General features: G+C 39.9%; 2 protein-coding genes and 1 pseudogene across 5 annotated transcripts in view; all 3 read right to left on the bottom strand.

Annotated features, from left to right (window-relative positions):
- Window positions 1-14,337: 14,337 nt before the first annotated feature.
- Window positions 14,338-48,314, bottom strand: LOC123830229 (guanylate-binding protein 4-like). Of its 4 annotated transcripts, none has more exons than XM_045856232.1 (11): window positions 48,183-48,314; window positions 37,252-37,447; window positions 33,619-33,746; window positions 26,936-27,045; window positions 26,522-26,718; window positions 22,848-23,093; window positions 21,665-21,945; window positions 18,120-18,332; window positions 16,977-17,079; window positions 16,507-16,700; window positions 14,338-14,884 (listed from the first exon to the last, which is right to left on the bottom strand). In XM_045856232.1, the coding sequence occupies exons 1-11, from the start codon at window positions 48,240-48,242 to the stop codon at window positions 14,657-14,659; spliced, it is 1,956 nt and encodes a 651-aa protein (XP_045712188.1). In that variant the 5' UTR covers window positions 48,243-48,314; the 3' UTR covers window positions 14,338-14,656. The 4 variants fall into 4 exon arrangements, with proteins under 4 accessions (XP_045712188.1, XP_045712197.1, XP_045712206.1 ...); XM_045856241.1 differs by having other exon boundaries at window positions 26,666-26,718; XM_045856250.1 differs by lacking the exon at window positions 37,252-37,447 and having other exon boundaries at window positions 48,183-48,294.
- On the bottom strand, window positions 30,896-32,033 carry LOC123830218 (annotated as a pseudogene).
- A 16,639-nt stretch (window positions 48,315-64,953) lies between the features above and the next one.
- The window catches only part of LOC123830245 (guanylate-binding protein 2-like), a 12,565-nt gene continuing 7,988 nt past the window's right edge, over window positions 64,954-69,530 (bottom strand). Inside the window, exons 6-9 of the mRNA XM_045856273.1 lie at window positions 69,173-69,385; window positions 66,851-66,953; window positions 66,368-66,561; window positions 64,954-65,244 (exon numbers count right to left, since the gene is read on the bottom strand). Coding sequence (XP_045712229.1) covers window positions 65,128-65,244; window positions 66,368-66,561; window positions 66,851-66,953; window positions 69,173-69,385 — 627 coding nt within the window. The 3' untranslated portion in view covers window positions 64,954-65,127. The remainder of the gene's footprint in view (window positions 65,245-66,367; window positions 66,562-66,850; window positions 66,954-69,172; window positions 69,386-69,530) is intronic.

Raw genomic sequence — 69,530 nt, 5'->3', positions numbered from 1 at the left:
TCTAGGGACAATTGAATTATTTTGTGAATTGTGTATAATGTCAGTATAGATATAGGTGAATTCTTTATGTGTAGAAGCTGAAAAAGCCCATTTCCTTCCTCTTTTAAGAGTCTTTCATTGGAATGAGTGGGCAAGAGTCCTATCTCTAAAATATTGAATGCCAATAAAACTGTACGAGGCTAAACAAAACTATTGGCAGATATACGACTGAGAGTTGTCTACCTGTTTCTGGGCTCCATCACTTTTGAAATGTGAACACCCAGAAAGCTAGAGTTCCAGGTTCCCTGACACCTTGGGAACTTAAACTGGGCTCTATCCTTGTTGTCACCATTTCTTCTCATGATGATGAAAGAAGTTTGCTGACCCCAAATGGCTGAGGAGTAAGTGGAAGCTACATTAACCTCCTCCCAGGACCAAACAGGAATTACAACTAAATTAAAAACAATCATCCCGAATAACCAACTGAACACTGGCCTTATGTCCACAGAGAGATGGAAGAAGCCATATCACCACAATGAGACTGGTAGGGAGGAGGCATGAGAGGGCTGCCTGGGCTCCCACAAATGGCAGCTAAAGTGCTGGAGTGATATTTCAGTGGCCAGGGGGTTACCATAGAGAGGTGTGGGGTTTAAACCACAAGCTGGGCTCCTCAGCTTAAGTACCATAACTGGGAAAGAAAACCAAACAGCGTACAACTGTGAAAAGTAGCAGGGGTTTCTGTCTACCAAGGAGAAATAGATGGACATGCAGAGATCCTCTTAAAGTGCCGACACACAAAATTTCATTCTCAGCCACTTACCCCAAGTTGTGGCTGAGGGAGGGTAGAATAGAGTAGAAACACATGAGGAGAGTATGGGACTGGTGGCTCTGGGGAGAGAACTGAAGGAACAGACATTAGGATCCCTGTGCTGAGTCATTCCACATACTGTAGAAGCCATCTATCTCAGGCAGAGCACTCCCCTCCAAGTGGCCTCAGCCTTACAGGAAGCAATAGCCAGCTGCAGGAATAACCCTGCCCCACTATGTGATGCTTAAGTCCTGCTGCTGAAGGATACAGCTGAAAGACTTTCACTCTTTAATCTTAACAGAAAGCCTACAGACAGAGGTGGATCTGTGGAAGTTCTCAGACTTTAGTGGACACTTCCCCGGCCTAGTGCTGGGAAAAGCTGGTGTTGAGACCCAGCCTGGTTCTTTCTGCATGAACCCAGGCCAAGAAGACAGAGCCACAAGCTGTGAGTCTCTGATAGCTCCAAACAGGTTTCCCAGGGCCAGTCAAAAAAGTCTTTTATCTACCTAATACATAGAAACAAATACCAATAAGTAGCCTAAATGGGAAGATAAAGAAACAGAACCCAAATGAAAGAACAAGAGAATTCTCCAAAAAACAAAACAAAAACTAGATGAAATGGAGGCAAGCAATTTAACATACAGAGAGTTTAGAGTAATGATTATGAGGATACTCAGCAGCATGAAAAAAAAAAAACCCAACAACATAGAAACCTTAACAAAGGGCCAGTCAGAAATAAAGAATGCAATATCTGAAGTAAATAACACACTGGAAGCATAAAGTGTAGGTTAAATTAATAAGATTTGATTTGTCTTTCAAATTAGTGATTTGGAAAATAAAGTAGAAAAAACACACATGCAGAGCAGCAAAAAGAAAAAAGAATTCTTACAAAATGAGGAGAGATTAAGAAACCATTTTAAAAAAGATATTATTTATTTTTATTTAGAGAGAGGGGGCGGAAGGAAGAGAGAGAAGTAGAGAAACATCAATGTATGGTTTTAATCATACACCTCCAATGGGGTACCTGGCCCACAAACCAGGTATGTGTCCTGACTGGGAATCAGACTGGTGACCCTCTGGTTTGCAGGCTGGCACTCAATCCAGTGAGCCATACCAGCCAGGGTGAGCTTAAAAAGCTTTTGGAAAACATTAAATGTAACAACATCGGCATCATGGGAATACCAGAAGGAGAAGAGAGAGAGCAAGGGATCAAAAACCTATTTAAAGAAATAATGACCAAAATTTTTCCCTAAACTGGTGAATTAAAAAGACACACAAGTCCAGGAAGCTCAGAGAATCCCAAACAACTTAGACCCAGAGAGTCCTATACCAAAACACTTAATCGTTAAAATGGCATGCCTTAGAGACAATGACAGAATCCTAAAAGCTGCAAGAAAAAAGCAGGTAGTTACATACAAGGGAGCACCAAGTAGGCTGTCATCTGATTTTTGAACAGAAACATTTCAGGCCAGAAGTGAGTGGCATTAAATATTCAAGGTGACGAAAAACAAGGACCTACAACCAAGGCTACTTCACCCGGCAAGACTAGTGTCTACACTTGAAGAAGAAATAAAGAACTTTTCAGACAAGGAAAAGCTAAAGGAGTTTGTTAACAACAAACCAGTACCTCAACAAAATGTTAAAGGGCTTGATTTAAGAAGAAAAAAGAAAGAGAAGGAAAAAAGAGGAAACAGAGGAAAATAGTCTAACAATAAATTATCAGTAAATATGCATATATCAATAATCAACTTAAATATAAATGGCTTAAATGCTCCAATCAGCACTTCTAGCCAAGGTGGAGTCATAAGTAGATACACTGTGCATCCTTGAACAACCAAAAGAATGACTACAACAAGTTTAAAAACAAAATAACAACCAGGACTTCCAGAAAATTGAACTTGGTTGTCTGACAACCAAGGAGTTTAAAGAAGAAACGTTCACCCAGACTGGTAGGAAGGGCAGAGACAGGCAGCCAGGACAAGCAAGGCAGTGGCTGGTGGACCCAGTGAGGTGGTGGCTGGCAGACTGGGTAGCCCCAGATTTGCATGCAGATAAATCAGGAGGAACAATGGGGAGTGAGACAGACTGTGCAATGCAGGGGTCCAGCACAGGGAAAAAGACTAAAAAACTCTGACTGAAAAAACATGTGGGGCTTGTGATGGTGGGAGAAACTCCCAGACTCACATGAGAGTTTGTTGGAAAGACCCACAGGGTCCTAGAATGTACATAAACCCTCCCACCGAGGAATCAACACCAGAAGAGCCCAATTTGCTTGTGGGTAGTGAAGGAAGTGACTGAAAGTTGGCCATAAGCCCAGCAAGTGGTATTGTTCCCTTTTGGATCCATTCCCCCATTTATAGTGCCACAACACAGTGACCTGAGTTGCCCCACTATGGCAAATAACTAAGGTTCTACCTTTTACTACATAACAGGTGCACCAAGATAAAAAAATGGCCCAAATAAAAGAATAGAGAAAAGCTCCAGAAAAAATACAACTAAGCGATGAAGAAATAGGCAGCCCATCAGATGCACAGTTCAAAAGACTAGCAATCAGCATGCTCACAGAAATGGTTAACTATGGTCACAAAATAAAGGAAAGAGTGAAGGCTATGAAAAGTGAATTAAAGGAAAATGCACAGGGAACCAATAGTGACGGGAAGGAAACTGGGACTCAAATCAATGGTTTGTACCAGAAGGAAGAAATAGGCATTGAACCAGAACAGAATGAAGAAACAAGAATTCAAAAATATGAGGAGAGGCCTAAGAACCTCAGGAACAACTTTAAACATTCAAACATCCAAATCATAAGGAAGTCAGAAGGAGAAGAGGAAGAGCAAGAAACTGAAAACTTATTTGAAAAATTAATGAAGCAGAACTCCACTGATTTGGCAAAGGAAATAGACTTTCAGGGAGTCCAGGAAGCTCAGAGAGTCCCAAAAACATTGGACCCAAGGAAGCACACATCCAGGCACATCATGATTACATTAGACAAGATTAAAAGAGGACAGAATCTTAAAACCAGCAAGAGATAAGGAGACAGTTACCTACAAAGGAGTTCCCATAAGACTGTCAGCTGATTTCCAAAAAAAAAAAAAAAAACCCTTGTAGGCAAGAAGGGACTGGAAAGGAGTATTCCAAGTCATAAAAGGCAAAGACCTACATCCAAGATTGCTCTATCCAGCAAAACTGTCATTTAGAATGGAAGGACAGGTAAAGTGCTTCCTAGATAAGGTCAAATTACAGGAGTTCATCATCACCAAGCCCTTATTATATGAAATGTTAAAGGGACTTACCTAAGGAAAAGAAGATAAAAAATTGTGATCTTTGGATGGCAGCTTTGTTGGAGGGAGCGTAATCCCCTTCCTCTATGCAGGGGAGAGAAACTTGCAGATCTCGGAGGAACAGAGCAAGGGGCCTAGGATATTGCGACATTTATGAAAACAGGACATCAAAAATTATAGTGGACACTGAAAAACCAGATGGTAAGGAGACTGCTTCAGGATAATAAGGACCCAGGGATTAGCTAGCCCTGGGACCAGGGAGGTTGCAGCCCCCAGGCCCAGTGCTTCCAGGTCTGCCTCAGGGCACCCGGGAGAGCTGAGTCACGGCTCCCTCCTCGGACAACAAGGATTGAGCAGCACCATGGGAGGCCTTGTTGCTTGAAGGCACAGAGAGGGGAGTGAAACTGGGAGACAGTCACACAGGGGCTGCAAGCACCCACACATAGCCCTGAGAGAGGTGAGTGCCTCAGCCTATGGGACCAAGGGTGATCTGGCTGTGCGCCCACGCCCCGAATGCGGTGAGAGTGTGGTTCTGTGGAAGACCGAGACCCCACAGCCCTGAACAAGGAAAGGGCACGGGTGTTCTTGGGTTTCTGGAGCGTGCTGTGGTGAACTCAGGGGGGAGCACATGCCCCTTTGGGATTCCCGACTCTCCAGCTGTGAGCCCAGAGAGGATGCAGCACTTCTCCGGTTCCTGGAACTGGCAGCCGGGAAATTGGAGGAAGGGCGCAACCCCTCCCCAACCCTGGAGCTTGCACCGTGAATCCAGAAAAGATGCGGGTGCTTCCCAAGAACATAGACCCCGCTGCGGTGAAATGTGGGGGAGGGGCATGACTCCTTGCAATCCCTGGAGCTTGCACAGTGAACCCGGAAAAGACACAGGCGCTCTGCGGGGCCCTGGAGGCTGGGAGACCGCGGCAGTGAGCTCCAGAGAGCCTGCTCGGGAGTGCCCGTACCCACACCCAGGGTCCTGCGGGAAGGCTTCAGATTGGCTCAGGGGAGAACACGCTGCTAGCCCTGGGAACAGTACATAAGGGGCTGACTGAGTTCTGACTGGAATTCCAATCTTCCCTTAGTCTGCTGAAGACAGCAAGACCAGAAAAACTGGTTTGGCCAATTAGAAACCAACAAGAGGGATTTTTTTTTTTGGGGGGGGCTGTTGTTGTTGTTTGATTGTTTGATTTTATCTTGTTTTTAAGTGACTTTTTATTTTTTCACTCTTATTATTTTTATATCTCGCAATTCCTTATGTTTCTCTTCTTTTCATCCTAGTATTATTCCTTCCACTCCAAATTTATCTCTCCTGCATTCCATCTTCTGCTTTTTCCCTTTTTTTTGAGCCTGCAAGTTATTGCAAATTTGTATAATCTTTTTCATACTTTTCTAAGATTTTTTATTTTCATAGTATTTTGGTATTCTTTTTCCTTCTGTATACTCTTCTTTGCTTGGCTGGTTATACTGTCGTTTGATAGGTTCCCCCTGTTATCTCATTCACAGTGTGTTGATAATTTACTGTTGTTCATTTGTGTTCCATTAGTACACCACTCAAGGTTCTATGTTCCTTATTCTTGTTATCGAGATCCCATAGATTCTGCCACATGATTGTTGCTTTAATATTACTGTAAATAGGAACTAGTTCATACAATTGTAAATACTACACAACACCCCTCCCAGATCTCAGCCCACTTCGCAATTTCCTGAACTCTATTATTGTGGGGGTTGTCTCTATTCTTTTACACACTACTCCTATTTACTAATCTTTATTCCAACCCTACATCAGAATCTGAACTCCTACAGCCTCACAGCTTTCTAGATCCAACTAACAATCCTTCCTTCCCCAATAAAAATCTTATCTTCTATCCATCCTTTCCAAAATGTGGCTAGTGGGTTGGAAGATCACGGTTAACACTATATGTAGCCAAAGGATCTCCCATCTCTTCTCTACTGGCTGCTACTGTGAATATCATAAAATACTGTCTTGCTTTCTTAAACCATTTTGCCTTACTCCTCCAACTGATCACAAAAAAGAGTAGGGGGAAGTTGTGAACACCAAGATACATGAAGGAGACTGCACCACTGAATCTCACAGGTATTCTACCACAGAAGTTTACACCATAATCACAGGGAACCAGAACAGATCAATTTAAGAAACAGAGGCTAACAAGAAGAGTCTCACAAACAATGGGAAGACAAAGAAGTAATTCCCATTTGAAGGGAAAGGAGGAAGCCCCAGAAAAAATGCTAAATGAAATAGAGGCAACTCAACTGTCAGATATTGACTTCAAAACAGTGATTATCAGGAAGCTCCATGAACTCACAGTGAGCTACCAGAAACTACAGGGAAGCTACAACAATCTCACTGCAAACTATATAAAGATGAAATAGGAAATAGGAACTATTGACAAGGGCCAAGAGGAAATGAAGATTACAATTTCTGAACTGAAGAACACAGTAGAAGGAATCAAAAGCAGGATCAATGAAGCAGAAGACCAGATTAGTGATTTGGAAGACAAAGTAGAAAACAACACCCAGAAAGAGCAAGAAAAGGAAAAGAGGCCCAGGAAGAATGGAGAGGGACTAATAGAAATGCAAGACAATATGGAATGTAATAATATCCATATAATAGGGATACCAGAAGAAGAAGAAGAGCAAGGGATAGAAAACCCATTTGAAAAAGTAATGATGGGAGAAAAGTAATTTAATGAGAGAAAAAGTCACACAAATCCAGGAAACACAGAGAGTCCCAATCAAGAGGAACCCAAGGAGGCCCACCTCAAGACACATCATCATTAAAATGGCAAAATTCCAACACAAAGAGAAAATCTTAAAGGAAGAAAGGGAAAAACAGGAAGTAACATACAAGGGAGCCCCCATAAGGTTAGCAAGTGACTTCTCAATGACAATGCTCCAAGCCAGAAGAGAATGGCAAGAAATATTCCAAGTAATGAGAACCAGAGGTCTGCAACCAAGGCTACTTTACCCAGCAAGGCTCTCAATCAAGATAGAAAGCCAAATAACAAGCTTTCCAGACAAAAGAAGTCTAAAAGAATACACCTCCACCAAACCAGCTCTGCAAGAGATGCTAAAGGGACTGCTTTAAGGAATGGAAGGAAAAGAGAGAGAGAGGAACATACGTACATAAAAGGCAATAAGTAAGTACGTATCAATAATAACCTTAAATGTAAATGGATTAAATGCTCCAATCAAAAGACATAGAATAGCTGAATAGATGAGAAAAAATGACCCACACATCTGCTGTCTACAAGAGACCCACCTCAGGATAAAAGACCTACACAGGCTGAAAGTGAAGGAGTGGAAACAAATCTTCCAAGCAAATGGACAGGAAAAAAAAGCCGGGGTAGCAATACTCATCTTAGACAAAATAGACTTCCAAAAAAGGTCCATAAAGAGAGACCCAGAAGGTCACTTCATAATACTCAAGGGAAGAATCCATCAAGAAGACATAAATATTGTAAATATATATGCACCCAACATAGGAGCACTGAAATACATAAAGAAAATCTTAGAGGACTTCAAGAAAGATATGGACAGCAACACAATTATAGTGGGGGATTTTAACACCCCACTATCAAAAATGGACAGATCTTCTAAACAAAATATCAACAAAGATATTGTGGCATTGAACAATACCCTTGATGAAATGGACTTTACTGATATATACAGAGCCCTCCATCCAAAAGAAGCTAAATATACATTCTTTTCAAATGTACACAGAACATTCTCAAAGATAGACCACATGATAGGACACAAAACAAGCCTCAAGAATTTCAAGAAAATTGAAATCATACCAAGCATTTTCTCAGACCACAAGGGACTGAAGCTAGAAACCAACCTGAAGGAAAAAAACCAAAAACACTCAAAATCATGGAGATTAAATAGCATGCTATTAAACAATGAATGGGTCAAGAATGATATTAGGGAAGAAATCAAAAGGTTTCTGGAAACAAATGAAAACAAACTCACAACAACCCAAAACTTATGGGACACAGCCAAGGCAGTCCTGAGAGGGAAGTTCATAGCGATACAGGGCCACCTAAAAAGGTTAGAAACATTCCAAACAAACAACCTAATCTTACATCTACAAGAACTCGAGGAACAACAACAAAGGCAGCCCAGAGCAAGCAGAAGGGAGGAAATAACCAAGATCAGAGCAGAATTAAATGACATAGAGACTAGAAGCACAATTCTAAGGATCAATGAATCCAAGAGCTGGTTCTTTGAAAAGATAAACAAAATCGACAAGCCTTTAAGCAGATTCATCAAGAAAATAAGAGAGAAGACCCAAATAAACACAATCAGAAATGAAAGAGGAGAGATTACAACAGATACCACAGAAATACAAAGGATGGTAGGAAATTACTACGAAGAACTTTATGCCGAGAAATTTGAAAACCTAGGTAAAATGGACAACTTTCTAGAAAAATATAATCTTCCAAAACTCAATGAAAAAGAAGCAGAAAGCCTGAACAAACCAATAACAGCAAAAGAAATTGAAGCAGTAATAAAAAAAAACTCTTGACACACAAAAGCCCTGGACCAGATGGTTTCACAGGAGAATTCTACAAAGCATTTAAAGAAGAGCTAACCCCTATCCTTCACAGACTATTCCAAAAAATCCAAAAATATGGAAGACTCCCAAACTCTTTTTATGAGGCCAACATCATCCTAATTCCAAAACCAGATAAAGACACAAAAAAGAAAGAAAACTTCAGGCCAATATCATTGATGAACATTGACGCTAAAATCCTCAACAAAATACTGGCAAACTGCATCCAACAGTACATTAAGAAGATCATACACCATGACCAAGTGGGATTCATTCCAGGGATACAAGGATGGTACAATATTCACAAATCAGTAAATGTAATACATCACATAAACAAAAGCAAAGACAAAACCACATGACCATATCAATAGATGCAGAAAAAGCATTTGATAAGGTACAGCACCCATTTATGATAAAAACACTCAGCAAAGTGGGAATAGAGGGAGTATTCCTCAACATAATAAAAACCATAGGTGAGAGGCCTACAGCCAACATCATACGCAATGGGAAAAAGTTAAAATCCTTTCCACTGAGATCAGGAACAAGACAAGGCTGTCCACTTTCACCACTTCTATTCAATATAGTACTGGAAATTTTAGCCACAGTGATCAGACAAGAAAAAGAAATAAAAGGCATCCAAATCGGAAAGGAGGAAACAAAACTGTCACTGTTTGCAGATGACATGATAGTGTACATGGAATATTCTATAGACTCGGGCAAAAAGCTGATTGACCTACTAAGTGAATTTGGCAAAACAGTGGGATACAAAGTCAATATCCAGAAATCAAAGGCATTTCTTTACACCAACAATGAAACAGCAGAATCAGAAATCAAGAAAAAAAAATCCCATTTGAAATAGCAAAAAGAAAAATAAAATACCTAGGAATAAATCTAACCAAAGAGGTAAAAGACTTATATTAAAAAAAACTACATAACACTGAGGAAAGAAATCAAGGAAGACACGAACAAATGGAAACATATTCCGTGGTCATGGATTAGAAGAATTAATATCATCAAAATGTCCATACTACCCAAAGCAATTTACACATTCAATGCAATTCCTATTAAAGTACCAATGGCTTATTTCACAGACATAGAACAAACACTTCAAAAATTTGTATGGAACCATAAACAACCCCAAATAGCTACTTCAATTTTGAGAAAGAAGAGTAAAGTAAGAGGGATCACAATACTTGACACTAAACTATACTACAAGGCCACTGTAATCAGAACAGCCTGGTACTGGCATAAAAACAGGCACATGGACCAATGGAACAGAACAGAGAGCCCAGAAATAAACCCAAGTCTCTATGGTCAATTAATATTTGGCAAAGGAGGCAGCAACATAAAATGGAGTAAAAATAGCCTCTTCAACAAATGGTGTTGGGAGAACTGGACAGCCACATGCAAAAAAATGAAACTCAAGCACCAACTTACACCTTATACAAAAACAAATTCAACGTGGATAAAAGACTTAAATATAAACCATGACACCATTTATGTCCTAGAGGAGAATGTAGGTAGGAAAATCTCAGATATTTCACACAGAAACTTTTTTACTGACTTGTCCACTAGAGCAAGGGACATAAAGGAAAGAATAAGCAAATGGGACCTCATCAAAATACGAAGCTTCTGCACAGCTAAAGAAAACAGTATCAAAATAAAAAGAGAACCAACTGTATGGGAAAACATATTTGCCAATGATACCTCAGACAAGGGTTTAATCTCCAAAATGTATAAAGAACTTTTATGATGCCACTCTAAGAAGACAAGCAACCCAATTAAAAAATGGGCAAAGGACTTGAACAGACACTTATCCAAGGAGGACATACAGAGGATCCAAAGACACATGAAACGATGCTCAATATCGCTAGCTATCAGAGAGATGTAAATTAAAACCACAATGATATACCACTTCACACCGGTCAGAATGGCCATCATAAACAAAGCAACAAACAAGTGTTGAAGAGGTTGTGGAGAAAAGGGGACCCTAGTGCACTGCTGGTGGGACTGCAGACTGGTACAACCACTATGGAAAGCAGTATGGAACTTCCTCAGAAAACTAAAAATGGAACTGCCTTTTGACCCTGCAATTCCACTGCTTGGACTCTATCCTAAGACTACTAAAACACCAATACGAAAGAACCTTTGTGCCCCGATGTTCATAGCAGCACAATTTACAATAGCTAAGTGCTGGAAGCAACCTAGATGCCCATCAGTAAATGAATGGATCAAAAAACTATGGTACATTTACACAATGGAACTCTATGCAGCAGAAAAAAAGAAGGAGCTCCTACCCTTTGCAACAGCATGGATGGAACTGGAAATCATTATGCTAAGCGAAATAAGCCAGGCAGTGAAAGACATATACCATATGATCTCACCTTTAACAGGAACCTAAACAACAAAACAAAGAAACAAGCAAAATATAGTCAAAGACATGGAAATAGAGGACAGGCTGACAGTGACCAGACGGGAGAGAAGAGGGAATTTCAGGGGAGAATGGGAAGGGTTTACAGGAATAAATTTAAAGGACACATGGGCAAAAACTAGGGGGAGGGTAGTAATGGAAGAGAAGTGGGGAGGGATTGGTGGGTGGGCTGGAATGGGATCAAAAGGGAGAAAACTGTACTTGAACAATGATTAAAATAAAATAAAATAAAACCCCTGTGATCTTCTGTTCATTAAAATGACAACAAACTCACAACTATCAACAACCAAACCTAAAAAAACAAAAACAAACTAAGCAAACAACTGGAATAGAAACAGAATCATAGAAATGGAGATCAAATGGAGGGTTATCAGCATGGTGGGGAGATGTTGGGGAGAAAGGTACAGGGAATAAGCATAAATAGTAGGTACCAAATAGACAGGGGGAGGTTAAGAATATTACAGGAAATGTAGAGGCTAAAGAACTTATATGCATGACACATGGACATGAACTGAGGGTGGGGGGGATGTGAGTGGGTGGGTGGTGCAAGGTGGAGGGGAATAAAGAAAAAAATGGGACAACTGTAATTGCATAACTGATAAAATATATTTGAAAAAATGTTCCATTCAAAGACATAAGGTAGGTGAATGAATAAGAAAATAAGACCTATATATATGCTTCTTCCAAGAGACCTGCTGCAGATTGAAAGACACAGACTAAAAGTAAAAGGATGGAGAAAGATATTTCATGCAAATGGAAAGAGAAAAAAGCTGAGGTTGCAATACTTTTATCTAAAATAGACTTTAAAACCAAGGCTATATTAAAATACAAAGAAAAACACTATATAATGATAAAGGGAACAATCTAACAAGAGGATATAACCCCAGAACATTTTTATGCATTCAAAATAAGAACACCTAAATATGTAAAGCAAATATTGATAGCTATAAAGGGAGTCATTGACAGAAATACAGTCATAGTTGGGGATTTTATCACATCGTTGACATCAATGGATAGATCTTCCAAACAGAAATTTAACAAGGAGACAGTGGCCTTAAACAACACACTAGATCAAATGGATTTAATTTATATCTTCAGAGCATTTCATCCCAAAGCAGCAGAATATACATAATTTTCAAGTGTACATGGAACATTTTCTAGGATAGACCACATGTTAGGACAAAGCAAATGTCAATAAATTTAAGAAGATTGTAATCATATCAAGCTTCTCTGACCACATGCTGAAGACACAGAAGCTAAATAACATGCTACTAAACAATGAATGGGTTCAAAATGAGGTCAAGAAAGAAATCAAAACATACCTTGAAACAAATGAAAATGAGAACAAAACAATGCAAAATCTGTGGGACAAAAGGAAAACAATCATAATAGGGAAATTCATAGCATTATAGGCCTATTTCAAAACAAGAAAAAGCTCATATAAACAATACAACTTAACACTTAAAGGAACTTGATAAAGAACAACAAAAAACCCCAACGTGAGTAGAAGGAAAGAAATAATAAAGATAAGAGTAGAAATAAATGAAACAGATCTAAAAAAGTGATACAATAGATCAATGAATCCAAGAGCTGGTTCTTGGAAAAGATAAACAGGATTGATAATCCTTTAAGCAGACTCATCATGAAAAAAGGGAGGATCCAAAGGAGTAAAATCAGAAATGAAAAAAGATAAATAACAACTGACTCCAAAGAAATACAAAGGATTCTAAGGAAATATTGTGAACAACTATATGCCAACAAAACATACAACCTGGACAAATGGATAAATTCCTAAAAACATACAATATTCCAAAACCAAGTCAAGAAGAATCAGATAATCTGAATGGATGGATTACAACCAGTAAAACTGAAGCAATAATGAAAAACTCCCTACAATAAAAAGCCCTGGATCCAATGGCTTCACAGGTGAATTTTAACAAACATTCTGGGAAGAAATAACACCTCTCTTTCTCAAACTGCTTCAAAAAATTCAAGAGGACAGAGAGCTCACAAACTCATTTTATGAGGCCACCACCATTCTAATTCCTAATTCAGATAAAAACACTACAAAAAAAGAGAAAATGACAGGGCAATATTCCTTATAAACATACATGTTAAAATTCTTAACAAAATATTAGGAAACCAAATACAGCAATACATCAAAAAGATCATACATCACAATCAAGTGGGATTTATGCTGGGATACAAGGTAGGTACATCATTTGCAAATCAATAAATGTGATTCACCATATCAACAAAATGAAGGATAAAAGCCACATGATCATATCGATAGATGCAGAAAAAACATTTGATAAAATCCAGCACCCATTTATAACAAAACTCTCAGCTCAGTGGGACTAGAGTGAACATACCTAAACATAATAAAGGCCATAAATCACAAACCCACTACTAGCATCATACTCAAAGGGCAAAAACTACAAGCATTTCCCTCAAGATTGAGAACAAGACAGGGATGTCTGTTCTCACCTCTCTCATTCAACATAGTACAGGAGGTCCTAGCCACAGCAATCAGACAAGAAGAAGAAATAAAAGACATCCAAATTGGAAAGGAAGAAGTAAAACTGTCTTTATTTGTAGATTAGATGATACCATACATAAAGAACTCCAAAGATTCCACCAAGAAGCTTCTAGAACTGATAAATTAATTCAGCAAAGTAGCAGGATACAAAATTAACATCCAGAAATCAGTTGCATTTTTATATGCCAATGGTAAACTAACAGAAAGGGAAATTAAGTAAACAAAGACTTTCTCAATTGTTTCAAAAGAATAAAATGTCTAGAAATAAACCTAACCAAAGGTGTAAAAGACTTGTACTCAGAAAATGTTAAGACACTGAAGAAAGAAATTGAAGAAGGTACAAATAAGTGGATGCACATACTGTGTTCATGGATAGGAAGAATTAACATCCTTAAAATGTCTATACCCAAAGCAATCTATAGATTCCATGCAATCCCTATCAAGATTCCAATGTTGTATTTCACAGAAGTAGAACAAATATTTCAAAAATTTATGTGGGATCACAAAAGGCCCCACGTAACAACAACAATCCTGAGAAAGAATAATAAAGCTGCAGGAATCATACTACCTAATATCAAACTACACTATAAGGCCATAGTAATATAAACAGCATGGTACTGGCATAAAAACAGACATGGATCAATAGAACAAAATAGACAGCCCAGAAATAAACCCATACCTTAATGGTCACCTAACATTCAGCTGAGGAACAAGTACATGTAATGGGTTAAAGATAGTTTATTCATAAATGGTATTGGGAAAATGGGACAGATACATGCCGAAAAATGAAATTAGGACACCTTCTTATACAACACATGAGAATAAGTTCAAAATGGGTAAAAGACTTAAATGTTGAACCCAAAACAATAAAAGTTGTAGAAAAAAACACGGCAGCAAACTTTTTTTTTTTTTTGTATATCAGGCCCTGATATTCTTGGATAAACACTCTTTATTTTTAAACTTGTCTTGGATGAAACTAACATGATACACGTACTTCAAAAATGATCTGCAGTATTATGCTGTTATCACATAAGAAGCCTTTTAAATACATTTACCAAAATTTAGTAAGTTTACTCAGTAATGTGTTCATGTTTAGCACTGAAGCAGCCATAGAAGGGTCTCCTGCAAGTAATACACGGCCTGCCTCAATACAAATGTCTTTCAGTTGATGACACCAATTTTTTTTACTGTTTTTAATCTCTTCTTCAAGTTGACTTATCTTGTTCATCATCTTCTTAGTTTCCTCTTTATAAGCTGTAGTACATAGTTCTGTATGGAGCTATAAAAAAGAGAGTTCCATTTTGAAAATTCCAGATTATCAGCCCATATCTATTTCTCAACTAATTTTTGATGTGTTTGTTCAAAATTTCCAAACTTTGGTCTTGGTAGTGGTAGTATCCATGGTTTATACCTTCCTAAAATCTTTTGACACATCAACAGGAGATGAGGAGGAGTTGGGCTGGGACAGGATTGAGAATTATGACAGGAATGTGTTTCAGTCTAAAGGATGTTCTTTGGGAAGGATGAAAGTTTAATTCTAGTTATTTCTTGATTTCACTGATGTAATGTTACCGTTGGTAGTTAGTTAATTATTGATGGGAATGGGGAGCAAAAAAGAATTAGACATTGACCTTAATAAACTGGGAAGCATAAGCCTGCTTACTTTACCAGGAAGCTACCTGTTTTCACACTCCAGGGAATAATAGCATTACTTCACCAAGGGGATTAACACTCTTCCCATCTCCATCTGTAACCAGGTTTGTTGGAGGGCACAGAGGGAGGTGCTGGACCATAGAGGCCTGTCAGTCTAACTAGTGTATGTAGACCCATCAAGAGGCCACAGAAACTCAGGAAGTGGATTGGTCATTTTGAAAAATAATTCTTGTCTTTCCATGTCTAAATTTATATGTTCCCAGGGAAGGAAAGAAACTCTCCTTCTCTCATCTGGGTGATTCACACTCACCCCATGCAACCACATGTCCTCTTGCCTAGCCATGTGGCCTTAGAAGCCACCTGGCTCATGACTACATGGGCTCTGCATGCAGACTTGAGGAGAATGCCATACAGTAATAAACTGCAGCTGGGAACACAAGCTAAACTGGCTGGATAATGTACTGTACTTTTAATATGAAGCAAAAACTCTGAGCAGTGACCTATACAGTAGCCCTACCGAAGACAAGATTGGACTTTTTCCATGGCAAGACAGATGGAAAAGGGACATTAGGAAGTCAAGAGGGGTACCCCCTTCATTTTATATCACCAATGAAGTTCACCACAGAGCCCCATCCTCCCTTACAGGTCTTAGGAAATTCCATCTAGACACTGTAGGAACTCACTTTCCATTAATAACAGTAGGATAACTACACACATGTAACACATAATGGGAACCTCTAACTCTCTAGAGAAGACTGGTTATAAACTCCTGTTGGACAAAGAATGAATTGTACTCTGGGTGTAGGGAATAAATCAGGTAGATCTGGAAACAAATGCAGCAAACCGTAGAGTTTTCAGGATCCTATATATCACATCAGGCACATCTGATGTTTTCAACCAGATAGATCTACATTAAGTCTCTTTGATGGTTGTAGAAAACATCCTAGGGCTACAGGACTAAGGTCCTATTCACTTGGGGGCAAAATGATACCCTAATGTCCCCATAAACAGAAATTCAGGAGCCTGGGGCATGTTATTTGTACTCTGCTATCTTTAGTAGTAAAGAAAGTGCTGAGTATTATATCTCAGGCTTTAGACTGATCCTATTAATTCCACATTTCACTGAATTGTATGCCTTTGTACTTTCTTCAGGGTATGTAACTTGAGATAAAATTTTTGTTCTTCCATTATGAAGAACCCTGTTACTGATTGTCCTTTAGGCTTTGCTCAGGCCCCACCCAGACTCACCTTGAGCTTCTTCTCTAGTATTTCTTCCTGCTCCCTCAGTCTGTTCTTGTAATCTCTCTCTAATTTATTCTTCAATTGGGCTATGTTTTCCTCAAAGCTTTTCTCTTGAGCCTTCATTTCTTCCTGCTTTTCGTTAAGTTTCTGCCTTAACAGCTCCCGTTCCTTCTCGGCTTCCAATTTTTTGGCACACTCAGCTGTTCCCCCAGGGTTTTACAGAGGAAAGAGAGTAAGTTATGCTGAGCTGTACACTTCCGTATTCAGAGTCTAAAATGAGTTCAAAATGGTAACGATAAATCTCTGGTTCAGAATGTGATGGAATAACATTAATTGGCTGAATGAGGTTACTTTTCATTTCGTAGAGTTGTTGAAAAGAAAGACAGAAGCATTTTGTTTCAGGAAAAAGTTTCTCTCAAACTTGTTACAGGACACTGCAGGAACCTCCCCTCCCATCTGTGATCCCTTTCTTGTACCTGCTAAATCCTTCTCCCCAGCAGTGAGGGCTCTATCTGCCTGCAGGATGCATTCCTTTGTTGCAGTCTGTGACAGCAAGAAGTTCTGGAAGACCTCATTTGCCTGGAAAAAAAAAAAAGAGAGGGAGCAGAGTCTTGATGAAATAATTGTTGTTCAATAAAACTGCAAATAGACCCTGCAAATTCTTCATCCTTACTAGCATCCCACAGTAGTTCCCTTTCTTTACTGGCCACAATAAAAAATAATCCAACCTCTCTAGTTAGAAAAAAATACCCTCTATAGCAACCTCCCAGCACTCCAGCTTCCTGTCTTAATGATGCCAGGCATCACCCACCCTAGGATACAGACAACCAGGTTCATGTGCAGTCCTACAAACACTAATCCTCCATTGTATCTGATATGTGCACATTCTTTTTCTTCTGACTGGATGTCCCTAACCCTTTCTTATGTGTATATCATTTATTGATACCTCAGCTTATAGTTTCTATCTCTTCTTCCAAGAAGCTTTGCTAAACTTCCTTCTGAAATTTGAATGGATGTCAGGTACACAGACCTGTCCAACCAGCTCTACTGTTTGCTGACTGTGTGTTCTTAGGTAACTGATTAGCTTCTCAGTGCATCACATTTCTCAATTATATAATGAGGATAGCAGTGGCAAGTACATTCATATTAATCAAAGAATTAAATTTATAATCCAAACACAGCACCTAATATCATACCTATAATAGAAATTGAGTGCTCAAAATATTTTAGCTATCATCATCATTATTAGTGTATACTTACATGATAACCATATCTTATCATATCCAATTGAGTATATGTATGTCCTTTCTTTTATTAAGAACATAAGCTTTTTGAAAATGTTGTTTCTCTGGTACTTAGCACAAAAAAAACTATTAAATCGTTAAATAAAACAAATGTTCTCTTTTATCTAGGTTTCTGATAATAAATCCTATATTTGGGAAGAAACATTTCTGGTTCATTTAAAAGTATCTAGGTAATTATAGATATAAAAGCTAAAAATGTAGGACTCACCAGACTCACTTTGTTTCCACAAATGGTGTGGTGTGGTGTTGGATTTGAAAAGAAACAACAAAGACTCTCTGACCCTAACCTGCTATTTTCCCCTCTCTATTGCTCACCTTAATTCCTTTCCTGGGCACCAGGTCATAGGACTGTTCAACCTTGTCTATTGCTTCTAAGTAGAGATCATATCCTCTAGACACAGAGAAAGTTCCTTTTGAAATGCTTTTCAACAAGGGCTCTGTAAGTTGCTTAAGCTGAGCCTGGCAGTATTTGCCAGATGCATGTTCATTCTGTTGCAAGAAATCTTCCTTCCTCCTCCTTATAGTTTCCTGCCAGGTAAATGTGGAGAAACCCAAAGAACATAAGGCATTAGAAGGGAAGGTCCAACTGTGATCCTCTTGGAAGAAGCAGTGTGACTTGCAGTCAACATGGCAAAGTTGGTAAATGCTGTGCTTGCCTCCTCACATGACCACACCAGATTTACAACTAAATTATAGAACAACTATCATTGTGAATTATCTGTAGACTAGCTGAATAGAAGTTCTACCAGTAAGGATATAATGAAGAAGCCACAACAGGGCTGGTAGGAGGGACAGAGATGTTGTACAGGCAGGTCCCACATCTATTAGGCAACTAGGATTTGGGAGGGATATCTCAGCTGCTGAGTTCCCCCACTGTGGGATGATGGGTCCCAGCCCATATTGGGATCCCCAGCCCAAGAAACTAGTGCCTGGAAGAGGAGTTCCCACACATCTGTGAAAACCTGAGAGGATTATGAATGAATAAGAAGGAAGGCTTCTAGAGTGTCAAGCATTCTTTGTGAGGGACCTGGGAAAGGACTCACTTGCTCTCAAACTCACTTTCTGTAGCACTGCAGGGTCAGAAGCCTGAAAGACTCCAGGGATATAAAGTGAGGAATTTAATTGACTAGCTTCAGGGCTTCAGTGGAGGTTTAGATTTCAGGGTGGCTTTTTCTGGGGGATGAGTAAGGAGGCAGACACCATTGTTTCTTTGATGAGCCCTTTCCCCACCCAACCAGCAGGCATAGGAGGTAACAACAGTTTTTTCAGTAAATCATGTTGAAAAAAGCTGGACAGATAGATAGAAGACAAACACAAAGTGGATTACAGATTTAAATTTAATTCCTAAAGCCATAAAACTTGAAGAAAATATAAGCAGTAAACTCTTTGACATCTCTCTTAGTAATATTTTTTAAATATGTCTCCTCATGCAAGGGAAACAAAAGAAAAAATAAATGAGACTACATCAATCTCAAATATTTTTGCAAAGTGAAGGAAACCATCAACAAAATGAAAAAAAAAAACGATGAATAGGAGATTTGCACCAATGCTACATCTAATAATGGGTTAATATCTGAAATAGAGAAGAAACTCATACAACTTAACACACACACACACAAATAGAATTAAAAATACAATAAGAAAAGAAGACATACAGATGGCCAAAAGACATAAAAAGATGTTCAATATCACTAATCATCAGAGAAATGCAAATTAAACACAATAAGATATAACTCAGACCTGTCAGAATGGCTACCACCAATAAATAAAAAACACAAGTGTTGGCCAGGATGTGGAGAAATGGGAACCACTCTGCACTCTTGGTGGGATTTTAAGTTAGTGTAGCCACCATGGAACACAGGGACAAGATCTCCCCCCCAAATTAAAAATACTACTACTGTATGACCCTACTATCCCACTGTTGGGTATTTATCTGAAAGAAATCCAGAACACTAATTTGAGAAGACATATGCACCCATATGCATATACATATTGTAAATAATGTATTGCAGCATTATTTATAATAGCCCAGATACGAGAGCAACTAAGGCACTTGGTAAAGAAGTGGTATACATACAATGAAATATTACTGATCGATATAAAAGAATGAAACCTTGCTATTCATGACAACATGGATGAACTGAGAGGGTATTACACTAAATGAAATAAGTCACAGAAAGAAAGACATATACAATATGATTTCACTTATATGTGGAATTTAAAATACAAAATAAACATAAAGACATAATGGAAGCAAACTCAGAGCTATAGAGAAGAAATGCATGGGTGCCAAATAAGAGGCAGTTTGGAGGGAATTGGTGAAAGAAGGAAGTGATTAAAAAGGGCAAGTTATCCATTGTAAAAAAAAGTCATGAGTATGTCAAGTACCACATAGGGAATATAATCAATTGTATGGTAATAACTTTGTCTGGTGTCAAATGGGTACTACACTTATCAGGGTGATAGCTCTGGAAGCTACCTAAATGCCTAATCACTATGTTGTATGTCTGAAACTAATATAATACTATATGTCAACTGTAATAAAAAATTAAAAAGAAAAATAAAAGAAGCAGTCTGATGGCATCAGGGTGGATTGGGAATTGAAATGACCAAGCATCATGTGGAAAGTCCCATATTCCCTTTGGCTCAGGATCAACACCTGTAAAATGATGGAGCTGGTAGACATAAACTCCATGGTGCTTTTTCCCCCTGATATTTAATTGACATATTAGTTTCAGGTATACAACTTAGTGAATCCATACTTGTATACATTGTAAACTGATCACCACAATAATTTTAGTTAACATCCCTTACCTTGCAGAGTTATAAACATTTATTTTGTGTGTGTGAGAAGTTGTAAGATTTACTCTCTAGCAACTTTCAAATATGTAATCCAGTGTTACAGACATGGTTCCTTTATTAGTAGCAGGGTTGATCAACAACAAGCAATGGAAAGTTCAGTGTGCCTTTTCTCTGCAATCTTGGGATGCTATGGATAAAAATATATACATAATAAATCAATTGCCCACCAATGAGTTAAGTAGTCTCTGAAGAGAGTTTTAAACCAGTCATGAACTTTTTTCAATGAGGGTTTAATTGAGCAAAAATATAGAAACAAATTTTATTTGCTGTACTTCATTTTGATGAAGTTGGTTTTCCATTTTATGTACTGAAGAGATTTTTGTAACTTGTATGATAGTCAAAGACAGACTCATAGACAAATGCAGTGAAGGCACATACAGTAAGTAGAATTATGATGTTTTCTATGAGTTTTCTCCCCTTGTGTCCACTCTCTACACAGTCCTTGGGCCTGTGAACATGATGAATATCAATCTTATGATCAGGTTATGTTATACAGTTCACATGACTTTAGGATGGAAATTTCCAGGTAGGCATTACTTAACTACATGAGCCCTTTAAAAGCAGTTTTCTCCAGTTGATGGCACAGGAGGCAGTCACACAAATACAGAAACAATACAAGGATAGATGCACCATTGCTGGCTTAAAGATGGAGGGGAGTTTCCCAGAACCTCCACTGATAATACAAGCCCTTGTGAAACTTGTTTTCAACCTGTGGTACAAGGACATCCATATATTGTGCTTGAATCTGACCGGAAGAACTGTGAGCTAATAAACGTCTGTTGTTTTAAGCTGCGAAGCACACAGTGTTTTACTTTGCAATAATATAACATAAAGAACTAATCTTTTAAAAAAAGCAGAGGCTGTAGGCTACAGAGCCCCATCACTGAGAAAAATCCATGCTCATTCTACAATGAGAAACACATGAACTGTAGAGTCACAAAAAGGGAATCATTTTAGAAGGATAGTTTTCAGGAAGGATGTAGGATAAGCCATATTACCATTAACTTCCCCTGGAAGAGCTGCTCATCATCCTTGAAGGAGTGCTCCATGAAGATTGCAATGGCTTCCCTCTCATAGGCTGCGTGCAGGTCCAGCAGTTCCTGGAGCGTGTCTGTGGGGAACCTCACTCGCTCTGCCATCTGCTCACGGTAGTGGTCAGCTGCCTTCTGCACAGCCGCTGAGTTCTCATGCTGGGCCAGAGTTGTCACTGCATTCTCCAAACAAGGCACAGATCCACTGTTGATGGCATCCACATAGGCCTTTGCCAGAATCCCCAGCCCTGTATTGCATGTGATATTTAGGAAATAAACAGAAAATTCTCATTCATTGCTTTACAAGTTTTAGTGATCAGCTTTCTAAAAATCACAACAATTTTATTGAAATGAAGTTTTTGGTTTTTCTTCTTCTCCCCATGTTCTTTGTGCCTTCTCTCCTCCTCCTTTTTTAATGTGTCCACTTTCTAATGATAACATCATTGTGCACGCTATTCACTCTATTTTGATTCATGAATTCATCATGTTTTAATATTAAGATAGTAATCTCAATGTGTTCTAGGATTTCCTAGGATACTTTCCCATTGAAATGTAAAACAAAAACAAACCCAACAACATTTATTTTATAGGTAAGTAAAGTAGATAATTTACTTATTGCAGAATAATAAATGGGGTCCCTTGAAAAATCATCAAGAATCTCAGGACAGTGACACAAACATTAAACCAAGAGTGGGTCCATCTCAGCCCCAGGTATGTGTGTCTGCCCAGGTGGCATATCAGTGAATGTAGCCCTGTACATAAGGATATGGAATTTGCTTCTCAAACTCTTCATCAGCTTTCAGAGGATAATGTTTCGCTACGTATTTTCTAACTGGTGTAAATTCACAAAATATTTTGTGTATTTTCATCAAAACACACCCATCTCATTGGTCTTCTCTTCATGAAGTAGATTCCTACCCTTTATAGTACCTTGTACTTACGTTATTGGTGTATTAGTCTCAGGAGACACAGTAGGGCTCAATTATCCTTCATATAGAGAAACTTTAATGAAAAACATGCATGTCTGTGTGTGGCATGAATCTCTGCTTTTTCTATATCACATAGAGGAGGAAACAAAATTGTCAACAAACTCAGAGTGCAGTCATACACATCACACTACAAAGAAACATGCTGTAACAACAAGTCTCACCATTTCCAGTGACAATTATTTCCTCTCTTATGGTCTTGGCTTTCGAGTGTGTGAAGATATAGTCACAGAATATTTTGGATTGCTCCTGGAAATTCAAATCTAGTTCGTTTTCTGACACCTCCTCCATATGACGTAATGATATTTTGTCATTGGTAGGCCAGTCAAAAACAAAGCACTTTTGCCTTGGAAAAAAATTCTTGATACATAGTTTAGGCATATTGGATTTCTCAACTTGGGGATTCCCACCTGTAGAAAGAAGAAGAGGAACCATTGCTGAGACAGTCTGCAGACAAGGAGATTGAAGACTTTCATTTCCAGGGATCTTTGCATCATTTTAACATTGATGCCTGTGAGTCTCCTTTTATTCAATCATGAAAAGAAACCTAAGGCTAATCTACTCAAACATAAAAAATGTATTTATTTCATTTTTTCCAGAGCCAAAAGTAAAAGAAGTACTTCTGGAGAAGAAGCAGGGACATCTATCCCAACTGAAAAAACTTGTGATTATTTTCCTTAGCCATTCCACAGTGTCTAGTGACATGATTATTAGATTGTTTTGTAAGTGAGAGCTTAACCTCCCAAACCTATCAGAAATATGTTTTATATTAAATCCTCATGTCAGAAATAAAATTCGAGCTCTTCACTGACATGGACAACTGTGTGGCGGAGGTAGTGGAGTACAAGAGGACTACATGATAATGGACAAAAATATAATAAAAATTTAAAAAAATAATTAAAAAGTAATATTTGAGCTCTAAAATAAGAACAAATAATTTCCTGGTAGAAATAAAAGCATTTATGATATTTCTGGGGGAATATCATGTGAAGGACAGAGAACACTGAGAACAATAAAGAAAAACTTCTAGACCTCCAGCAAAAATAGAGGCATAGGTAGAAATGCTTTGCTTCCTTGCATAACCAAAAGAAGGACAAGAACAAATATAAAAACAAAAAAACCAACCAAATTGCCAGAAAATCGAAATGTACGAAAGTCTGACAACTGAGGAGTTAAAACAGAAACATATATCCAGGCTGGTAGGAAGGGTGGAGACAGGCAGCCGGAACAGAGAGTACACACAGCAATTCAGCAGCTAGAGGACTAGATGGGTCAGGTGGTGGCTGATGGGCCCACATTTCTGTGCTGATAAAGTAAGTGGAACAACTGAGGAGCAAGACAGATCATGCAGACAGACATGCAACCCAGGGTTCCAGTGTGGGAAACTAAGGCTTTAAAACCACCGACGGTAAAAACCTGTGGGGATTGTGGTGGTAGGAGAAACTCTCAGCCTCACAGGAGAATCTGTTGGAAGGACCCATGGGGTCCTAAAATGTACACAAACACACTGACCCAGGAATCAGCACTAAAAGGGCACAATTTGCTAGTGGAAAGCAGAAGAAATGACTGAAAGCCAGTTGAGTAAGTGGCATTGTTCTGCCCCCACATACACTGCCACACATACCCCCACATACACTGCCACAACTCAGCAAACTGGGTTGCCCCACCCTGGAAAATACCTAAGGATCTACCCCATAAAATGTAACAGGTACACTGAGAAAAAGAAATATGGCCGAAGTGAAAAAAACAGATCAAAACTCCAGTAAATGAACTAAGTGATGCACAGATAGCCAACCTATCAGATGCAGAGTTCAAAATACTGGTAATCAGGATGCTCACAGAAATGACTGAGTATGGTCACAAAATTGAAGAAGTGAAGGCTATACAAAGTGAAATAAAGAAAAATATATAGGGGACCAACAGTAAGAGGAAGGAAACCAGGACTCAAATCAATGATTTAGAAGAAAAGGAAGAAATAAACGTCCAACCAGAACAGAATGAAGAAACAAGAATTCAAGAAAATGATAGGCTTAGGAACCTCAGGGACAACTTTAAACATTAAAACATCAAAATCATAAGGAAGTCCGAAAGAGAAGAGGGAGAGCAAGAAACTGAAAACTTACTTGAAAAAATAATGAAAGAAAACTTCCCCAATCTGTCAAAAGAAATAGAGTTCCAGGAAGTCCAGGAAGCTCAGGGAGTCCCAAAGAAATTGGCCCCAAGGAGGAATGCAGCAAGACACATAATTAAATCACCCAAGATTAAAGAGAAAGAGAGAATGTTAAAAGTAGTAAGAGATAAGGAGACTTACTTACAAAGGAGTTCCCATCAGACTGTCAGCTGATTTCTCAAAAGAGACCTTACAGGCAAGAAGGGGCTGGAAAGAAGTATTCCAAGTCATGAAAGGTAAAGACCTACATCCAAAATTGCTCTATCCAGCAAAGCTTTCATTTAGAATGGAAGGGCAGATAAAGTGCTTCTCAGATAAGGTCAAGTTAAAGGAGTTCATCATCATCAAGCCCTTATTATATGAAATGTTAAAGAGACTTATCTAAGAAAAAGAAGATAAGAAATATGAACAGTAAAATGACAACAAACTCACAACTATCAACCACTGAACCTAAAACAAAAGCAAACAAATAGAACAGGAACAGAAACACAGAAATAGAGATCACATGGAGGGTTATCAGTGGGGAGGTGGATAGGAGAGAATGGGGGAAAAGGTACAGAAAATAAGAAGCATAAATGGTAGGTATAAAATAGGGGGAGGTTAAGAATAGTATGGGAAATGGTGAAGCCAAAGAGCTTATGTGTATGGCCCATGGATGTGAACTAAATGGGGGTAAATGCTGGTGGGAGGAAGGTGGAGGGTGGAGGGGATAAAGGGGAGAAAAAATAGGACAACTGTAATAGCATAATCAATAAAATGCACTCAAAAAAGAACTTCTAAAATTAGAGTAAACAAATACATGCAGTATAAATATGTTCAGAGATTTCTTTTTTTTTAGCAGACACCTGTAAGCTAATTCCACTTAGAAACCTCCCCTGTTCCCTATATTAGATTATATTGAATGTGACAATGTCACACAGAGGGATTCTGGGTATATAACAGCTGTTTCATAAATAATTGTTGTATGAATAAATACATAATAAATAACTAAAAATGAATATGCTCTTAGGTACCACCTATTATTCTCTCTGCTAAATGTACTGGTGTAATGAATTTATGATAGCAACATGGTAACATATTGTATGAAGATATATCATGAAGAGAGCAATGCTATGAAAAACAGATAATAAAGGATTTGATATTCTTGCTGGAAGGATATGTCAATGATTTTTTTTGGGAAACCCTTAGTGTATAAGTATCCTTTATATGAAGGATGTAATTATGCAAGCTATTTAAATAGACTACATGATTTATATTTCAAAAACAAAATAATTTCATATGTTTGTGATTCTGTGTTTACCATTTTCTATACTAATGGGCATTTTTCTCTAAATAGAAATGGAGGAGCTCTGAATAATCAGGAACACAAATACTTAAACCTTAAAGAGCATAAGCGCTGCTTGTAGTCCTCTAGTTTTTTTCACAGCATCAATTTTTCTAAAATTATTTGATCCAACATTGGATTGTACATTTTCTCAGCCAGCATAAATTCTGGTCACTAAAGATTTTTCAGTAATAACAACCGAAACCACGCCTACCTGTTATATGCATCTCACCAATAGCAAGGGCCTCAATGTGATAAAAAATAAAGAATGACCTTAAGTGCTGAATCACAAGGCTCAGCTGATCCTAGTAAACCCTTTCATCGCCCAGACCACCCTCTGATACCTGGAGTCAACTTCAAGGCATTTTGCAGGTACTCATCTGGAGTGATGGGGCATTCGCCTAACTTCAGCTCCAGCGTGAAATCACGTACAGCCCAAACAAGATCTGGAAAGAAACTCATGAACTCGGCTGAGTCATCTTCCTCACCAAGGCTGGGAGAGGATTTTGTCCTGATTAGCTGTGTCAGCTCAGTCACATAGCTGGGATCTTAGCTAAGGAATGAGAAGTGCTCCACGCAAACACTTCCATATGTCACCCAGAAACAAGTTTTATAAATATTCCCATTAGCCCTGTGACCCCTATCTCCTCAACCATGATGATTATGGACACAAGGAAAAAACAAGAACAACAAAAACAGTCTCAGTTCCATTCCCACAGACCCCAGGACCCATGGTAGTGTGGTCCCTGGAAGGATACTGCAGCTGCTCCAGGGCCTGGTGGTTGATGGCGCCCATGCTGTTGTAGACGAACATGCTGCTCAGAAGCACGGCCAGGGCAAAGATCCACGAGTCATTCTTAGGGTCACCCTAGGAAGTGCATAACAGCAGGCATCTCAGGTATCCACTGTTTTTATTTGTTTTAAATTGTTAAAATTGAAATGACAGTAAAATAAAATTTTAAAACAACATGATTTATATTTCAAAAACAAAATAATTTCATATGTTTGTGATTCTGTGTTTACCATTTTCTATACTAATGGGCATTTTTCTCTAAATAGAAATGGAGGAGCTCTGAATAATCAGGAACACAAATATTTAAACCTTAAAGAGCATAAGCACTGCTCGTTTTACTTTACAAATATGAAAATACCAGTTTTTAATTATTTTACTATAAATTTAATACCAAAAAAATTCTCAAAGTCAAATTTATGTGATGCCTGCACTCTAACATGCAAACACAGTAACCCAAAGTTTAATTTTACAAATTCACTGATACATGCTCCCAATTTGTCTCTCATCTTATGATATAATCCATCACTAAAGTACAAATCATACCTAAACTGGCTAACTCTAGATGACTTAGGTTCTAGCCTGTTTTTGCCACAAACAAGCTTGATAAATGCAACATAAGCTAATATTGAAGTTTGTCATATGGCTCAAGTCATATTACAGTATTATGCTTCTCATCATATACTTAAACAAGAAAAAATACTGAAGTGAGTCCTGTTTAATAAGTGATATAAAACAAGTGAAATAATTGTGTTTAATGAAACCTGTGCTACAGAAGCTGACTCGAGTAACAGTCAGAAACCACTAAGCCTTCTCTGTCCGTGTGATGGACAAAGCTGCACCCTCTCTGAAACAGTCTTAGCAATCAGCACATAATGCTGTGACTGCACATGTGTGAATGCACATAATGCATTCAAACACTATGAATGAGAGAAAACATTACGTTTGAGGAACTCCAATGTGGAAAATCTACATCAAGCATTTCATCTCAAGTAGATTAAGCAGGTACTTAAAGAATAAATCATTAAAAACCTGAAATCATAAAGACACATCATTTAAGAAAGGGAATTATAAATGGACTGCTTGCTGGTGTGCTGAATGCAGGGGGATTTTACCTTTCACTTCTAATCAGGTATGGAAAGAAAAAAAGACACTGACTAATTTGGTTGTTTTATCCAAATACAATGCTAACTTAATGGGACCAGTAAATATCCAAAGTAATAACAGAACCACACATGGTAGTCACAAGGTAAGATAATGAAAACAATCCCAATCTGCTGTGAAAAGTACAGATTCATATACAGAATCATCATAATGCCATTTTAAGTATTATCTTCTTTTTAAAAAATCTGAAGTCTTCATCACTTAGGAAAAAAACAACTCTCCCTTGTCTTCAAAGGGATGTCAATGCTAAATTTGATGGAAAACATTTGAGTAGAACTTATTTTCATTCTTTCCTCAATCTACTAAATATTCTCCAGTGCCATTTAGTAGTTTTTTATAGGATAAGGCACAATTTGTATCACTCTGGGAAATTAACATGGCAAATATTGCAGCTACACAATACCAAAGCATCTCTCGTTCATAAGCAAACCTGGAACATAGAAGGCAGTCAGAAATATGTCAGTTAAGAGCTCATTTAAAAACTATTCAGTACTTAGTATGTAGAGAATTGGAATGAACAATTAAAGACTTAGTTCTTGAAGAAATGTGATTAAAACTTGTTTAGCAAAAGACCTCGTATTAAAAATGCCCCTGTACCCTCTTCTAGTGCTGTAGGAATATATCAGATTTTAATTTCCCAAGCTCTGTTTTTTCCCTCAAGAAACCATTGATAGAGTATTGAGACATAACTACAACTGACCAGTTCAGACACAGTTTTAAAACTTTGTGCGTTATGAATTTTACATTGAAAATCATCTCTTACATTCCAAGGTTAGTAACCCAGCCAGCTTAAATCAAAGGTTTTCCTCACCTAGGCCACAGTGTAGGGATGACTGACTTGATACTAATTTTAATGGGAAGGACAGATCAAGAAGGCATGTCTAGGTCAGAGCTTAAATTACTCAGGACACGAGTGGCCTTGAATCAGATCACTCTTCAACAGTAGCACTCCTTTGCTGACAGCACGTTATAACTCACACTGGGAAAACGTCCACCTCTTTCCACCCTCCCCAAATGGCTAGAGCTAACATGCTTGAAACGTGGTCACTGTAGCTTTTCACTGCTGCCAGAAGCAATCCTGGAAGGTGGGCTGGATCAAGCCATCTCCATCTCTGCCTTCTCCAATCTTTTAGACTGAGATAATCAGTGAGGTCACCAATAAAATCATAGTAAATTAGAAATATGTTACTATAAACCAGACAGCGGGACTGTGAGCCTTGAGGTAAAAATGACTATTCACAGAACTAGTGGCCTTTTCAAAGGAAATCGCTGGTGATGTTTGATCCTGGGGACATGTGCTCACCTACTTGAGCACAGGCATGGTTACTGTCACTACCTGATTCCTCACCATGTGAAGGTGTGACAGGACCTTAACTAAACTTGAGTGTTTATGAATACAGTTGTTCAGGCTCTCTTGATCTGTTTTCCTCAAGTCTAAAGAGGGGAAAATGCATGATAACTTTCAGATCACCCAATACTCAGGGCATTAGCCCTGTGATCAGTACTATAAAGATGTAAGAGCTAATCGAAAGTCCATTTCTATCTATCTATTAAAAATTTAGCCACATCAATCTCTTTTCTTTAAAGAGCTGTAGTTTGCAAGAGTTTCTTTACATTTAGCCTGCAGTCAGCAAGTCCTTAATAAGGCACACACAGTGTACTGTGACCATTAAGTGATGACGCAGCCAGCAAACATATTTGCCCTATGATTCTTTTTTCTTCTTCCAAATTTAATAATAATTTACCATTATTTTTGAAAGTTTTAAAAAATTTCTTATTTTCCTATTAGGCTGACAAAATGTATCTCTTATACTGTCCTTAGATTGCAGATTAATTAAACATGTTTTGGAAAAGCTTTGTGTCACTTGCTAAAACCAAATTTTTATCTCTGTGGACATACTTCAAATTAATTGAAAAAGCTAACTTTGCAACCCAAGAGTTAAAAATTTAACAGACTTAATTTGGGAACCCCTTAACAGACCAGCATTTTACATTGTCTTAAAAATAACTAAGACATAATTTCCCAACAGCACAGATAATTAATACCCATTCTGTGAAGAAAAAACTCTAGATGAGTTTTGGATTAGTCGCTGTTCATTTCTCATGAATTTCGCTGATCTAATCAATTGTAATTAATCCCCATATATTTAAAGTCTGTTGCTTATCAATTGACATCTGGCTCTACCAGGATAAAAAGTACCAGTCAGTAATACACTGGGGGTTCTGTTGGAATACATCTCATCAGAGGGTAAAATTTGATGAAGGAATGGCACCTTGGACTCATTCAGGCAAATAAAGTTCCCACAAGTAATAGAAGATCCTCATCACAAAGATCTAGAACATATACAGTGCTTGAGTGTAACCCCCAAGAACAGTACCAGAGCCAGGATCCCATAAATTCAACTGACCTAAACCTGCATTGTCTTTTAACATTCACCAGCCTGGAGAAGAGAAAAAAATGATCCTTGCCTGTAAGAATTTTAAAAGTTTAATGTGAAATTAAAAAAGAAAAAAGAAAAAACAGAAGGAAGTCTACTTTATTTAATGTGGCACAAAAGCATGTGAGTGGAACAAAAGCAAATTAAACATTGTCATGTATATTTACATCACATGCTAGTTCTTCATATTAACTTTACTATTAAACAGTAGAAAGCAAGTGGCAATTTAGGGACTGGGAAAGGAATAAACCAAAAACAACATATTCTACTATGTTTATTTTATACTGGGTAGAACTGTACTCACAGAGACCACTTCTTTTACTTCTCTATGATGTGGGAATCTGGTTGTATATAAAACTGCATCTGCTCAAAAGCTGAGGGAGCCTAGAAATAAAGTGTCCCTATCCTGGTGCATTGCCATGCAATTCAAAAGATGGTGGGGGGTGGAAATGGGAGGGCGGTGGGGAGGACTGGGTGGGTGGTCTGGGATGGGAGTAAAAGACAGAAAACTGTACATAAACAACAATTAAAATAAAGAAACACACCCCCCCAATCCAAAAGATGGTACAGTTAGCAGCTTGTAATTTTTAGGGACTGCACACAGGCTTTCTCTTGAATTTGAATCCAAAACAACTTATATTCCTTAGGTTTGGTAACATATGCAGGAATAGATGAATACTGAGGAGGTTCAGAATTTTGTTCTCAGCCAGTTGTCAATGCAGTCATCAATGACCCAGTCTTGCAGGACTCCATCCGACCACCCAGTATTTCTCTCATTAAGCATCAGATCTTCGACATCATTTGTTCCTGGGTTAATTTTACCCCCAGGTACTTTGAAGAAAGTTGTTCCCAGCTGTAGGAGTAACACATGGAATACAGCCAGTGCTCATGTTCAATCAAACCCCTTCTACAGTCCTCATATAATTTTATCAAATTCCTCTCTTCTAATGCTGAAATCTGGCTGCAACTGAGCCATTCTTCTCATAGAAGGGCTCTTTTGTAGCAAAAGTATTCTTGGTGAGAAGGTCCAGGTTGATGGTGTGCTTCAAGATGAGGATGAGGGACTTGGTCTGCTGGACCTACCAGTTGGTGTGCCCCACATCATCCCTCTACCCACTGAGCCAGCTGGTCTGCCACCAATTGACCACCACTAGGATATGGCTGGCAAGCACTGACTGTGAGGAGAAAGGGGAGGCAGAGAGACTTTCTGTGTGTTGGCAGTGGTTATCTGCATCCAACCATTAACTTAAGAGAGCAAGAGGAGGCATATGCACCCCAGAAGTACATCTGGAGCCTCTGGAGGCAGGAAGTAGTGAGTTAGGTGTCTACTCTTCATTCACTCATTCAGTTGTTCCTGCACAATCTCAGTTCTACTATAACTGAACAGTAGAGCGAATAATATTAACTATGAAGATAATGCTAAATTCAAACCTCATTTTGAACATTGGCAGGGACCCTCCTCATGGCCTGAGTTTCTTCAGCTATTAACAGAAGTGAACAACATTGTGAATGTGTGTCAAGTATTTAACACAGTGCCTAGAACATGGAAGTATGTTGTCATAATCGGACAATGATTTCTTTGCAAATTTTTCTCAATCACAGTGTTTTGAGGGACACAAATGCCATTCAATTAAATTCACCAACAACTCATTGTATGTCTGAAAAATGCCAGCTACTGCATTTGCTTCTGTGGATACACAGTTCCATAGGATAGTCCCTGACCTCTGGAGATGACTCATTGGAGGGTCAGATGTACAAGGCAGCATGTGAATGCATCTAAGGTGATAAACTCTGCCAGGAGTGAAAGACAAAGCGGGGTGCAAAATCCATAAAAGTACTCTGTGATTTCAAGGCAAGAAGTGATTACTTCTGAATGCAGTACAATCCTATTAGGTTGAAAGCAGTTGGGCTTTAAAAAACTGACAGAATGTGGAACTGTGGAGAGAAAGAGACCATGCAGGTGGTAGGACCCGCAGAAACCATTTAGATTTGTCAGAAGTGTGGCCATATAAAAATACTACAGGATTATTTACTTCATTGAAACAACCAAGTAGTGGTTATGTGTGTGGTTGGTGGGAGTAGATGGTGAAGCTGAAAACAAGATTCAGGACAAATCATGAGTGACTCTGCAATACAGTTAGATGCTACAGAAATACACTAGAGTTGTAAGGTCAGCAAGTAGTTCTGCTTCCAGCAGTTCTATTTTGTATGTCTTGTTTCCTTGACAAATGTGATTAGAAAGAAAGAAGGTTTATACAAACTACAGTCTATTAGATATCAGTAGATCACCTTGGATTTACATTGAGCTAATCAGTCAGTATTTTTTAAATTCATATTTTTCAAAATTTCTTGAGTCAAAGACATTGGTGTTATTTTCAATTTGGATTCACACTAATATAAATAAGGAGAAGGGATTGAATTACAAGGAACACTACAAATACAAAATATTCATATTATCATATAATAGTGTTTTTGGTGGGTCTAACTCATATTTTATAGAAGTCAGTGCAGAATTCATCTTCAAGGAACGCATATTCCTGGTGTAGCTGAAGCTTTTCTGGAGATTATTTAAGTAAATTATTTTACTGCAACCTATTTCTATGGATTCTACCTCCAACCCCATTAATCTCACATCTTTAACTAGTAGATACCATGAATTATAGGTTCCTTCAGAAATAACTGGGTTAGGTTTTCAATTTTTATATCCATGCAGCTCTGTACTGATAACACTGCATACTACCTAACTCCTCAACTAGGCTGTGGGGTTTACTTCATTCACTACCATATCTGTAGTACTTAACACAAAGCCCTGATTGTAGCTGTCCAATAATTACTTAAGTTCTGTCTTTTGCTCTTATGTAAAAATAAAAAGGCGTATTCCAAATCCATGTAGTGAGTTTACCAAGAAAGTAAATTCAATGAAACCTAGTTAGCCTAATTATTCACAATTGATTGTGTAGTTTAGAGGAATATTTTGCCAAATTTGAATTGAGGTGGCAAATTAAAATGTCAGTGGAGTATCAAGACCAAAGAAGATTCTCTGCCTTACCTTTTCTACATCACCCAGGCCCTCAGTGTCCAGAAGGACCAGAGTGTGGTCCAGTTTGGAGGGGTGGGGTAAACACCACATCCAGATGCCCTTGGTTTCTGACCTCACTGTGGAGCCCAGAGTGAAACCTATAAAGGAAGAGGAGAAAGCAATATATGGTAACTGCAGATAGTCCAGGCTACCCACAGTGTGCATGCTTTAAATTTGTCAGAATGTTAGCGCCTGGCTGAGAGGAAGGTGGCTTTCATTTTAGCAAGGACAGCCAATCCAACCTTCATAAACATTAAGGACTTTCTCAAGAAATACAGTGTATCCCCTATTCACCACAAACTATCAATAGTTCAAGCTTTTATACATTACAGAATTAATACAAACTCTATTGACCTCTATATTTTTATCTGACACTGAAGAGCTCCCTTGTCCTTCAGGTTCCAATGGACTTCAAACAATGGGAGGCACAAGCAGGAGACTAGAAGTCAGGCTTATATTCAACTGGTTCAACCAGCTTTCCCCTAGTGAGCCATGGTGTCCCTGTGCCTCTGTTCCTCTCCTTGTGCCACAGTCATTTCATTTAGCTCCTACCACATATCCGGTTTTGCCACATTCTGGTATCCACTTTTTGCTCGCCTCTTCTGGTGATAGTAGTTAGAGTGTCTACCTGGCCAGTGCTACTGCTGCTCTCTAGATGCAACCTCACCTTCCATTGGTTCCTTATGCTGTACTTGTGCCTTTGTAAACAGTGCCCCAGTAAGTGTTCTTCAGTACTCCTGAGTGTGTCATCTGTGTGTAGCCAGGACACAGCTTTTATTATATTTTTTTCTTCCCCCTCACCCTGTATTTTCCTCAATCCTTTTGTCTTCTTTAACACGTGATACATTCCTTGCTCACTGTCTCAGGTGGGGATAGAATGGAAGAGAAAGCAAAAAAGACCTGTGAGAATATCTAGATCTGCTTTCCTAAAGACAAAATCAAACACACAGTGGGAGACGATATGAGGCATACACCCAGGAACCTGCTGATGATATATTTTGTTCCACAGTCCAGGATTTTGACCATCTGCCCTATGCCAATGTTTCCTTCAAGGAAGAATAGAAGTGAACAAGATAAAATACCCAAGTGAGGTTGATTCATCAGGCCCAGGCCATTCACTTTCCACATCCATAGTATTCTCTACAGAAAGATAAAACCTGAGATAGTCTGCATTTTTTTTACCTGTGATAGTGTTTGATTGTTTTGTGATTAACATGGAGTAATCTGAAGCTCTCATTCCCCCAGTGAGAAAAGACAAGGTGTAATTGGAGGTCATTGCTCTTAATTATGGGAGGTAAAAACATATAAAGCAAGTCATCAACAAAGAGAGAGAGTAGGGACCTGGTCATGGAACTTGACTGGGTAAATATCTCTTCCATTTTGTTCTTTCTGTGATACTGGTGGGGTGGCAAAACCACAACTTTGATGTTTTAATGTATTTTGAGGGTAGAGATTTCCTCAGCAATGGGAAATCACCTTGTTTTTTTTATCTGATGTTATCTTAAGTAGAATAAAAAGGACATTGTTGAAACTCCTGGACTGCCATGTCTTTCTTAGGTTTCTTAACAATTACTCAGGGAAAAAAAAAGGAACCTAGTTATTAATTCAGGCAGGCAAGGAAAACTGTCCTCCTGTGACTGGTGGCCAAGAATTCCTCTAAAAAAATACAGATGTCATCACTGGTATTTAGCTAGAAAAAGGGAGGAAAGCTGTTGCATGCTCACTGGCCTGTAGTGATCGCAGAATGCTGTGGATGGCTTGTCAAAACATGAGAAAAACATACACAGAGACAACCAGGTCCTGTGGGGAAGTAGGGATGGCACGGCCACTCTCTCTAGTGGGGAGTGCCCCATTTCCATTCCCAAGCAGGCTTTTATTAAGAATACAGACTTAGTTTGTGGATTCACAGTCTGGCAAAAAAGATCAAAAGAAATAGGTGGCTTTCAAAAATGCTGGCAGAACCCCTGCTGTGATTCTGGGCAAAGTTTGGAGTTTTATCATTTGAAAGGACTACAGGGCTCAAAGGGCTAGTTTTGGTTTCCTGTCTGTGCCTTCAAATTCTAATCTAATCATCTTCCAGCAAACAGATCTCACAGGATCTTGCATATTCTATGTCCCAGGCCTGATTACCCTGGGGGTCCACCGACTCTGGTCTGGACTGCACTGCCCCTACTATTTCCACAGGCCTGAGTCGGGCAGAGGAGACAAAAGCAGCCAGGAGACTTGGATTTCTCATATCTAAGAACAAGGACTCAGGCTTTAACAAAGCCAAGGGGGCAGGGGTTGATGTCCATCACCCCTTCATTTCCACAGCCCTGAGTCTCTTCCCTGAGGCCTCTTTGTGATCATGCCTGTCTTAGACGATTCCCTCCATGGGAAATCTTACCTGTCATTGCTGACTGATCAAGCCTAGGAGGCCAGGCACAGAACAGGCAGCATTCATGCCAGGGGAATAAGTTTTGTCTCTTTAGTGGCTCCTGGTCTGGAGGTCTTTCATTCAGCCTAAGTCACAGGGGGTTACAGCTTCCTGAGAGCAGGCAGGGTAGTCCCCAACAGAAAGGGAGTTAGATTTTGCATTTAATAAACTGGGAAACGAGAGCCTGTTTGCTTCACCAGGAAGTTACACCTTTACACCTCAGGGGACCACAGCATTGTGCTCTGCCACAGAGATTAACAGTGCATCCTTATCCTCTCTAAAATCAGATTGTCAGGTGGAAGTAGGGGAAGGCAGGCACTTGTGCAGTAGAATTCAAAATGGTGCAGTAGGAGGTGTTTGACCAAAGAGGTTTGTCAGTCCAGCCTGGGGATTTGTTTGGGAGGTAAACCCATGCAAAGCCCACAAAAGCCTGGAAAATTGATTGTTTTTTTCCTAAGGGAACCCGGCCCTGCCCTACACACAGCTAATAAGATCCCAGGTAACAAAGTAGCACTTTCTCTTTTTTTCCAACTGGTAATAAGCTTCTCTATGTGTTCACTTGTTCTCTTTCCATAGCCATGTGGCCTTACCAGCCATGTGGCCAGCACCCAGGAGGTGTCTGGCACCATAGCAGCCACTAACAAGCTAAACTACCTAGATGAAGACTGAGGCCACTTACCAGCCACTTGGGTGTTCTGAAGGACTAAGCTTTCATGTAAAGCAAAAACTCTGGACACTGGCTTTTATTTTGGCCTTGCTAAGGACAAGACTGGATTTTTTTTTCTAGGGCAGGAGGCATGGACAGAGTTGGGATATTGAAAACCCAGGGGTTAGCTTCTGTTTTCACATGAATAAACCATGCCACACTTCAATATCCAGTGTGTGGGCCCTTGAAATGCTGTCCTCAGAATGCTGTCCTCATGATCCCATGGAAGAGCCTAATTTCTACCCACAGCACAAAAACAAAATGTTATGTTAGAGGGCAATGGAGTATTGGAAAGCAAAAGGAAAAGAGGAGGAAAGGAAGGAAAGGGAGAGAAGGAGACAAGTAGAGAGATATCTCAGGGTAGAATTAAAAGTTTTCTTCAATGGGAGGAATTAGGTTCTTCCTTAAGATAACCCTGAAGAAGGTGTGATCATCCTGTGTTTTCACTGTTTCCAAGAAAATGGTCCAGAACAGCACTCACCATGCTTCTGTCCTGCTAGGCGGTTCATTAGGTAGGATTTCCCTGTCCGATACAGCCCTACAATGGCCACCACCACCACAGGCTGAGAGATCTTGTCAAGAATCTCCAGTGCTTTTGGATTTGCTGTCAGCTGATTTTTCTTGTTTTCTACCAGACAGATGGGATTCATCATGGTGTACCCGGATGCCATGGTAAGCTGTAACCCAGAGGAAGAACTCAGTAGGATACAAGATCTGTAAGTCACATGTAAGGGTTACACAAGTAGCATGTATGTAAGCTTTTTGAATGTAGAACTTATAAATCAGTTTCCTATGATTTATATATATATATATGTTTCTAAAAAGTAAGTATTTAGACTAGTATGTCAAGGCATGGTATAGATTCCTTATGAACATTATCATCTTGAACCATAACTGAGCCCTAAAACAACCTTGTCCATGTGATGCACAGAAGGAGTAGAATGACAAAAACAAAACACTGATGATGGCGCCTTGAGAACACTAACACATTAGGGGTAAATACAAGCAGAACAGGATATGCAGGAGATGAGGAGTGACCAGAGAAGATACCTGGAGTTCCAGAATGATTTGTTTTCTCATTAACTGCATATATTTTCTGTACCTACTATGTGCTGGTCACTGATGTAGGTGCTTAGTATCAAGCAGTTAAGAAAATGGACATCTCTATTCTACTGGGAGGGGACAGATAATATACAAATCAAATAAACAACATGCACATAAGAATATTAGATAATGGAAAGTTTTCAGGAGAAAATGTGCAGAGACTGAAATTATATAGAGGATAGTCATGGAATGCCTCTTGGAGAAAAAGAAATAAATGTGGCCTGCAACATCCAGCAAGTCCAGGTTACCAAATTATGGGAGCAGGAGTGTTTAGAGGTAAGGAGACTTTTAAAAAAAAGATTTTGCTTATTTATTTATTTAGATGAGGGGAAGGGCGGACAACGTTGATGTGCCCTGCAAGAGAAAGATCAATCAGTTGCCTCTCACACACCTTCACTGGGGATATGGCCTGCAGCCCAGGCACATATCTGACCAGGATTCAAACCAACAACCTTTTGAACTGCAGGATTATGCTCAAACCACTGAGCCACACAAGCCACAAAGAAGAACAAAAACTATGAACAGTAAAATGACAATAAACTCACAATTATCAACCGAACCTGAAAGAACAAAAACAAAAACTAAGTAAACAAAGCCCTGGCTGGCGTAGCTCAGTGGATTGAGTGCGGGCTGCAAACCAAAGTGTCACAGGTTCAATTCCCAGTCAGGGCACATGCCTGGGTTGTAGGCCGTGACCCCCAGCAACAGCACATTGATGTCTCTCTCTCTCTCTCTCTCCCTCCTTCCCTCTCTAAAAATAAATTTTAAAAAATCTTTAAAAAAAACCCTAAGCAAACAACTAAAACAGGAACAGAATCACAGAAATGGCTATCACATGGAGGGTTATAAGTGGAGAGGGGAAGGGAGAGAATGGTGGGAAAAGGTACAGGGAATAAGAAGCAAAATTGGTGGGCATAAAATAGACAGGGGGAGATTAAGAATAGTATAGGAAATGGAGAAGTCAAAGGTTTTATATGTATGATCCATGGACATGAACTAAGGTTGCGGGAGAATTTTGGAAGGAGGGGTGCAGGGCAGAGGGGGATAAAGGAGAGGAAAAAATGGGATAACTATAATAGCATAATCAATAAAATATACTTAAAATATAAAGTATATTAAAAAACTTTAAGCCAAAAAAATTTCTGCATCCTGGATCGAAACTAGTCTAACATGTTAGCTCTTTGTGGTTCAAACAAATTGTCTTCAGGAGTCAATTTTCCCTCCTTATTCAATAATAAGAAACAATTTGTTGAAATGTTTGCTTTTGTCCAACTAGAGCAATAGAGAATGGACTTACTCTCCTTCCCAGACCATCAAAAAGAAGGTGAATGTATAAAACATCAGTTTTCAAGTCAAGGTAGCCCTCTGATTGCCCCAGCTTGCTGTGTCAGAGAAGAGTGCAAACACTGACACAGGTGGAGGAGACAGCTGGATCCTGTGGAAGGCCTGAGTAGAGGACATGGACTTGGTAAGACCATGGAGACAAAAGAGGCTAGCATTTTCGGATGAAGTTCCGGACAGGAGTTCCATAGAGAGAGAAGTCTAGAGAACTGTAGAATCCCCTCAAGTCCCCATTGAATACAGATGAGTGCATGTCAGGGAAAAACCTACCAGAGAATTAGAGACAAAGGTACCTGGGGCTTTTAAGGGCTAGGAATATTGCTTGTTCACACAGCAATATTAGAAAACCTCACGTCATGGACTTTGGGATAAGTACTATGAAGGGTCTTGCCTCAGTACAGGGGAATAGTTAACCCTTTCAGATCCTGCCTAACAATTCTCAAAACAACCTGAAAGGATCACACTGTAAGTATTCTCAAGAATAGTTATGTAGGAGAGTGCAGCCAGAGGGGGCCCCAAATAGAGATTTGGAATGGGGTCCAGAACTCAAGGTGTCCAGGAGATTTTAAGATGTTCTCACCCCCACCCCCCAGGTGTGGGTTGGGGGAAGGGACAAATGAAGCAGGGTCATTGAAAGCTGTTTCACATAGCAACAGCCTTGCAGCTACCCTCTAGTGTGGTCATTTAACATATCTATAACCTTTAACTGGTTGCATAGATATGTTAAATAGCTGTGATCATCTCTGAGCCAGGGGAATGGAAGTAACTTCCCCACCAAGATGTAACTGGGGGGCAGGTCCCCAGAGTTACAGCACCTCCATGGGAGCTCAGAGAAGATTGGCTCCACGACATGGGGCCACGTCTGCCCAGACTCATGATGGCAGTCCAGTAAAGCTGGAAGGATATGAATTCTGGCATGTGAGGCCGAGTGTGGGAGCAGTCAAAAATGGGGCTGCAAAGGAAGATTGGCGTGGGGATTTAAACCCAGGCGCGGCAGCCATTGAGGGGAGATCCATGCAGTTTTGGCTAACTGGAAAACTCCTACAGCCATGTGAGGAGGGGGCAGGGGCCAGCGCGGACAGGACGGGACTCTCCGCAGCCACCTGCCCCGCGGTAGCCCCGTAGACACTGCCAGCCAGCGACGCAGCTGCCTGCAGCTCCGAGCCCCAGCCTGCTCTGCAGCTGCGGGCACGAGAAGGGGCCACCAGTAAGTGACTTGGGAGCACCGGATGACTGCCCAACTGCCGCAGCCATCGCCAAGCCTCGGATCTCAGAGCCTCAGGCCAATCTCACAGCCACCTGCTCTGGACCTGGGGCCGGGACACAATAAGCTCCGCACTAGCCCTCTGGGTGCTGCTGCTGCTGCTGCTCTCCCAGAAAGGGGGATCATCCCCCACCCCCCACGGCCATGAGAAGAATTACCACGAGGCTTTAGCTGGAGATTCTGGCAACACAACCAATGGTGCTGGTGTTACACAGCACAACAAGGGGGGCCTGGGACGATATACTATTATTGAAAGAAGCCCCTGGGTCCGTTATGTCCGCCGCCAGAGGAAAGACGTCTCTCAATGCCAGAGATTCGTGAAAAGGAAAGGAAATGTTTATTTAATGCTATTCAAACTTAAAGTAGTGACCTAATGTCTTTATCAAAATCCCAAAGTCCCTTAAAACACCCACAAACAGACACAGTCCTTCCTTCCTTCCCCCTTTGCCCAGTCCAGAGTACCATATCTCAGGAAAGGAAATAGAAGTCCATGGCTCAGGCAGTCCTCTGGTTCTTCCCAGTTAGTACTCCATCTCTACTGGGAGACCTCCCTGGGTTCCCGGCACCCTCAGCTGAGTCACCAGGATCTCTGCTAAAGCCAGGTGGTGGTTCCCCCTTCTAAAGCTGCGGGGATCCCCACTCTGGCAAAGGCACGTGGTCCTCTCTCCCAGGGCCACGGGAGAGTCCCCACTCTGTCTAGGCCACGTGGTTCTCTCTTCAATGCTGTGGGAAGGGAGAGCCCCCACTCTGTCCAGGCCACGTGGTTCTCTCCCTCTCAGGGCTGCAGGAGTCTCCACTCTGTCTAGGCCGCGTGATTCTCCCCTCAATGGCTGCTGTGTCTGGGTTTAAATCCCCGCACCAATCCTCTTCTGCAGCCCCATTTCCGACTCCTCCTGTTACAGGGTGCAGCCAAGAGGAGGGACCCCAAATGGGCATTTGAAATGGGGTCCAGAACTCAAGGTGTCCAGGAGATTTTAGGATGTTCTAACCCCACCACCAAGGTGTGGGCTGGGGGAAGGGACAAATGGAGCAGGGCCATTGAGAGCTGTTTTGCACAGCAACAGCCTTGTAGCTAACCTCTAGTGTGGTCATTTAACATATCTATAGCCTTTGGCTGGTCGCTTAGATATGCTAAATAGCTATGGCCAGGCTCAAGGCCAGGGGGATGGAAAGGGATCTCCCCCCAAGATGAGACTGGGGGGCAGGTCCCCTGAGTTACAGCGCCTGCGTGGGAGCTGGCAGAAGATTGGCTCCATGACATGGGGTGACACCTGCCCAGACCCTTGATGGCGACCAGAAAAGCTGGAGAAGACAGCAGATATGAGTTCTGGGATGGGAAGCCGAGTGTAGGAGGTGAACCATGTGCAGCCCTGAGAGGGAGAACCACACACCTTTGACAGAGTGAAGATTCCCGCAGCCCTGAGAGAGGGAGAACCACGCGGCCTGGACAGAGTGGGGACTCCCGTGGCCCTGGGAGAGAGGACCACGTGCCTTTGCCAGAGTGGGGATCCCCGCAGCTTTAGAAGGGGGAACCACCACCTGGTTTTAGCAGAGATCCCGGCGACTCAGCTGAGGGTGCCGGGAACCCAGGGAGGTCTCCCAGTCAAGATGGAGTACTAACTGGGAAGAACCAGAGGACTGCCTGAGCCATGGACTTCTATTTCCTTTCCTGAGATATGGTACTCTGGACTGGGCAAAGGGGGAAAGGAAGGAAGGACTGTGTCTGTTTGTGGGTGTTTTAAGGGACTTTGGGATTTTGATAAAGACATTAGGTCACTACTTTAAGTTTGAATAGCATTAAATAAACATTTCCTTTCCTTTTCACGAATCTCTGGCATTGAGAGACGTCTTTCCTCTGGCGGCGGACATAACGGACCCAGGGGCTTCTTTCAATAATAGCATATCGTCTCAGGCCCCCCCTTGTTGTGTTCTGTAACAGTTTTTGGCGACCCAGATGGGACGATAATTGTCCGTGGCAGACCGACCCCCTCAGGTGTGAGAGAGTGAGACTTTGGAGTTTTCCCCGTCTCGAGAATTCCTCTGTACTCCTCCTGAGGGCATCGGCCGCCTCTCACGCCTGGAAAGGTGAAAAGGAAATGAAACAGGGAGGGAGCAGAGATGTGAAAATGGTTTGGTTGAAAACTAGTTTCTGAACACCATTTTGGAATAATGGAGTTGTGGATAATGGTTTGGTTAGTATGCTGCTCCCAGGTTGCCCCTGTCTGCTCACTTACAGTTTCGGTGAGCCCAGGGGGCAGTAAGGGAACCTGTACTCAGATTTGGGGAAGAAGCAAACCCCTGGGCTCTGTAAGCCGAGCCTGCATGTATAGTGGGGATCGGACAGCAAACCATGTGGGTGTGTCACCATTTTGGGTAAAATGGAGGATGAGCCACGTGAGTGCCCCACCGTGGACGGTGGGTTGTGCATGGGCGCCGCCATCTTGGAACTGGACAAGGTGGTGGGCCAAGGGCTCTCTTCAGATTATGGGCTATATGCTCCTACTGTGTTGGCATTGCATCAGTCAGGTTCTCTGTGTGACTGGTTCTGATAGGATGGCTCTGGTTCTGAAGGTCATGAACTGAGGTCCAAAGGTGACCATCTGATTTATAGGGTGTTTGCAAGGTCTAAGCTTCAGAAAGCTGCAGGATGTCCCTGCGAATCTAGGGACTTTTAGTGGAAGGTACCTGTAGTGTTAGGGACTTTTAGCTGCCACATGCTGAGTTTAAGTACTGAGTTTAAGTATACTCCTTCCCAGTGTGGGAAAGGAACCAGGATTAAAAGAGAATGATGGTTAAATCTGGATGTGAAAATTATGTGTAAAAGATGTGAAAGTTTTAAACCTGGAGTAAGGGAAACCTGAACTACCTGTTGCTGGTTTCATGGGAAAAGAGCAAAATTCTCACATTGGTTTTGTTTCTGATCAGAAACCTGTACTTTAAGACCTGAGAAAGGTCATCTGTAACCGGTTGGGGAGAATGCCTTTGCCAGTCAGGACCCAGGAAGGGTCATTTGGGGCTGACGAGTGCTTCAGCCAGAGTCAAAGGAGGCATGTCTCTGCCACGAGACCGGATCGGAAGAGAGCAAGTCTCTGCCATTGGTGTTGTTTCTGATCAGAAACCTGTATTTGAAGACCTAGGAAAGGTCTCTGTAACCAGTTGGGGAGCATGCCTATGCCACTTGGGACCCAGGAAGGGTCATTTGGGGCTGACGAGTGCTTCAGCCAGAGGCAAAGGGGGCATGTCTCTGCCAAGAGACCGGACCTGAAGGAGCATGTCTCTGCGAGGCACCAATGGACGCATTGGTGCAAGAGAATGCTTCTACCTGTGTATTATTCTAGAACTGTATGTTTTGGATTTTGCTCTGTATCTGCTCTGAAAAGGAAATTGAGGATTCCAGGGAAGGTTGAAACTTCACACTCTGTAGGAAAGTTTTGAGAAGCCTGGTGGATATCGGAAGGAAAAGGATTTTCCTTCATGCTTTGTATTTTTCTCCCTACCTGATCCCTCCAGAATTTGGCATTCTGAAGGAGTGAGTGATAATATAAGGTTTCTTTGCATAAAACCAATAAGACCAGTCATGAACAGTGGTTTTGTTAACTAAGACTTTGACTGGAATGTCATGCCTGAAGGAGGCATGTATGGGTTCTGGTCGTCACCAGAAAGCCCTGAGGAACTGGGATTGACTTGTGAAGCTAGTGTAAGCCCACGAAAAAGCCTGGTACTTTGGTTGGTTGTGTGGTTCATGGCAGTCTTTCCAGGGAAGGAACGAAGGTTGCTTTCCTGAAAGATGGCCAAAAAGAACCTGTAAGCACAATGGAGGCCTCAAGGATTTGAGTGAAACAACTGGTATGGGCGAAGCCAGATGGCAGATGTGTGGCTCTGTTTCTGTGCCCCAAAAGGGGTGGACTGAGAAGTCAATCTAAAGGTTCCCTGTGTGAGTTCCAGCAAGGTAGACTCAAGGATCTTAAGTGATCCAGGCTGCTCTTGGTGTGTTTATGCAAACGAACAGTCAAAATTAAAAGTGGGACTCAAAGTAGTCCTTTAATAACAGTGAGGGTGATCTTAAGGAGAAAAATTGTGGTTCAAGGAAAATCACAATGCTTAGTATTGGACATCAGAATGGTGCAGCTAACTGTCTTGAAAGTTTGTTTTCATTTGAAAGTTGAAACTGATTTTGTAATATCACCAAAGATGTACAATTTACAGGTATGGAGGACCTTTGAAATTGCTATTGCTAAATGTTATTGCAGGAAGAACCTTGCAATTGAATGTCTTCCCAAAAGGCAGTCTCACGGGCACAGAGACTGGTTTGGGGATTGTTGTGTGAATTAACCTGTGTGTTCTTCTGTTTTCATAGGGCATATGCCTATGACTTCATTACCTGAGTAATTGGCTGAATGAGTGAGTGAATATAAACCTCACTTTAAGGAACCCATTTTCATCATCACCCCCTGAGACTCAACGGTTTGGCTGAACTAAGTGGTTGGGTTGATGAATGGTTTGGGCAGTCTGTGGGCTTCACTTTAGAACTCATTTTGCCTTTTCTGTCTTGATGGCTTGGACAGAAAGGGCCCAGGTATCTGAAAGGAGGGAAATCCTAACATATTCCCCTCAGCCCGAGTGAAGTATAGTGGGCCACAAGAGTTTCGGATAGGTGTAGCATGCCTTGTACACCTTCCTCCAGATAAGCCATTCTTTACTTAAGTCCCTGCCTTTGTCATTTAGTGGTTATGATTTAATTGTGCCTTCCAACTTCTTTCCAAATCTGTCACCTCCAGAATATGACCAGGATGTCAACGGTCCAGTAATGCCAGCCTTTGGACACCGAACCTGTGACTTCCTGGTGACAGCCAACTGACCAGGATTCTGTAAGGTCCTTCCCCTTACAGGAAGGACTCCCTCTGTGCTGCACGCCCCCCTTTCAGGGCACCCCTGACCCATGGGTGGGTAGAACAACGTCCATTCCCAGCTGGAAGCAGTTACAAGAAGATGAAATCTTCGTCCATTCTCCTTTAAAAGAATTTAAAGTGGGTGTATATCTGAAAGGAGGGATTGTTACAGGGTGCAGCCAAGAGGGGGGATCCCAAATGGGCATTTGAAATGGGGTCCAGAACTTAAGGTGTCCAGGAGATTTTTAGATGTCTCCAACACCCCCCCAAGGTGTGGGTTGGGGGAAGGGACAAATTGAGCAGGGCCATTGAGAGCTGTTTTGCATAGCAACAGCCTTGCAGCTACCCTCTGGCATGGTCATTTAACATATCTATAGCCTTTGGCTGGTTGCATGGATATGTTAAATAGCTGTGATCATCTCTGAGCCAGGGGAATGGAAGTAACTTCCCCACCAAGATGTGATTGGGGGCAGATCCCCCAAGCTACAGCGCCTGCGTGGGAGCTCAGAGAAGATTGGCTCCAGGACATGGGGCCATGCCTGCCCAGACTCAAGATGGCAGCCCAGTAAAGCTGGAAGGATATGAATTCTGGCATGTGAAGCCGAGTGTGGGAGGAGTCGGAAATGAGGCTGCAAAGGAAGATTGGCCACGGGGATTTAAAACCCAGACTTGGTGGCCATTAGAAAAGAGAACCGTGCTGCTTGAGGAGGGAGAACCACGCGGCTTTGGCAGAGTGAGGACTCTCCCTTCCCGCAGCCATAGGAAAGAGAACCACGCAGCTTTGACGGAGTGGAGACTCCTGCATCCCAGAGAGAACCGTGCTGCTTTAGGAGAGAGAACCACGCGGCCTTGACAGAGTGGAGACTCCCGCAGCTTTAGAAGGGGAACCACCACCTGGTTTTAGCAGAGATCCCGGCAACTCAGCCGAGGGTGCCGGGAACCCAGGGAGGTCTCCCAGTAGAGATGGAGTACTAAGAACCAGAGGACTGCCTGAGCCATGGACTTCTATTTCCTTTCCTGAGATATGGTACTCTGGACTGGGCAAAGGGGGAAGGAAGGAAGGACTGTGTCTGTTTGTGGGTGTTTTAAGGGACTTTGGGATTTTGATAAAGACATTAGGTCACTGCTTTAAGTTTGAATAGCATTAAATAAACATTTCCTTTCCTTTTCACGAATCTCTGGCATTGAGAGACGTCTTTCCTCTGGCGGCGGAAATAACGGACCCGGGGCCTTCTTTCAATAATAGTATATCGTCTCAGGCCCCCCCTTGTTGTGTTCTGTAACACTAGTACAGGGGGACCCCAGGGGAAATGAGGATTAATTCCGCAGCATTGTGGGACCCTCTTCCCTGGTGGCCAATAAGGGAGGATCATGGGAAACCACATGCGCAGTAGCTTTAAAGTAATGCAACTACTTGTGTATACTCAGTAAAAACCCACTAAAACTATCTAGGAAGGATCCACGCTATAAGAATAAAGTCCCTCTAGCCCATGAAGTCAATCTCTGCTTGGAGTTGGCCTGCTCCCATGTTCTCTTCTATGAACTCTGGGTGTTCGGTTCAATTCTTTGTCCCGATCACTAAGAACCTGGTTACCTGTGCCCACCTGTGACAGTTTCAGCAATATAGAAATACCTAGCAGTTAATGAGGTAAATTAAAAATGTAAGGAATCTATAACAGAAAATTAACCCATGCTGATTATATGGTCAATTAATCTATGACAAAGAAGCCAAGAATATAAAATGATGGAAAGACAGTCTCTTCAAAAGATGGTGTTGAGAAAATTGGACACAACAACGGTAAACTACTTTATCACCTATAAAAATAAAAATAAACTCAACTGTATTAAAGACTTAAATGTAAAACCTGAAACTATAAAACTCCTAGAAAAAAAACATGGGCAGTAAACTCTTTGACCTTGATCTTAGCCATATTTCGGTGGATATGTCACCTCAGGCAAAGACAACAAAAGCAAAAATAAACAACAAAAGTGTGGGAGGCTGCTCTGCATGGCATGGGCCCAGCTCCCACTGAGAGATGCACAGGACCCAAGACCACGGATAGGTTCTCCCTTGGGGAATCAGGCCTACAATGTGCCTAGGCTGATATGAGTCTTGCTTTTTTCTAATACTCCCTCACCCTGAATTGAGGACATTTAATGCAAAGCAACTTCCTAAAAACCATGCTGAACCTTCCAAGGATGAGTGTAAGGGGTCCAACTACTTTTGCCTTTTCATTTGCAAATATCCCTCTTTTGTGATGTGATTAGCAGCATTGGCTCCTTTGTTTTCTGTAAAAGGTAACCACCTAAAGCCTGTGCATAGTTAATGAGGACCTTCTTGTAATGTGCCCAGTAAGACAATAAAAGCTCATTGGAGCAAGGGCAGAGGCTTTTGCCCCCCTTGAGAGAAAAGCCACCCATTCCCTTTTCCTTCACTGGATTCAGTAATCCGTGTGAATGTTTCATTTCATCCATAATGACATGGCCCCCATGAGCCGGGGTCTGCATCAAAAAGGAGTAATATAAAAACACTTATCCTAGCAACTACTGGTGCCTAATTCCACATAAGCACAAGACTGGGCACTGAGGAACATGCTGTCAGCTAAAAACCTGAAATCATTTGAAATCCTGTCCACATTGGGCTCAGTTACAGTTTTTGTTGGTACCTGTTGCTTTTTAAGAAAACTAACTAACCCTTAAAAACCCTTCCCTACCCCTAACCCAGTGTCGTTCTGGGATCCAGGTCCCAGAGCAGAGGTCTTTTGTAGGTAGAGAGAAAGCTACTTGGATGAGAAAGTAGTTAAGTGTTCTTACCTGTGCCTTTCTTCTTGGTTTTTGTTGAGTAATTTGTATAAATCTCTGACTCCTCTGCATCTTTTGACTTTTGTGTCTCCACTCAATGTCTTGAGTCTTTATGGACTTCCTTCAGAGGTCTGAACAAGCAGCCTTATTTATAGAAACAGAGTGATATGAAACTGAAGCAATGTGGGGATTGGCAAACAAGCAGGCTTATTTACAGAAATAGAGTGATATGAAACTGAAGCAATGTGGGGATTGGCAAACAAGCAGGCTTATTTACAGAAATAGAGTGATATGAAACTGAAACAATGCAGGGATTGGCAAACCAGAAAAGGATTTGCTAGTAATTGCACTAGTGGGAGGGTATCTGACAGCATTCTCACCCACAACATGACCATTTTCATTTGGCAAGATATCTTAGAGAAAATTGCCTATTAAAAAATGGTTTGTTAGATTATTTGAAGTATAATGACATCTATAGGGGCCTATCAGGGGCCACTTTGAGAATCCTGTAATGAGGAAGCACCATGTTATTTTTTAGGTTAATTTCCAAAAATAATGGACACATTCACAATGGGCCTGATTATTCCTGTAGAGATGCACTAGTGAGGGAAAAAACCTGTTTGCTGTAGTTAAGAATACTCTGCATCTAACCCAGGACTTGGCACTTGGTACCCTTACAGTCAGGAAGGGCTCCCTGTATAGCACATGTGTTCTAGGCTTCAGCTCCGACTGCTTTACACGGACATACAATTTATATCTCCTAACAAGGATATCCCCATCGTTTTATAGAAACTGAAACACAGAAAGGCTTAATCACTTTCGAAATCACTGCAATGAATTTGTCTCTGAAGCCAGGCAGTTTGGTCCCACTTTCCCTCCTTGAACCTGTTAGGTAGCTGAGGTGGCTAAGAAGGAACAGGAACCAAAAAGTTTCAATTAAGGGTGTTTATTCACTGTGGAACACTGTGATCAGGTGGGCTGAGTCTGAGCAGACTGCAGCAACAAGGGAAAGGGTGAAAAGGTTTTTAAGGGTATGAGCAGACCGCCAGGGATGGTAAGTCACCTTGCTGATCTCTCCCAGGTGTCCAGGGTATAGGTGCTTGCAAGACAAAGTCCTCTGGTCAGGAATGGCTGATTTGGCTATAGAAAGTCCTGGAGATTTATGGGCCTTGTTTCTGGAGAAAGCTTGAGAGAGAGAGAGGAGGGGCAGTGAGGATTCAACCAGTTTCCACAGGATGCCAGCGGTTATGCCTCAGTTGCTTCCAATAATAGGGAACCTCATGGTCAGGTATTTAGCCAGTGACACATACCTTTGTTCCAGCATAGGTGGTGGCTTAGGTCCTCCATGTCCCAGTCCGTTCTAACAGAACCACCTCACTATGTTAACTCTCTGCTTGTGGAATGAATAATGGAAATAACAACTTGTATTTAAAATTGTTTTTTAAGTGCTAGTTATGTGTTAATATGTCCAGTTGAATCCTGACTGTAGTCAGGCAAAATCAGTGGCATTTCTCCATTTTACAGTGAAAACAGGAAGGCTGAGGGAAGGTAAGATATATGCCTGTCCAAATTTCTAAGAATGTCATAGAGGTGGGATGCAAATTTTAAATTCTGTTTACCTTTCAACTCTATGGTTTTCCTTCCTTTCTGCATCATTTCTGTAATGAAGGAATAGGGCAGTGAGTATAACAGGTGAAACTTTCAGCCTTGCTGATTCCTTGTTCAAGTCTGCTTTGTCTCCTTGGCCTTCAGGTCATTAGCTCCCCTTGGTCCTGTATGTAGACGTGTTAAGCATCACAGGAATTTTGCTTGCTGCTTGAGGTTAACAAAAACAGATGCTTAACAAAAACTTCCTCTATGGAGGAGTTAAGGGAAGTATGTAAATGATGTTTATCCAAGATTTATAGGAAACTCATGACAATTTCTATCAACTAAAGTCAGTGATCTAAGAAAAAAAGTTTCTCACCCTCCTCAGACCCCTATTGACCGTCCAAATGTCTTCAGTCTTCATCCAGTTTCCCCTTCCCTTGACATAAAAGGAACCCAAATTCTGTACTTTAAGATGGTCCTTTAGGATGCTAGGCTGCCATCTTCTGGGCTTGCTTTCTTTCTAAATAAGATTGTTCTTATTTCCCTAACACCTTGTCACTTGAATCATTGGCTGTCATACAGCGAGCTGTACAAGCTTGAACTGGGTTATGTGAGGACAGGGGAAAGGTTTACAAGGTTCTCTGATGACCACACTATATATAGGTATTTTTCGACACCTGGAAGCCAATGTCTGAAATTTGATCTTGGCTGAAGAATTAAGTGCTCTCATTTCTTTTCCCTCTTTGCCATTACCTTTTTAAATGTCCCTGAATAAGTCATTTTAATTTGCTTTGAAAAATATGTCTTCTCTGGGTGCTGGTACACAGCCAGGGTCATCCTGTCTTAGTGGTCCATACATAGCAATTTTCTGCATTTGAAACTTTCTAATCTCAATCTATGCAAGGCTCATTCCTTTTATCATTCAGGTCGAAACCAAACATCAGAAGATGTCAAAGACATCTTCTCAGAGATGTCTGTCGTGAGCCCTCTGTCTCCAGCACATCACTGGACTTTTTAAAAAATTTCGCTTATAATTACCTGAAATTCACTTTCATGAGAACAGTGACCACATGTGTTCACAGATGTGTCTCCAGCACATACAAAAGGGCTTGGCATAGAAGAGAAGTTCAATGGCTATTATATGTGACTAAATATAAGATGACCCCAAAATATGAGCCATACTCCATATTTTTTTCCCAAATGGAATATATAAATTTTTGGAAATATATAAGAAATAGGAAATGACTATGTAACATATTTTATTTAATTTAGTACCAATAAATTAAAAATAACCTTACATATATAAATGGCTTTCTATTACATTTTATAATTTTATTCAAATACTTTATATCCTTCAATACTTTCATCATTATTAAGTACATCATCATTTTTTCAAGTACTTTAAATCCACTTAACTTATTTTAGAACATATCATCTTTATTATTGTAAAAATTATTTGAGATAATACAGATTTTGAATCTAGGTGAGGTAATTACTAATAATTTTCTCCTGATTTTCATCATTCTATAATATGAGTAAGATATTTTTATGAACTCTATTGGCATATGTTTATATATTACTTTTTAAGTCATTTTCAAAGACTCTTACTAAGTTTTATATGTATGCTTTACATGCACACCTCATAGGTATTGTGGGTTTGGTTCCCAACCACTATAACAAAGTGAATATTGTAATAAAGTAAGTTACATAAATTTTCCCAGTAATTATACTGTAGTCTATTAACTGTGAAATACCATTATTTCATTAAAAATTTATATTCCTTAATTTTAAAAAATGCTTTATTACTAGAAAATGGAAACAGGTGAACTTTCAGCAAGTTATAATCACTTTGGCACCAATAGACTTGCTTAAAGCAGGGTTACCACAAACATTTAATTTTTAAAATGGAACATCTTCAAAACATAATAAGCTAAAGTACAATAAATGAAATCTGTCTATATTTTTAATACAGTGTCTAAGAGTTCCCGGGCACTGTGTGTTTCCTGTACCCACAGGCAAAACTGATGAATTTTACAAGAAATTGTTTAGATTCCTTTCCAAACAGTTTTTTCAGGTTTTATGAGTTGCTAATATTCCACTATTTGATACATATATTTCTATAATATTTCAAAATGAACCATTTCAATATTATATACGAGCATTATTTCTACATGTGATCTTCCAAAATATTCTATGTGAAACTGAATCACTAGGAATGTGTCTGTTAATACTGCATATCCAGAAAAATATTCCTTGATCCTGTATAAAAGTTGATCTCTTTTCTGTCAGTGCTTTCCTTGAAATATAACATCCCATTCACCTCCCCAACACACACATGATATTTCATATAGAGCACCCTTCAGGGTTTGTAAATGTGTACTCAGGCCCTCACTTAGTTGGACTAACTTATGTGAAGATGATGATACTTAAACTTCAGCGCCCCTCATCGTGGATGGATGCCTTAGCCATGAGTTTCATGGGGTCACGTTTTTATAAAATTTGTACAAGTTCTGTTGGTTCGTCTTCCAGAGTAGCAGTGTGAGGAGTCTGTGGACCTTCTTTCCAGTGTAACAATTAATGGACAGAAACTGCTTTTAAATTAGAGGTGGGAGGGTCTGTAGGGGTAGCTCTCAGCCCTGCATTGATCACTGAGAACTATAGAAAGAACTCTTCATTCATAGCAGCTTCCCCAACCTCCTTGTCTCTATGAAAGTTTCCTCTCCTTGCTTCTTAGTGTTTGCTGTGGTTTGCCATTGGACTGTATGTCCCAAATTGCAATTATTTGTTGTTTCCAAATAAACCCCTTTTGCTGGGGAAATATGTGGTTGTCTATATGTGGTTAAGGTCCACATCAGCAAAATAAGCATAACTGGTAACAGTTATTTAAAAAAATCCTAACTCCTGTAAACCTTCTTAAGGGTATACTTTACATTTAAAAAGTTTTAAAGAAAGTCTCATAAATCTATACCACTTGAACCATAATCTTCTCTCTCTCTCTCCATCCATTAGCTCAATTTGAACAAAAGCTCCTTTCTGTAACAAGAAGACAGGAATCTTCTTCTAGGGATATAGTAATTCAGCAGAAGGAGCAGACTACCACATTTCTTATCTTCTCTCATATGAGCTGTATTGTGTCTCTCCTATAATTCATATGTTGAAGTCCTTACCCAAGGACCTCAGGGTGTAATCTAATTTGGAGGTGAGGTCTTCAATGCATGATTAAGTTAAAATGAGGTCTTTAGAGTAGTCCCTAATCCAATGTGACTGGTATCTTTATAAGAAGAGAATTTGGACATGCAGAGAGAGACTCTAGACAGGAGCACGTGCAGAGGTACAAACATGTGAAGACATAGTGAGAAGGCAGCCATCTGCAAGCCAAGGGACGTGGTCTCAGAAATGATCAGGCCTACTGGTACCTCAAACTCAGACTTCCAGACTCCACAACCGTGAGAAAACAAGTATCCATCATTGAAGCCATCCAGTCTGTTGAATTTGCCATGGAAGCCCTATTAAGATAATATACCCCAAACTCCAAGTTACAGACTAAGTTTTTGGTGAGTATGAATAGAAGACAAAGGCTCGTACCTTCCACCCGACTGCTGCTCATAGGATGGAGGTCCTAGCTCAGGCATTACAAAGAAAAACAGCATTAAGTTCCCAATATCCCTTGCCCTGGCTCACTTGCAGGATGTAAGCTCAATACTGAGGGAGGCAAACAGCGGAGACCAGAGGCTACTCTATATGGACAGTAGAAGTGGTTCAGAGATTTTGTGCTGTAGGAGGAAAGTTTGTAATTTCAGAGAGGTCTGATGATCTCCCCAGGGAAACCCTCCTGGGGTCAGAACAAACCTCAAAGCCTGGTCTCAAATCTGTTCTGAACTAATTTAATCATATCAGATTGTGCATTAATGTGTACTCCAGGGTTTATTTGAACAAAATAGAGTGATTAGCTGGAACCTAACAGCTGGTGTGATACCAATACAAGATGACAGCTCAGAGAGGGCAGGGTGAGAGACAGTCAAAGAGAGCCCTGCTCTAACCAGTCGTCCTGGGGCGACTGGGTGCACACCCAAAACTGCAAAGTTTGAGGAGCAGCAAAGATTCTGTCACTACCCAAACTTTAGTCAGGCCCTCCTGAGCCACATTTTTGAGAAGGCATCCTTAAGCATGTCCTCCAAAAGTCCAATTTTAGCAAAAACCCAATCAAATCAGATTAGCCAGAATCCCCAGCCTTGATATCCGGCCACATTTAATATCTGGTGGTCTTGGTCCGCCTTTAGCTAGAATCTGGTTAGGTCAGCTAGGCAAGAATTACCAAACTCCTGATATTTCCTCCTGTAATATTCCATTTAGGGATCTTCACACTGTTCCGTGGCTATAAATTCCTGTTTCCCTGTTGTATTTGGAGTAGAGCCCAATTTCCCTCCTGCACTGGAAACCCTGGTCACAGTAGTCTCTCAAATCAAGTCTACCTTACTGTTCTTTAACAAGTGTCAGAATAATTTTTCTTAAACAGGAGTAACTGTATTAATTTTATATTTCAGGGAAAACTGACTTCACCTAAAACAGTTAAGAAAATAACTAAACACATAAAGAAGAAAACAAAACCAAAAAACCTCAAAATTAAGATGGGGAAAAGGTTTCCGGATTTGTGGCAAATATCTAATATATCTAGTTTTTAAGAAAATATGAGAAAAGGAGAGATACAGGAGAAAGTGGGTTCTTCTTTCTTTTCTAAGGTTCTTTAAGAGATTTGAAAAGCTTATAATGCAGTAATTACACCATTGTATTGTTTGTTACATATATAGATATAATAGATATAAGAATAATGCCACACAAAGAAAAAAAGGATTAGAATTACAGCACTTATGTATCTCACTGAAAATAATTTCCTGTAAACATGATGTAAATTCTGTTAGGTTGAAATTTATATGGTAAGCTTAGAGCTTCAGTAATTTTCACTAAGAAAATAAGTAAAAATTATGGTGAAAGAGTCATTAGAGGAACCAAATTTTAAACTAAAAGTATTCATTTCACACTGGCGAACACAGAAAAGAACTAAAGATCAAGAAATGCATGAGAATTTAGAAAATAAAAAGAAATGTGCAGATAAACTAAAATTGAACTATATTTTAGTGAGTTTAATGGTAGTACCCTCCAAATATGTTTATGTTCTAACACCTAAAACTTCTGAGTATGAAGTTATTTAGAAAAAAGGTCTTCACAGATATAATTAATTTAACAATCTTGAGATAAGATTATCTTAATTTTCACATCTTGGCAATAAATATAATAAGTGTCCTTATAAGAGAAAGAAGCAACTTCACAGACTCTGTTTAGGTGGTCACATAAAGATGGAAATTGAGCCTGGTGTCAGCAGCCACAAACCAGGGAATGCTGAAAGCTGAGGCAGGCCTGGAACAGAGTCTATCCTAGAGCTTCCGGATGGGGGATAGCCCTGGTGACATCTTGATTTTGAACTTCAGGCTTCTAGAACTTTTAAAAAATAAATATTATTCTTTTAAACCACTAAGTTAGTGATCATTTTTTTCCTATCAGCCCTGAAATCTAAAGTGCAAAAAAATGAATTTGAATCTCTACCTTACACTATACACAAAAAATAACTCAGAACTAATCTAAGACAGAACTGTGAAGGCTAAACTATTACAATGTTAGAAAAAACATACAGGTAGATCTTTATATCCTGAATTAGGCAGTAGTCTCTTAGATATGACAGAAAAACACAAGTAACAAAATAAAAAATGATATATTAAACATTATCAAAATTTTTGTTTTTTAAAATATATGTCTGGAAAATCAAAGGCAACAACAGAATGAAAAGAAAAAGTTTGCAAATTGTGTATTTGGTAAGAGGCTTGTACCAAACTATCAAAAAACCTAAATTTAATCATTAAAACCTATAACTCAATTTAAAAATGAGCAAAGGATATAAACTGATATTTTTTCCAAATAACATATACAAGTTGCCAGGAAGCACATGAAAATTTGCTTAATGTTAGTAGTCAATAGGGAATTGCAAATTTAAATCACAACACAACAGTCCTTTACTCCTGATAGGGGACTCAAGAGTTGAAAATTTTTTAGTTTAAGGTAAGTAGTTAACAAGCCTAGTAGGTAATGCATATGTTAAAGCTGTTGTTTCAGGAACTGAAGGGACAGCTCACCACTCTTAGGAAAGACAGCCAGCCTCCTGGGGAGGTGGCTAAGGACCACCACTGGGGACAGCTAACCTCCCAGGACAAGAATGCTGCAGTTGTTTAATCTAATTTTCCCTCAATTTCAAAATCCCTCACCCCACTTTGTTCTCTGTTATAAAAAGGCTGGCTTGGAAGGAGATGTAAGATGTTCTGTTAGGGTACAAACCTTCTGTCTTCTCAGATCGCTGACCATCTGAATAAAGCACCCATAAAGATTCAATCCCTGTCTCTGCTCATTGGGTTTGGTATGTGACAGGCAGCATGAATGCCAGCTTTTCCAGTTTCACTCATATTGTTACTGAATGAGCCCATGGGGAAGAGAGAGAACCCAGATACTGTTATCAAAACAAGCCCCCTTCCCAGGGGTCTCTCTGTCACTGTGGGTTCATCTTGCCTGCCACCAGGTGTTAGGAATTGTGACTCTCAATGCCAGAGTTTGGTGAAAAGGAAAGGAACTATTTATTTAAAAATTATGCAGGTTTAGAGTGATGGCAGAATGTTAACATTTAAATCCCAAAGTCCCTTCAAAACATCCACAAACACACACAGTCCTGCCTTCCCTTTGACTAGTCAGGCCAGTCTCAGGGTACTATATTGATAAGGAACTCAAGACTTGGAAAATTTTAGCTTAAGGTAAAAAGTTGTAAGTCTAGCAAGTAATGTGTATGTTTAGCTTTTCTTTCAGAAACTACAGATAAGGCCCATCCTGGCTCCTGGGGAAAACAGCCAACCTCCTGGGGCACTGATAGAAGATTACCACCGGGGGACATCCGAACCTTTGTTCCAGGGAGAGCAGATGACCACCCCTCCCCCTTGGGAACAGCTAACTGCCCAGGACAGGAATGCTGCAGCTTCTGAATTTCAAAGCCTTCACCACACCTTGTTTGTCATCCCCTATCCCCCTTATAAAAGATCTGGCCAGGAAAGAGAAGGAAAGATGGTTTGTTAGGGTATGAACCCACCATCCTCTCGGATCTCTGGCCATCTAAATAAAGTGCCCATAAAAGATTCAATCACTGTCATTGCTTACTGGATTTGGTAGTGACAGGCAGCCTGAACGCTGGTGTCTCTTCTGGTTATATTATCTCAGGAAAAAGACAAAGCAGTCCTTAGCTCAGCTAGTATCCTGGTTCCTTCCAGTAATCCATGCTCAGCTGGGCAGGTCATCTGCAGTCCCCCAAACCATCAGCTGTGTCACCTCCGAGATCTCCAGCTCTTAACTCAAAACCATGTGGCACATCTTCATGGCCTACCAGCAAGAGTCCTTTTACCCATGGTCTCACATTGTTTCCCCATCCATTGTCTCCCCATTTCTCTACATTCTTTCAAACTGTTAAGAGAGAGCTCTGCATGGCTGCTACATCTTGCTTTCCTGCTTGCTAAACTATGTGGTCAAGGGAGTCCCCTCTCTGCTCCCAAACTTGTGTGGTTCTACTCCAACATAGCTGCCATGCCTGGGTTTAAATACTGGTGGAAATCTTCCTCTGTAACTCCATTTCTGACTCCTCCCGCAACTGGCTATACCTGCCAGCACTCTTGTATTTTCAGCCCTTCTTGGCTGCCATAGTTATTCCAGGCAGGTGTGGCCCCAGGGCATGGAGCAAACCATCTCCAAACTCTCCCACAGGTGCTGTAAAGGGAGCTGTTCCCAGCTACATCAGGGGTCAAAGCCAATCCTATCTCCCTGGCTCCAAGCATGACCTATAGCTACTTAACATATCTATGAAGCTAGCTAGCTGTTATTAATATATAAAATAACTATTTTTGCATATCAGGTATGAAGTCAGATTGCTGTTATTGATAGGCAAAGTAACTCTCAATGGCCCTGCTCCATGTCCCATCCCCCAGCCAAACTTGTGTGGTGGTGGTGGGGCATCCTATATTTTCTAGGACACCCCAAGTTCTGGACTCCATTACAATCCTCTCTTTGGTGGGAGGCGGCAGGGAGCTGACTGCATGCACACTGTTACATCACCAGGATGGCTATACTCAAGAAAACAGGAAGCAATAAGTGATAGTGATGATATATTGCAATTAGAATGTTCTCTTATAGTTTCTAAAATATTAGTGGCACAGAATCATGTTCATGGCCCTCTTCGTCCACATGCACCATGGTCTTTCTGGAAAATACACCAGTTTTTCCACCAACTCTAATCTAGGCGGTGTGGACTCTCAAATATTCATCTAAGGAGGTAAGAAAAATGAATAAGTCACAATGAAAAAGAAACTACATTATGTGAAGTCATGGCAAGTGTTTGATAAGGCAACTTAGTACAACTTTCCAGGATTTGGTGGCAAAGTGACAGAAATAAATGAAGAGATTGGGGTCTACACTGGTCTATATTGTGTTTCTGGGTGAACATCTGGACTCAGCAATGACTCAGAATAGAGCCTTGAGAAGAGGAAGATATAGGCAGCCTAGGCATTTCATTACATGATTTATTTTGCAGATGGTCATGGAGTCTTCCTATTTACTAGGGTGCATGCAGAGATAAAGTTGTACTAGGTATGGCAGAAACAAAATCACCATGAACTCTACTAAGTAGGGTAGACAAACCAGATATTCTTTCACAAGGTAGGACTCAGAAAAGTTACTTATCCCTTAGGAAATTACAATTTCTTCATTTGAAAATGAGAATATAATAGTACCTACAACATAGCATGAGGATTTGAGAATTTGGTCACAATATGACTAAGGCCATTGGGCAGTGCCTGACAGTGAATAGCTATTGTTTATTAGTGACTTAATAATAGTGGATTCCATGAGATTTTATCCTGCAAGTGAAAGCCATTCATTAACCAGAGACAGTCACAGGTAGAAGGAGCAAGAGAATGAAATGTCTACTAGTGTTAGGGCTAGAAAAGTCCTTAATCTGACATAATGCTCTAAATTCTAAGCAGGCTTATTATTTAGTGCATACTTGCTGTTCTTACAGTTTTTTTATACAGCCTCTTCTCACTTTTGGCTACTGGGATATCATATTAAAAAGTAAAACAAAGTTTATAGTTTTAATATCTAGCCTCCAAACTCTTTGATAGTGAGAGAAACATGTACGTTTTAAAAAAATTCTTTGACCCTGGCTGGCGTAGCTCAGTGGATTGAACGCGGGCTATGAACCAAAGTGTCGCAGGTTCCATTCCCAGTCAGGGCACATGCCTGGGTTGCAGGCCACGGTCCCCAGCAACCGCACATTGATGTTTCTCTCTCTCTCTCTTTCTCCCTTCCTTCCCTCTCAAAAAATAAATAAATAAATAAATCTTTAAAAAAATTCTTTGAAAGGGCTATTGGAGCACTAAGTTGACTGAACTCTAAGTATCAACAAAACATAAGTGATACAAGAGGACTCAGTTTATTTCTTAAAATAATTTTGTTTGATTTAAAAAACAAAGTTTTCATAGAAGAGAAAATTACAATACTGGAGAAGACAGAAGCGATTCAGCAAGGCTGAGTAAGGCTGGGTTGGGGTACTGTGGAGTTAATGGCTTGCAGTTCCCTCAAAGTTCTGCTAGGGAAAAAAAAAGGAAAAAAGAGATCCTTTTCCACCTACATTTTCAGTGAAACTACTGCACTCACAAGTGTTCTTTACATAGTCTTGAATTTGAGTGTGAGTGTTATTGGAAGCTTATATCCAGCTCTCTCTCAAATCGTGTTACCATCCCCAAAGGGAGAGATCACCTTGCATGCCTTCACTAGTCATGCTAGGAGGAAGCAGTCAATGACTCAGCATGGCTTTAGCTAGCCCTTGCAAACCAGTCAAATGTAACAGAAAAACCATGGAAATCATTTCTTCAGATACTTTCCCTTTGAGGAGAGCATATAGTTTAGATATTGTATTTCAGTTAGAGAAATGTTTTTGCTCGAATAGGTGATTCTGGTAAAGTAAGTCCATCATGAACTAGCTCAAGAAAGAGCTGTGGCTAGTAATTACCAGAGAAGAGAATGGTAGCCCATGGAAATATACATGGAAAATCTTAAAGACTCAACATGAAACTGTTAGAGCTAACTAATAAATGAATGCAATAGATTCGCAGGAAACAAAACCAACATACAAAAAACATTTGCATTTTTATACACTGAAAACAAACTCTGCTAAGGGAAATTAAGAAAATAATTCAGTTACAGTAGCATCATAAAGAACAAGATACTTAGGATTAAATTTAATCAAGGAGATGAAAGGTTTGTTGACTAAAAGCTATCAAACACTGATGAAAGAAGTTAAAGCAGACACAAATAACTGGAAGGACATTTTGTGTTCATGGATTAGAACAATTAATATTATTAAAATGTCCATACTCCCCAAACCAATTTAAAGTTTTGATGTAATCCTTGTCAAAATCCTAATGACATTTTTTACCAAAATAAAAAGAAATTCTAAAATTTATATAGATCCACAAAATACCGTGAATAGCCAAAGCAATTGTAAGCAAGAAGAACAAAGCTTGAGGCATCACACCTTCTGGTTTCAAAATATATTACAAAGCTATGGTAATCAAAACAGTATGGTAGTGGCATAAAAACAGACATACAGATCAGTGGAGCAGAATAGAGACCACAGAAATAAACCCATATATATATATATTGTCAACTGATTTTTCACAAAGTTGCCAAGAATACACAATGGGGAAAGAATAGCCTCTTCAACATCTGGGCCTGTGACATCTGCATAAGACATCTGCATAACAAGCAAGACATCTGCATAAAAAAGATTAAAATATCTGCACATAAAGATTAAAAACCCTTATCCTACATCATACACCAAAACTACTCAAAGTGGACTGAATACTTATGTAGCAGTTGAATTTTTAAACTGCTAGAAGAAAACATAGGGAGGAAGCTTGTTGACATTGGCCTTGGCAATGATTTTTTGAATCTGACACCAAAACCACAGGCAACCAAAGCAAAGTAGGCAATTAGGATTAATTCAAAATAAAAAGCTTTTTCACACCAAAGGATATGATCAATAAGTGAAGATGCAGCCTATGGAATGGGAGAAAATAGTTGCAAACCATACATCTGATAGAGGGTTAATATCCAGAATATATAAAGACTTCTACAACTTGATGACAAAAAACCAAATACACCAATTTAAAATATGAACAAGTAACTGAATAGACATTTCTCCAAAGAAGACATAAAAGTTACCAATAAGTATGTGAACAGATTCCGAACTTTACTAATCAGCAGGGAAATGCAAATGAAAACCACAATGAAATATCACCTCACACTTTCCAGACTGTGCATTAAAAAACAAAAGAAAACAAAAGAAAAAGAAAACAAATGCTGGTAACAATGTGGTAAAAAGTAAATCCTTTTACACTCTTGGTGGGAATGATAATTGGTGCAGCCATTGTAGAAAACAATATGAAGTTGCTTCAACCAAACAAAACAAAACAAGCTACCATACGATCCAGCATCCCACTTCTTGGTATATATTCAAAGCAAATGAAAACAGTGTCTCAAAGAGAAATCTGCACAACTTTGTTGGCCAAAGTTTTATGCACAATGAAGAAGATGTGGAAACAACCTCAATATCTTTTGAAGGAGGACTGGATAATGAAAGCCTGGTATTTACATACAATGGACTATAATTCCACCTTAAAAAAAGAAATCCTATGATTTTGTGACAACATTTATGAACCTGGGATACATTATACTAAATAAAATAATCCAGACATATATTACAAGATACCACTTGTGATATGAAGAATTTGAAACAATAAAACTCAATGCAGCGGAGATGAAATTGGTGGTTGACAGGGGCTGGCAGGTTAACTGGGAGGTATGATTAAAGGGTATCAAGTTTCAGTATATAAGATTGATTTAAGGCAGAGATTTTCTTATTTAAAATATATTTTATTGATTATGCCATTACAGTTGTCCCATTTCCTCCCTTCACTCCCCTCCAACCTGCACACCCTCTCCCACCCACTTCCCCCCTTTAGTTCATGTCCATGTGTCGTAAGTTCTTTAGCTTCTACATTTCCCATACTATTTTTGCTCTCCCCCTGTCTATTTTGTACCTACTGTCTATGCCACTTATTCTCTGTACCTTTTCCCCCTCTCTCTTCCTCCGACTCCCCTGTTGCTAACCCTTCAGGTGATCTCCATTTCTGTGGTTCTGTTCCTGTTCTAGTTGTTTGCTTAGTTTCTTTTGTTTTAGGTGTGGTTGTTAATAACTGTGAGTTTGATGTTTTTTACTGTTCATATTTTTTATCTTCTTTTTCTTAGATAAGTCCCTTTAACATTTCATTAAGTAAGGACTTGGTGATGATGAACTCCTTTAACTTGACCTTATCTGAGAAACACTTTATCTGCCCTTCCATTCTAAATGAAAATTTAACTGGATAGAGCAATCTGGGATGTAGGTCCTTGCCTTTCATGACTTGGAATACTTCTTTCCAACCCCTTCTTGCCTGCAAGATCTCTTTTGAGAAATCAGCTGACAGTCTGATGGGAACTCCTTTGTAGGTGACTGTCCCCTTATCTCTTGCTGCTTCTAGAATTCTCTCCTTCATTTTAATCTTGGCTAATGTAATTATGATGTGCCTTGCTGTGCTCCTCCTTAGGTTCAACTTCTTTGGGACTCTCAGAGCTTCCTGGACTTCCTAGAAGTCTATTTCCTTTGCCAGATTGGGGAAGTTCTCTTTTATTATTTGTTCAAATAAGTTTTCCACTTTTTGCTTTTCCTCTTCTCCTTCTGGTACCCCTATAATTCAGATGTTGGAACGTTTAAAGATGTCTTGGAGGTTCCTAAGCCTGTCCTCATTCTTTTGAATTCTTATTTCCTCATTCTTTCCTGATTGTATGTTTTTTCTTCCTTCTGGTCCACTCTATTGATTTGAAACCCAGTTTTCTTTCCATCACTATTGGTTCCCTGTGCATTTTTCTTCATTTCACTTATTGTAGCCTTCATTTTTTCATCTAATTTGTGACCAGAATCAACCAATTCTGTGAGCATCCTGATCACCAGTGTTTTTAACTGTGCATCTGATAGGTTGGCTATCTCTTGGTCGCTTAAAAGTATTGGATGTGGGGCTTTGATTTGTTCTATTTGAGCCATTTGGCGGGGGGGGGGGTGGGTCTAGTCATGCCTGTTACATATTGAGGGGCGGAGCCTTAGGTGTTCACTAGGGCTGGGCACCCCAGTGGCTAGGTTGTGATGCTGTATGTGGGGGTGAGGTCAGAGAGGGAACAATGGTGCTAAAATATATTTTAGAGCAACAAATCTGCATGAAATTTTGCATTAAGCTTGAGCATTCCTCCATGAAACTATCTGGATGATTCAGAAAGCCACAGCTATGGGCAACTGGTGATTGACAGCTTCATCATGATAATGCATCTGCTCATGTATCATTGCTTGTGCAGAGTATTTTGGTGAAACATCAAATCACCCAGGTGATTCAGCCCCTGTATAGTGCAGATTTGTAGCCCTGTGACTTCTGGCTTTTCCTGAAACTAAAATCACCTTTGAAAAATAAGAGATTTCAGACCATTGATGAGTTTCAGGAAAATATAATGGGGAAGATGATGGTGATTCCAACAAAAGTTTTTGCAGAGTAGTTTGAACAGTAGAAGAGATGCTAGGAGAACTGTGAGATGTCCCAAGGTGCCTACTTTGAAGGGGACTGAAGTGTCATTGTCCTATGCACAATGTTCTTAGTATCTTGTGTCTTCCTCAATAAATGCCACTATTTTTCATATTACATAACTGGATAACTCCTAGACAAACTATATATATAATGTTGCAGTCAACACGGGAGTACATATATCTTTCTGAGTCAAGGTTTTGTTTTCTTTGGATACATACCCACAAGTAGAATCGCTGGATCATATGGTAGTTCTATTTTTAATTTTTGAGATTTCTTCATGCTATTTTTATAGTGGCCACATGAATTCCAGTCCCATCAACAGAGCACTAGGCTTCCCTCTTCACCAGCATTTGTTATTTCCGGTGTTGCTGATAAAAGCTGTGGAATGTTTTATTTCCAATGAAGTGTAATTTAATATTTTTTCCTTGTGTATATAGTGCATTCTATATCCCATTTAAGAAATCCTTACCTACCTGGAAATTATAAAAATTTTCTTCTATGTTTTCTTTTTGGAAACTTTATGATATTAGTTTTAACATTTAAGACTATGATTCACCTTAAATTTATTTTTGTATATGGTGTGAATGGAGGGTCAATGTTCTTTTTCTCCTTCAAAATATTTGCTCCAAAACAAAAGCAAAAGGCACGGAGAAAAATAGAACCTAGTTTTATGTTTTATAGGATTATAGTTATGATTCTAAGAGGAATGAAAATAAATTTATTTCAATTTTGTGTTAATATTTTCTGTCTTTGACTCTAGAAGTTACTCTCTGAACTGTGAGAGGGAAACGACTAAGGAAAGGAGAATAGGAGAGAGAGAGGTAGGGTGGCCTGTAGAGAAGAGAATAATTATCTAGAAGAATTTTGTAGACAGGGAAAATAAAACATCCACACACAAATTCATTTTGCAACAGAGGCAAGCACTTCTTCTACTATTTCCCCAGAATCCCATCTGTGTCCACAGACCACACAGCTGTCACCCAGTAAAGAACTGTACACTGTGAGCACCTTGCAGTCAATTGTCCCAGGTCTTTCATATTTGCAGCCAGGTCATGAGCATGACAACTCGGCAGGAGTGATGATTAACTGCACCCCATGGAACTGATCAACTGTTTACTTCCTTCAGCCTTGCCCTATGTTCAAAACACACTGATTCTATCCCAAGACCAAAGAAAGCTTTTGAGCAATAGAATGGAGCTTAGGATATTTAGAAGTGTGATGTGTGATGGAAAACAATTCTACTCTGAACAGAACCATCCTGATTTCACCCCATTATACATTTTCCAGTGTCTCTAGATTCAATATGCATGGTTTCAAATACAAGCTCCAGTTAAGAATCATACTTATCATTATTACTATAATTAAGCATGAATTGAATCACTCTGTAAAGAAAACTTTGCACTTTATTTTATCTTTGTGAATTTTATGGCAATAACATTGCAAGCATCATGATTTTCATTTTAATTTAGGGGCAATTGTTTGACATTCTGAAGTTGCTCATTCAAGTTTTCCTAGTGGAGGGGAGGGGAGCTGGTGAGGAAATGATGCTCCTTGGATTTTTAGAGTATGTTACATGATGGGGATTGTTCTCTGCGTCTCCTCTCCAAATCGTTTATCTCTTTTTGAAGTTTCCTGCTCTGTTCTTGTAATCCCTCCTTGAGAAGCCGTTCATTTTCCTGAAAGGGAAAGTGAAGACTGAATTCACACAATCTAAAACATTTCCCATATTTGCCAAATTATTGTCCCTGTCAATACTTATGTTAATCCCACATGAGTTTTTAAAAGTTAGTTTTTAAATTTGTGCCTTTCTTAACTTCTATTAAATCACCCTCTTTGGAATTTTCTACAGCTGCCAATAATTTGGGGGGGGGGGCTTTATTTAGCTACATGAAACTTCTTCTCTTATGGTTTCTAAAACATTAGTGACACAGAATCATATTCTTGTCCTTCTTCATCCACATGCAACACAGTGTTTCTGGAAAATCTATCATATTTTCCCTTCAACTATGATGTAGTTAGTGTGGGCTCTCAAATATATGTCTAAGAAGGTAAGAAAGATGAATTGCAATGGAAAGGTTACTACATGATTCAGAATCATGGCAGATGTTTGATGAGGGAACTTAGTACAACTTTCCAAAACTTGGTGACAAGGGGGCAGAAGTAAGTTGAAGAGATCAGGGTCTGCACTGGTCTGTACTTTATTTCTGAGTGAACATCTGGACTCAACAATGACTCAGTATAGTGCCTGGAAAAGAGGAAGATACAGGCAACCTGGGTATTTAATTACATGATTAATTGTTTAGATGGTCAGGGAGTCTTCCCATTCATAGGGTGCCTGCAGGAATAAAGTGATACCAGGTGTGGCAGAAACAAAATCACTGAACTCCACTCAGTAGGGTAGACAGGCCAGGTATTCTTCCACAAGATAAGACTCAGAAATATCACTTAACTCTCATGAAATTACAATTTCCTTATTTGAAAATGAGAATATAATAGCACCTACAATATAACATGAGGATTTGGTTACAGAGTGATATAAAACCAACATGCAGAGCCGGTCAGTGAATAACTATTGTTTGTTAGTGATTTAATAATAAAAGAGTCATTGACATTTTATCCTGTGAGTAAATGCCATTAATTAACCAGAGATGGTTATAGACAGAAGCAGTAAGAAAATGAAATGTCTACTAGTGTTTGGGCTAGAAAAGCCCTTAATCTGACATAAAGCTCTAGACCTTCTAAGCCGTGTTTTTGGCTCAGTACTGTGGAAGATAAAATGGTGATGACAGAATAGAATACCTGAAGTTTAAGACTCAGAACCCTCTCATGCTCTGCCATTAACTGGGCCCTCTCCTGCGCCATCTTGTCAGTCAATTGTTTCAAATGTTCCTGATGACTCTTTTCCTTCTCTTCCATCATCTGCTGAGTCTTTTCTTCCATTTCCTTCAACATATTTTGTGCTGCTTCTGCAGATTCAGCCTTTATACGTGCCACTGAGGAAGAAAAATGAGCACAGAAATGTAAGGATTAAATTGTTAGAGCCTTATTTTGCTTTTCATCCCCACCTTTTTTTATTCATATGCCGTAGAGAAAGCTTTTGTGATAGTTTTTGCAATGAGTAAGCAAAAGTTGGCCAAAACTAACAGTTAAAAAAATCTGGTAGAGCTATGAACTATACTTATTATTCTTTGCTCTCCAATAATGTTTCAGGTGGACTAATGTGGCTAATATGAACATTTCTAGGTCTCTCCACCTATCTAGAGTGTTTGCACCTGTTCTCACCTTCAATCTCCTTTTCCATTTCTGTGAGTGACTGGTCAGTCTGTAGAATGGCATCAGCCACAGACTCCTTGGACTCCAAGTATTTCCTCAGTGTCTCTTCTGCCTGGCGATACAGAGGAAGTTAGAATTAAGAAACAGAGACTATGAATTAAGGCAAAATCCAGCAATACATGTGTTAATTTAATTTTATCATGTATATAACAACCCTTGTAGAATTCAAGTAGCATTTCAAACTTAACTGCCCTAAAGACCAACTTTGAGTTATCTCTTAAACCTGTTTCATTCCCTATCACCCCAATTTTACTCATTTAATTTAGTAACTCTGGTTTTCTAACTGTTATGGGTTAACAACCTTAACAGTTACAGTCGATATCTCTTTTTCTCACACATCCCACATGCAATCAATCATCAGCTGATGATTTTTGCTCTGTGTTCACATAAAACCAACCAGAACCCATCACTTGTCACCAGCTCCTCCCATATGCTTTGGTCCAATGCCTCATTACTTTTTGCATGGACCATTGCATTAGCTTCAAAATTGGTCTGCCTACTTTCATTCTTGCTCCCCTACAGTCCATTCTTCTCAGGGTACCTAATGTTATGCTATACCATTTTAAGAAAGATCAGCTCACTCTAATGCACAAAACCTTCTACTGATTTTCCTACTCTTTCTAAATACAATTCAAAGTTTCTTAGTGACTCCATGGTACTATCTTATCTGGCTTGTGGCCTTTGAACAGCTCTTTGAGATCATCTCCTGCCACCTCCTCCTTTGCCCACTGCCCTCCTACCACATTTCTTGCTATTCCTAGGATAGAAACCAATTTATCCTTTGGAGTTTTCTGCTTTGAAATTTTGTTTTCCTGGATTCCCATTTAGTTCATTCCCTCACTTCTTTGAAGACTGTGCTGAAACATTACTTCATGACAAAAGCCTTCTGTAAAAACATGTAAAATAGCATCACATTTCCTTCCTCTTCTATACCCATAACCTACTTTCCTTTTTCTTCAGGGCAGTTTTTGACCGTTAGAATAATTCTAATATTATTCTCCTCTTTGTTCTTAGTAACAGAACTCTGATTTTTTATTCACCTGGACAGGTTGTGGACTAAGATAAAATTTTGCATTTCCTGTTCAACATCCCTGGGAGCTCAGTGCCCATAACGATGAAATTCTCACCAATTGCACTTAAGCAGAGGCCTATGGTACTTCTTGGAAATCACCTTAAAGAGAGTTAACCCTTTTACTCTTCTGTTTTCCCTTTTCCCTCCACCTGTAATGTGGAACTAATGGGTGAAACTCTAGGAGCCATCTTAGAGCACAAATTAACCATGAAGAGAGACACAGTGCTCAGGTGCTAGGGCAGAACAAAGGAACAGGCCTGAGAATGATGTTATCATGGAGTTGTCATTATCAACCTGGACTCTCTCTTCATCACTTCTCTTTTAAAAAATATTTTAATCATTTTTTAAAGAGATAGGGAGGGAGGGTGAGAAACATGGACGTGAGAGAGAAACATCAATCGGTGGAATCTCATGTGTGCCCCGACCAGGGATCTAACTGGCAGACCTTCACTTTGCAGAAGGAAGCCCCGCCAGCTGAGCCACACTGATCAGCTCTTAATCACTTCTTGCACACAAGAGAGAAATGTCTGTCTTTTCTAAGCCACTCTTTTTTAAATAATATTTACCCAAACCTAATTCTAATGGACATAAACTGAGTACACAAGCATAAAAGGGTAATTAAGAGCACAGTCTGCTATCCGGATTAGCACTCCAGCTGCACCATGCATTACCTATATGTTCTTGGGTGTTCTTTTACTTCTGTGTCTCCATTTTCTTATTTATAAACTGGGGATATGAATAACATGTACTTTTTAGGGTTGTTGTGAGAATTGAATGAGTTAAGCCCATCTATTTCCTGAAGCACAACAAGGTCTGTATGTGTCAACTGTTATTATTTTTGTCTGTAAGCTACATAATTTGCTTATTTCTGGTTAAGGCTTTGTGAGAACTTTTTTTTTAATTGCCTTAGTCCCAGAAACTTGACAAGACTGGACATATAGTTAGGCCTGAATAGATCACTTCTGGATCACTGGATGACTAAATTAATGGATTAATTCTACATTTTTTGAGGGCTTCACCTGTGCTTCCAAGGAGGAATATGTACTGCATCCCATGGCAGTCTCTCTCCTAAATGAATCAGTGAGTGACTGAGTGAGAGGCAGAGGCACTATGTCCCAATCCCATTTTGGTTGTTCCCACTATAGTCTGAAAGGGTCATCTCAGCAAGTCCTCAGAAATAGTATTCAGTAGATATTTACCTCTACCCCCTTTCTAGGCACTTTGTAGTACTCATTCTTCAGCTTCTGTTGCTTCTGAGTAAAGAGTTGATAACCTCCTGGTTTAGAAAATTTTCCCTCCTTCACATCTTCATCTAGAGAACTGAAAATGTCCTGAAGTAAAGCCATGCAACACTCTGACGATGCTTTCACATTCAGCTTACAAAAGTCATCTCGTTTTGCTAGTAAACATTCCTGTGAAGTGACAAAATAGCACAGATGGTACAGTTAGCCATGAGGAGGATGTTCACCACACATAGACTATGGAGAAATGCTTCTCCTCCAGAGACTGTGGTATATAAACTGGGCCACACCATCACCTTGCTGTGAGGCTCTAGAA

Source organism: Phyllostomus hastatus, unplaced genomic scaffold (genome assembly GCF_019186645.2).
Source record: "Phyllostomus hastatus isolate PE091 unplaced genomic scaffold, TTU_PhHast_1.1 phas_contig_1441, whole genome shotgun sequence".
In the NCBI taxonomy this organism is placed as follows: Eukaryota; Metazoa; Chordata; class Mammalia; order Chiroptera; family Phyllostomidae; genus Phyllostomus; species Phyllostomus hastatus.
This window is presented reverse-complemented; position numbering and strand designations above follow the sequence as displayed.

Excerpts from the sequence above, each read along its gene's own strand:
- LOC123830229 (XM_045856232.1), bottom strand. The coding sequence starts at position 48,242 with ATGCAGAGGAGTCAGAGATTTATACAAATTACTCAACAAAAACCAAGA. Across the intron at positions 18,333-21,664 it reads TCTTCCAGGGGAAGTTAATG|GAAACTATAAGGAGGAGGAA; the intron begins GTAATATGGCTT and ends TTTACCTGGCAG. Across the intron at positions 17,080-18,119 it reads TGCCCAGGAAAGGAATTAAG|GCAAATGAGGTCTTCCAGAA; the intron begins GTGAGCAATAGA and ends TTTTTTTTCCAG.